The following is a 72089-nucleotide window of genomic DNA, read 5'->3' as shown; positions in this document are numbered from 1 at the left end:
GAAGTTTTTGAAAAGTGACCTCGTAACTGTGCGTTTCAATGCAAAGTCTAAGGGCGTATGGAAGTCTCTGAAAACCTATCACATCAAGTTCAATCTGTGTCTCCTGAGATCTATGGGAAGGTGCATTATCTTGATAAAATATAATGTTCTCCATGTTGTCAATTAACGCTGGACGCTTCTTCAACTGAACACAGTATTCAATGACATCGCGCTGCGCCGCATTTTCATCTGACGTCGCCATTTTTGGACATTTTCTAAATAGCACTGCTGTTACATATTATGCTACAGATTTTTTCAAAGTAACGTTACATGAACGACTGTTGGTGATATGACGTCAAAATGAATAACGTCATTCCACAGGAAGGTATTTCCCATAATTATTATTATGCTAGAAGTTAAAGGCATGTTTTTTAAGAAGCATGCTCTCAACAGTGACTAATATTTTATCGTGCTCCGGTATGTTGTACTGTTAAATATAAAAACCTGATAAAAAGCGTTACCTAATATATTGGCTATTGACTTTAAGTAGGTAAATTAACGGATGACTAAGGAAGATATCTTGTAAATGTTATTAAGTTATGACGTCAGGTTGACATGTCTCGCCCTTGTGTCCACTCCGGGTGCTTGTTTGGTGCCTTCTGGGTGTCCTGCTTGGGTGTGTCCGGGGGCGGCGTCCTGTGAACGTTGCCTTTGCCTTGTTGATCTTTATTCTTGTTATTTTGAAGAGAAAATAATGTAGTCTACGACATTTTGGGACAACCCTCGTGATTTTCTTGTTGCTCTGTCTTCCTTTAGGACATTGAGTACTTTTGTTATGGTCATTGGGTTTACTTTTATATGTTTCTACATGATCATTTTAGTTTTTTACTTATTTAACCTTTTGTAACCATGATAACTGTTAGAATTTCACTTGGCGGGGATTCATTTTATCTACACTGTCTCGTTTATAGGAACATTGTGAGGCTAAGAGCGAGGTTTTGTGCACCATTAACCGGTTTAAACTCCCAAGCAGTCATTATTATGCTGCTGACCGTTCCAAGGCGGCGCCCCACTGTGTTCCTCAGATGTATGTCTATGTTGTTTCATACTGTTTGGGTGACACTTTTGCTTGTGTCCCTTGTTTCTTCTATTTGGCCAATTTCAACTTGGGTGGTTCCAGTATTCCTACCTGAATACTGTATAATCACCCTTAGGATATGTTGCCTGCTTTTTAAATTTGTCTTTTGATGTCTTATCTGTTATATGCAGGCTTCATAACCTCAGATCCCCTTTCAAAATTACATTTTATTTAGTTCCGCCCATTGTTTTCTCGTTTAGGGCAAAAACATTCTTTTACTTGGGGACCATACGCCGCTTTTCATGGAATGGCACTTCTGTGTCACATTGAAGGTTCCATGATAACCGCCGTATGAACACATCTGCGGATGTTTCTAAATTCAAAATTTCACCATTTTAGCGTTAAATGTTGAATTCTGCTTAAGCCGGTGCTAGGGGGCGTGGACGGTAACTTGCACTTTCCAGTACCGTCCATGAACAGGCTCAATCAAACCGAGCCTGCAACATTTTCAATTTTGTTGTGTTGGACTTTTTTTAGGGATTCTGTTTTTCTCTATTTTTTTTATTACGGCAGGGAATAGCCTTGGCGTATCTGGTAAAATGGTCGATAATGACCAAGACGTCCTCATACCCTCCTTTGGACTTCTCCAGCTTCAAAAAATCCATACACATATGTTGCATTGGTCTTGAAGTCTGGATTGGAACCAATTTTGCAGCAGGTACTACCGGTGTCTTTCTGCAAATACAACTTCTGCAACCTAAAACGCAACTATTAAAATCTGCCTCCATGCCAGACCAATAAAAACGTTGACGAGCTAACCATAGAGATTTATCAGGTCCGGGATGGCCTACATTGTCATGAACACCAGTAAAAGCAATATTCCTATGAGAATAAGGAATAACAAGTTGTTGTACTTCTTCTCCATCCAGAGTGGCGGTACGATAAAGAACACTATCTTTAATAGAAAGACGAGAAAAGTCACGAAGAAGATATTTGACGTCTTTCGATATCTCCTCCCCCCTCGGACGAGAACCAGAACATAGGATGGAAAGAACAGGAAGATATACCAGTGTCTTTAGACTGTTCTACCGCCCAATCCACTGGTCTGACTGCAGCTTCAAAAGGAAAATATGCCCGCAACATTCAGCAAAAGAAAGAGAGACAGAAGCAGCAACGCACACTGCCTTGACAGCATCACTGAAAAGTTGTGGTCGGCGAGATAGCCCATCACAATCTTGATTCTGTTTACCTGAATTAAGTACCGCTCAAGCCGGTGCTAGGGGGCGTGAGGGATGTTGCATTATCCCTCATGTACAGACTCAATCAAACCAAGTCTGCAATTCTTATGTAATTTGGTGTGATTAATGCTTCCGAGGGATCATTTTGTTTCCAGATTTTTATATATAATTTCAAAATCATAGGCAGACAAAGAAGCAATCCAACGATGACCTGTCGCGTCCAACTTAGCAGAGGACAGGACATAAGTTAAAGGGTTGTTGTCAGTTGAAACAAGAAATTGGTTACCATAAAGAGAGTCGTAAAACTAATCACAGACAGCCCATTTCAAAGCTAAAAATTCAAGTTTATGAGCAGGGTAATTACGTTCACTACGTCTTAAACCTCTGCTGGCATAAGCTATGACATGCTCTGAAATATGATAAACAAGATCAACAAGGAAAGGCGGCGTTCAATGAACGCAACCCCCACATGACCCAGCAACAAGAACCAATGGCAAGGAGCTCAGGGGGACCCCAAACAAAAACAGGACAGGGCAAAGACAGAGCACGGACAGGTTAATCATTAAATGATAATTAATTGAGCCATCCTGCTCTTGAAGTAACACCGCCCCTAATCCGGACCCACTCGCGTCGATATGGACTTTAAAGGGTTTACTGAAGTCAGCAAAAGCAAGAACAGTAGGAGAAGTAAGTTTTTCCTTACGAATATCAAAAGAAGATTGCTGGGCATCACCACATACCCATGTAGCAGTCTTTCTTGAACGCTTGGACTTAGATTTAGGAGAATTACCATGACCCTCAAGTAAGTCATTAAGGGGTTTGGCCAACTTGGAATAATCCTTAATAAATCTCCTGTAAAAACCTGCAGTTCCAAGAAATGTCATTAATTCAGCAATGTTCTTAGGCACTGGCCAAGAAGAAATGGCAGAAGTTTTCTCAGGATCAGTAGAAATACCATTCTCAGAGATAACATGCCCTAGATAAGAAACAGACGTTTTGAAAAATTCACAATTTGAGCCTTTAGGTTTTAGACCATGAGAAGATAAATGTTGAAAAACATGTTCAAGCCTAACAATATGCTCCTCAAAAGTTTCAGAAAAGACCAAAATGTCATCAACAAAAACAGGACATTCATGCAAAAGAAGGTCACCCATGGCACGTTCCATAACTCTTTGAAAAGTAGCATCTGAATTAACCAATCCAAAGGCAAGTCTATTGAACTCGTAAAATCCAAGGTTACCAACAGAAAAAGCAGTGTAGGGCTTTGACACATCTGCGGATGTTTCTAAATTCAAAATTTCACCATTTTCGTGTTAAATGTTGAATTCTGCTTAAGCTGGTGCTAGGGGCGTGGACGGTACCTTGCACTTTCCAGTACCGTCCAGGAACAGGCTCAATCAAACCGAGCCTGCAACATTTTCAATTTCATTGTGTTAGACTTTCTTCAGGGATTCTGTTTTTCTCTATTTTTTTTAATCTTCCTCCATCTCAACTTGCCAGTACCCACTACGTAAAATAGAGAGAAATAAGAATCCCTAAAGAAAGCCCAACACGGCAAAATTGTAAATGTTTCAGGCTCGGTTTGATTGAGCCTGTACTGTCAAGTGCAAACTACCGTCCACGCCCCCTAGCACCGGCTTAAGCAGAATTCAACATTTAACATGAAATGGTAAAATTTAGAATTTTGAAACATCCGCAGATGTGTTCATATGGCGGTTATCATGGAACCTTTAATGTGACACGTTAGTGCCATTCCATGAAAAGCGGCATATGGTCCCCAAGTAAAATAATGCGTGTGCCCTAAACGAGAAAACAATGAGAGGAACTAAATAAAATGGAATTTTGAAAGGGGATCTGAGGTTATAAAGCCTGCATATCACAGATAAGACGTCAAAAGACAAAGTTAAAAAGCAGGCCACATACCCTAAGAGTGATTCAACAGTATTCAAGTTAGGAATACTGGAACCACCCATCAAGAAAAATGCCAAATAGAAAGAACTAAAATACCACAAGCACAACAATAAGGTCGTGCTGAATGATCTTAAAAGATCGGAAATATAACATCCCTGATTGAATGTACGGGGCGACTTTTTACGACCTCCACACGGCACAAACAACGCTGATGTGGCGATAAAATAGAGAGAAATAAGAATCGTAAGTCAAGTTTAGAGAAAAATTTAGATCCCACTTAAAGGTCTACAGTAGCATCAAAACGAGGAAGCATATAGGCATCTTTTCTTGTTCTTGAGTTAAGCATTCTAAAATCAATACAGAACCTAAGTGAACCATCCTTTTTCCGAACAAGAACAACATTAGAAGAGAAAGGAGAGTCACTAGGCCTGATGGCACCGCAATCAAGCATATCCTTAAGGTGCTGCCTCACCTCTTCATACATTCCAGGAGGAATTTTACTGTAAGGCTGCTTGAAAGGGGTGTCATCATTTAAAACAATTTTATGGCGTGTCAGATCGGTACAACCAATATCAGTTAATCCCTTGGAAAATACATGATTCCAATTGCCTAAAACTTGGCGAACACGCAGAAGTTGCTGAGGAGACAGATTCTCGGTATCAATATTCAAACCAAGAGAAGATAAATCTGGCTGTGAAGAGGTAGAGTTCACACCATTAGAAACAGAATGAGAAGAAGCAAGGTTGTCTAGCACTGTAACTTCATTAACCACACAAATGTTAGATTTCGGCTTAATAGTCAATGTCCTCGCAGTCAGATTACAGATGCGTACAGGCACCTTTGCATAACCGCTTTCATTGGACACTGAAACCATTTGTGGCCGAACAATATATAAAACGTCTGCATCAGGGTTTTCAGTCACAAGCTTAGTATCACTAAAAACACCTCTTACAAGACCATTAACAAATATAGACTCAAACGGTGCAACTGTGATAGGATGGTCATTTGTAGATTTGACTGTGTGAGGCTTACAAACTAAACTATCAAAATTAATGCTGATTGCCAGACTTGAGAAAAATTTGAATCAGTAGATGAAAGTTTACAGAGCCTGATAACATTGGTACCCAATATCACAGGACAAGATATGTTGTTATGTGTATCAGGGACAACTAATACAGGCACAGGCAACTGAAGGTTTAATTCCGGTATAGCAATCGGAACTTCAATGTACCCTAAAATATCTAAAGATTGCCCATTTGCAACTGAAATGTCTAAGTTGATATTGAAATATGTCAAATTCAACAATGGCGGTCTATTTGACAATGACAAATTAAATGAGTTTGATACTTTTGAAACCATTGAGCCAGTATCAACTTGAGCTTTGGCTGAAATACCATTAAATAAAATATTGGCCTTATTGGAACGTCCAATAATTCTAAAAGCAAGTGATTGATTCTCAATAACCGCCTCTGATTGGCCAACAACAGAGGCGGACCCTAGTTTGGGTAAACCGCAGAAAATCCCTGTTGCACAGCAACATGGCCCTGCTGATTTATACCCTTACTATGGCCACGCCAACTGCGATTAGTATTGTAAGATGTGTTACGGACTGGTGTGTTATTATGTTCTGTTTGAGGTGGTGTCTGATATCTGTATGTCTGTACTGGGGGTTGTAATGTGTTCCATTTAGAAAAAGGAGTACGTTGTGTAGGTAATGAGAGATTATCAAGTTTCTGTAAAATGGCATTAAATCTCCTATCAACACCAGACTATAAACCACGCATTTGTTCAATTAAACAGTGCTCCATGTCCTGCATAGATTTTTCTACATAGGAAATAGAAGCCATTTCACCAGAAACCTGCGAATTTACAGAAATTTTAGATTTGGTCTGGACAGACGGAATAGTACCCTTCTCAGTCCTACGGATTTCCATTAAAAAATCATCATAGTCAGAAGCAGAGTCAAGCTTATGTCTACTGCTTGCCCTTAAAGAATCTGACATTAAACCTGACCATAACGTTTCACATAACAACTCATTCCTAGCAGATTTCGGTACAGAACAACCCTCAAAAGCTCTCTGCAAAGTGCACTCTTAACAACACCCATAAGCTGCTACCGATTCATCAATGCCCTGAGATGCATTGAAGAATTCTGTCATAGTAACACCTTGACTTGAAAGTTCAGCATCATTCACAGACAACTTGTGTAAAATATCATCTATGGACACAGTTTCACCTAACAAAACTACCAAACGTCTAGATGTGCCCCATAAAGAAAATCTTTCAGCTTGACGAACTTGGGAGTCAAGTAAAGATTATCTTTCTTAAGACACTGTACTTTATGGTGCCACTTATAATAAGAAATTGTACCTTTAGGGGTAGGGTCATCTCCAGAAAAAAGGTGGACTCTAAGGAGTACGTGATAAAATTGGGGAAGGTGAAGATGTGGGAGCAGAAGGCGCAAACTGAAGGAAGTTGGCTTTATACCTCTACCATAACCATGAGAGGGTGTCTTAGCAGGTGTTCCATCCTTAACAGAGATATGGTACTTTGATGACAAAAAATGAATCATCTCTTCCTCAGAAAAAGAATATTTCTTCTCAACTTCTGAATCTTACATCTTTAAAAAGAAATGCAAAAAAAATGAGAGGGGAAAAGAATTTAGACCCTGGGATTGAGTGGACAGATGAAAACAAAGTCAGAAAATAAAAGAAATAAGTGTACAAAGAATAAGACACTGAAGCGGAAATCTAGGGTAAAATAGACCAGGGTAATACACCTTACTTATGGTGAAAAACCGATAAGTTTTTTCTGAATGACACGTAATAATCAAATGTATTGATGTATTCTAAATAAATTATGAACAGCAAGTATAAATGCTTTTATTTACCTGATGACTCTTACCAGAATTGTTTTTAAATCAATACACCTTTAAAAAAAATAATAAAAGGTGACTCTTTTTATTACTTGGGGACCATACGCCTCTTTTCATGGAATGGCACGGAAGTGTCACATTGAAGGTTCCATGATAAACGCCGTATGAACACATCTGCGGATGTTTCTAAATTCAAAATTTTACTATTTCACGTTTAAATGTTGAATTCTGCTTAAGCCGGTGCTAGGGGGCGTGGACGGTAACTTGCACTTTCCAGTACCGTCCATGAACAGGCTCAATCAAACCGAGCCTGCAACAGTTTCAATTTTGCCGTGTTGGGCTTTCTTTAGGGATTCTGTATTTATCTATTATCTGTATTAACTGTACCAATATTAGTATCTTCAATTCACAAATTCCTAATTTGAACCAGTACTGTTCAACAAAAAATGATACCAAATAATTCGGTTCAGTACTAAGTTGTCAGTACACCAAGTGTTACCTGGACATTATAAGTTCCTTGGGATAACCAGTACTAAAATGTTTTAATATTCAAACTGAATAATAATTACACATACCTAATAAATATACAAGTTATATTTTGGCAGATATTTCTTAAATAATTCCTGGTAAATACCAGTACTTATATCTTAAATATTTCCTTGTTGTTACCAGTACTTACCCATCAATTCACCAAAAAATGTAGAAAAATTATTACACTGTAGTTCGAGGATGTAACCAGTGCTTGAATGACCAGTAATATACTTTTAAAAAAAATGGCAGTTCAAATTAAATTGTCTGGGGAAAACAATCTAAGGAATTTTATTTATCAAAAAAGAAAATACCAACAATTAATACCCTCAATAAATAACCAATTATTTTACCAGATGATTTGACACTGCAATGCCGTCCAACCAAATAACTTAACCAATCACACCAAACCAACGCCAAAAACAAAACAAACCGGCAACTCACACGACAGCACGCACTGTTTATTGTACTATACGAAATTTATGGTTTATACGAAAATACTTAAAGAAATTTAAAAGATCGCGAAAATGTGTGACAAAATTACATTATCGTTGTTTACATAAAATAAACAAAATGAAACAAGTCTATATGAATGAAGAATCAAAATTTATCTGAAATTAAAACTAAAATCTACTTAATTTATGTAAAAATATATAAATTTCGAAATTGTTATATATTCCAAAAAGTAACAGTAGCGTTTTTTTAAAGATCTATAAAAATATGACAGAAATGTAATTAAGTTTATTGTACTATACGAAATTTATGGTTTATACGAAAATACTTAAAGAAATTTAAAAGATCGCGAAATTGTGTGACAAAATTACATTATCGTTGTTTACATAAAATAAACAAAATGACAAGTCCTATTTAATGAAAGAATAAAAAATTTACTGAAATTAAAACTAAAAATCTACTTAATTTATGTAAAAATATAAAGAAATTTTACCTTGTTATTATATTTTCCGAAAACATGTCACACAAAAATTTAGAATATGGGCCGAAAGTAGTACCTAAGTTAACAAAGAAAAATAGTCCTACCTAACAAAAAATGAAAAATACCGCCAAAACAATTAAAATATACAACAAAAAAATATCTACTACATGATTATAAAAATCCAACAAACACAAAAATAAAAATCACAAAATATCACAGTTTATTGTCCGTATATACAGATTCCTCGGCGTCCTAGTTATTGCAATGTTTATATTTACACTTCCTCCAGCTGATTACTATATACAATTAAAAGTCTATATATATATATATATATGTCTGGTCGTTGTTGCGCGAAAGAGCTCTATGAAAAAAATGGGGAGGGGGTGGGGATGGGAGGTATACCTATGTACAGATATATCAACAAATCTCTTCTTCTGCTGTCTTGGCAGCCGCGGAAAGGGTGTTTCCAACTTCTTGGCCTGGTCTATTTTGCCGGTAAGCGCTGCTCTCCCCCTCTGCCAGAAACAGCTCGCCTGGACTTCTTTCTGTCCTTTGTCGGGGAGCCAATATATATGTATAGTGGTGAGTATCTCCGCCTGTCACGCGGGAGACCGGGGTTCAATTCCCCGTCGGGGAGCCAATTTGTAGTGTACTTTGATGATGTTTATATATTTATTCAGGTTTAGTAGAAACCTATAACACAATAAAAAGATTATAATACAAATAACAAAGAGAAATATTATACAATAGAAATTTTTTGAATTGCATATTTCACAATTACAATAATTACAATATATATATATACATACCAGGCTTTAAATAGATGAGATCTAATTTAAGATAATCAAATATAGAAAATACAAATATTTCTATAAAGAAATAAATGAGAGCTTTTAAATGTAAAGAATGTGTTTCCACTTCGAAAGCGAGACAAGGGGTGGTCAGTTACCAAAAAAATATTACATTCCAGAACCAAATTCACTAAAAATAACTTTCATACAAAATCAATCATCCATCACTCAACTTGCAAAAAACAGCCTCCGGAATAAGTTTGCAAATCCGGAATTTTCGCAAACTCAGCTACCTTTTTTAAATTGATTAGAGAAAAAAATTAAGACTGGTCAATAATAGAGATAGAGTCAAGTAAAACCTGGCCTTTGAAATGACGATACCCTTAAAATTAAATGCAGGGGAGACATTCAAAGTTGGCCGTCCCATGGGGTTTTTCGATTCCCCCACTGTGGATTTGGTTCCCAAGTGGGAGTTTCGTGGGGTTTCTTTCCTCTTTACGAGAATGGGAGAAAAAAATCACGGGAGAATTAAAAAAATTTATATACCATTATTTTTTTAAAAAAATCACTAATCTTGACTTTAGATATCCCTTCCTAAAAATATAGATCGAAATATAAATATTTTTAGAATCTCCCATTTTCATTATGGGTGAAACGCGCTCATGGGTGAAATCACCCATCTTAATAATGGGAAGAAAATCCTATTTTGATAAATGGGATAAAATCCACTTTCTTATAATGGGAGATAATTCCCATTCTTAATATATGGGAGAAAATTGATTTAAATTGTAACTATTATTATAATAATTACCGAAAATTAACTATTTCCGCGAAAATAAAGTCGAGGCTACGAAAATAAGATTTAATTTTTTTATAGTGCAAATTTATGTTTTAATGCGTTTTTAATGTGTATTAGTTATTATACTTTCTTTGATCGATTGCATAGCCAATAAAATTTTCATAAATAAAATAATAAAAAGTGAAGTTGTCCCAAAAATACATCATACTTAAATACCTGTTCAATTCAAAAGGAACAAAGACAAACATGAACACATAACACTACACAAGATTTGGTTTGGCCTTTAAAGGAAAATACCGTATTTATTATAAAAAGAGAAATTGGCTTAATTTAACCTTATCTACAAAAGGAAACATAAAAGGACAAAATATAATCAAACCTAGAAGGGTTTTTGTCACAAAAACATTTGTCTCCCAAATCTATGTATGGTCACTAATGTAAAGTTTCATTGAAATCCCACCAGTAACTTGACCTTTGAAAGCCAGACAAGATTTTTCTATTTATAGCTCTGACAGCCATTTTGTGCAGCAAAGCAGAACATGCCGGTGACGTGCACAACTAGGGATGGTAAAGATCACTCCTGTAAAGTTTAGTCGAATTCCCACCAGTAGTGTAACCTGTGAAGCCGGACAAGATTTTTCTATTTTTAGCTCCGACGGCAATTTTGCGCAGCGAAGCGGAACGTGCCGGTGATGTGCACAACTAGGGATGGTACTTTTCATTCCTGTAAAGTTTGGTTGAAATCCAACCAGTAGTTTAACCTGTGAAAGGCGGACAAAATCTTTTTATTTTTAGCTCTAGCGGCCATTTTGTGCAGCGAAACGGAACGTGCCCGTATTGTGCACAACTAGGGATGATACTGATCACTCCTGAAAAGTTTGGTTGAATCGCACCAGTAGTTTGACTTGTGAAGGGCGGACAAGATATTTCTATTTATAGCTCTGGCGGCCATTTTGTGCAGCGAAGCGAAACGTCCCCATAATGTGCACAACTAGGGACGGTACTGATCATTCCTGTAAAGTTAATTTGAAATCCCACAAGTAGTTTGACCTGTGAAGGCCGGACAAGATTTTTCTATTTTTTTTAGATCTGGCGGTCATTTTGTGCAGCGAAGCGGAACGTGCAGGTGATGTGCACAACTTAGTATGATACTGATCACTCCTGTAAAGTTTGGTTGAAATCCCGCAAGTAGTTTGACCTGTGAAGGGCGGACAAGATTTTTCTATTTTTAGCTCTGGCGGCCATTTTGTGCAACGAAATGGAACGTGCAGATTATGTGCACAACAATGAATGATACTGATCACTCCTGTAAAGTTTGGTTGAAATCCCACCAGAAGTTTGACCTTTGAAGGGCAGAAAAGCTTAATGCGGACGGACAACGGACTGAGACATAAATACATAACCATATGGAAACGTTTTCCTTACGTTATTGCGTCTACTGTACTCTTATACAAACAATGAGTGTCTAATGAATACTTCTATAAAATTCAGTAGTATGTGTATAGTTATCGAAGAATGACAACATGTTTAAAGTATTCAAAATCTAATATTAAATAAAACTAAATCTATAAGTATCAAACCCTTTTACCTGATAATCTAATAAAACAAACTTTCGTTTGGCGAAATTATTTTGCCGTATTAATGGCGATTATTTTACATAGGGGAGTAACTATGATGTTTTATCATTATACAATGTTAAGGTCATTTGATTAGTGATAGTGTCATTATACCTTATATTATAAAGAAGTACTTCTTACGTTTACTAGTAGCTTTCTTAATTGGAAACAATTGACACGACATTGAACGACTTAATTGCAACGCAACAACATAACACTATATTGCTCAATCACATTTTCGGTCATGAATGTCTCGTCACTTAAATAAGTGTCCAAATATTTTCTCTGTTAGTGATAAAATTGATATCTGTGGTGCAAAACCACAAAGAACGTTCTAAATAAGATTATAATCAAAATAAAGATCAAGCTTAATTCTCAGTAGTATTTTCTTCCAGATTGGTGTGTTGAAATGCTTCCACGACGAGAAAAGAATGGAATTTCTATTTGACAAAAGATTGGAGTGTATTAATTCTATATTTTGGAAACCTGGACTTCACACACTTGAGTTTTCCAGGTACTGTGTTACTGTATTATTTACTTACAATTAAACATATGTTTTTGATATTTATAATCAACGGCGCCGAACAAATTCTAGTTTATCTTATTTGATTTAGATATATATTGATCAATTTAATAAATGCTCCATGAGCTGTTCAGGTACTTATATTTTTTGAAAACATAACATTTTGCACTAACACAAAAAGAAATATCATCAGTGATAGCTTTATTTAATTATCAAAGCATCTAAACGACGACTTTTTTTAAAAATTTATCCTGATCTCAAAATTTAGATTTTTGACATATAGGCCTAACTTAAGTATATTCACTGTGCTGACAAAAATAGTGGGATTACGACACTATTGACGTATATTGTTCAAACGAACTTAAGTTGTTGAACATTTTTATACATGTATTTTTAAAGTTATAATTATGATAACAGTTTGACATCATTTAAAGAGTTTGTCACAATCTTGCCCGTACAGGGCTTTTGCAGACTGCACTTAAACACATAAATTCATCTATGTTTCTATTAGATTTTCTGATCACAAAAAACAGAACAGAATGATGGAAAAGATACAATCTATACAAATAGATACACGATTAAAAATCCAATTAAGGTTATGAATGAAATAACCTACAGTGATAAGTGAAAAAATATTCTGACTAAAATCAGATAAATCTCAAATATGGTTTGTACCAAAAATACATTTCTTTACAACAAAGCGTCACGCTAGTTGTTTTTACGTTTGCTTTTTGTACGTGTCTCGTCAATATTATACACACTCGTATTTTCATATCAACTAAACACATTAACAAGCATGTCATGATTGTGAGTATTATATATATCAAATGTACCAATTTATTGCAGTCAGTTCCGTGCCCGTTATATTGTCTTGCGCTTTGAAAATCCAAAAGAATGGTTACACAAAAAATCATTCAAGATATACACAAGTGCTATTGAATCTTGTAAGTATTCTAAATTCAAAACAATTTCCTGAAATGAATTGAAGAAAATTAGTTTTAGTATTGTCATTTGTTAAAAAGTATTAAATATGTCACATCAAAACAAAAGTTCGTATTTACCCTGTGTGTATTCTTAGACTTAATAGGGTTCATTCAATCTTTTAGGCGCTGAGAGTACGGGCCCGTGTACTTCCCTTGTTTAATGCCATTTAAATTTCTTTAATGCAAATTATGATAAATAAAAATGATTTTCATAACAGAGAGAAAGCGGCATCCCTCACATTGCTCTGAATATCCTATCTCGTAATTAAAATTGAATAGAATACAGATCTCTTACTTAAACTAATAAGAGTCAAGTTTTTATTCTTTCACGCTTAAAATCACAATCATTTTTCACGTTCAACAATGTTACATCTGGAATCTGACAAGACTACCATTTGTTACAGGACACTGTGTTCTTTGATTGAATACATAACCCGTTCTCCTATCTATGGAAGACCTAGAGGGACATTTATTATTTGAAAATTATTACTTATTACCTATTATTTATAACTTATTACTTATTATTTACAGATAATTACTATATTTAGTTTTGAAACGCGCAATGTTTGGCAGGAAAAACTTTAACTATAAAGCCATATTACTCTCTAAATTTTAAAAGCAAAGGCTGATTTTACAGCCCTAAATTTTCTATTAATTAAAGGCATGAAACCTGTGTCTGATACATTGACATTGTCATAGAAATGGATATAATATCATTTTTTTCTCCATTAATTCTTTGATCAAAGATTTCAAGCGGTTAGCGAAAAAGATGAAGGAGAACATCATTTATAGAAGGTCATATATTACGGAAGCCCTGGAAGGAAAATTATTATCTCTTACTTATTATTTATTAATTAATTTGTTTAACATAATTATAATATATTACTTATTATTTATGACTTATTATTTATGACTTATTATTTATTTCAGTCGAATATATTTTAGTTACATAAAAATTAAGAAGTATTTTGTTTCAACATGTTTGTTTCATACATTATATAATCAGACTACAACATACACAGATTTTAAATGAGATATACGACATAAATACGATATAAATGATGTTCTCCTTCATCTTTTTCGCTAATTGTCATGATGTAAACAGAGTTTTTCCTGCAAAACATGGCGCGTTTCAATACTTCATATATTTATAACCTGTAAATAATAAGTAATAAGTTATAATTAATAGGTAATAAGTAATAATTTTTAAATAAATGGCTTCCGTGCCTCCCTCCTGCAAACAGAATTTTAATATATGATAAACAGTTCTTCCTTTTTTCTTTATTGTTGTTTTTTAAATGATGGCATATTTACATACGTAGGTCATAACGTTAATGTCGACCGGTTTAAGATATATACTAATCGATTCTCGGTTATTTTTATTGTTTATCGTCTTTTATACATGCATTGTATCAAATTTTAATAAATACTTGGCGGACAATGCGTCTGTCATTAATAAGCACAAAACATTATCATTTATGTAAATTGGTTTAATATTTAATCATATAGACGCAATATTAATATTCATATTAACAGTGGATGGAGAAATGTGTAATGAAGATCTTGGAATGAGAGATGGAAGTATTCAAAATGATCAAATGTTTGCTTCACCATTCTCAAAACGCAACAAACCGTTCAAAGCAAGGCCTTCCTCTACTGGTTGGTGCATTGACAAAACGATGGATGCAAATCCTTGGATAATGGTTTAAAAATTATATTCAATTAATCAAGATTAATACATTTTTAAAATAGTTTCCTTCATTACATCCAAGCTTGATATTTTACAAGGCAGAAACAAAAATGCGTAGGTTTATAAATTAAATTGCGTATCGTAGCATCATAAACATATTAACGTATCTTTTTGTTTTGCAATGTAATCATGTCGCCAGCATTCCTAAGATCAGCAAGCTACAAGTGGGATTATTTATCCACAAGTTAAGCAGTAAATGAAAGTCAGGTATTTACCATTATTAAATTACTTTTTTTCTAACATAAAGTCGATGATTTATTTTAAAAACATTTAATGGTAAAACTTTACAATAATGTTTTTAACATATGGTTTGAACATTATAATATATATAATTATATATATTGGTTACTTTAGGTTGATATGAAATCAAAAACAAAAATTGAAGGGTTGACTTTGTTCCTCATGAAAGAAGATGTACATAGAACTCTTTCTAATTTGGAGTCAATTCATCTCTTATATGGAAATCAGTCGGATAATTTAAGCGTGTCTGACTTAAAGGTATTGTTGTTTGGCAAAATGTTCGGAAATAGTTGATGCAAAATGTATCATTTTAGGCAAGCAGACTATAAGAAAGAATGGTACAAAACATTTTAACGTTTGTAACTAAAAGCAACAAATATAATAAAGACTGCAACTTATCAAATATTTCCATTGTTAGTCATTATGGTCTAGACATTCTTGGTTTGACAAATAAACTTTAATTGCTAAACCTTGTTGTCAATTGTTTCACGTATTTATACATGTACGTAAGTATGTCGAACCATTCTATAATTGTTGTAAATAACAATAATTATAATTATCTTAGATTATTTCTTCAATCATAGTTTTTGCATTATCATTATTGTTATAGTGTTAAGTAATAAGCCTTCAATATAGATTTTATCTTTGATGTCAGTGATGGTTTGCCTTAGTATATTAATTGAAAAGTTCATACCTTTTACAGTTTACAACTGATGTCGACAAATTTACGTCTGAACTTCACCAATCATTTTTTCTTCAAAATGCAGTTACAGCTCGTTTTATAAAGCTACGATTAAATGGAAGTCTTGGGTTAGATCAATCATGTCTACGATTTGAAATCCATGGATGTAAACTATCAGGTAAATATATTATTGTTATTATTATTATTATTTGCTATGATTAATATGATTATTTTTATTAAAATGGCTTAGTATTTAATCTATTATTATTATTATATTATTATTATTATCATTATTATTATTATTATTATTATTATCATTATTATTATGATTATTATTATTATTATCATTATTATTATTATTATTTGATTATTATTATTATTATTATTATTATTGATTTGATTATTATTATTATTATTATATATTATTATTATTATCATTATTATCATTTGATTATTATTATTTTTATTATTATTATTATTATTATTATTTTATTATTATTATTATTTGATTATTATTATTATTATTATTATTATAATTATTATTGTTATTTGATTATTATTATTATTATTATTATTATTATTATTATTATTATCATTATTATTATTATTATTATATATATATTATTATTATTATTATTATTATTATTATTTGATTATTATATTATTATTATTATTATTATTATTTGATGATTATATTATTATTATTATTATTATTATTATATATATTATTATTATTATTATTATTATTATCATTATTATTATTATTATTATAATTATTATTATTATTATTATTATTTGATAATTATTATTATTATTATTATTATTATTTGATTGTTATTATCATTTTTATTTTTTTATTAGTATTGTGTTCTCATTGAAATACAATGAAATAAGTTTCACATTGCTTGCTTTGTGTATAATATTATAACTAACAGTGAGATAAGGGGAACAACAGTATACAGTGAAACAAGTTTGACGGAAAACGTCATCATCATGTTTTGCGTAGTTTTAATTGTTAACAACGTCATTTCCTGTATATATAACATAGTGTAAGATAACAAAATAAATATGTTATTTATAAAAATAAACAGAAACTCCTTGAAAAAAAGGTGTTTTACCACTCGAAACGTTGGATATTGAAAAGTTTGTGTAGGAGATAATTAAATATTTATTTATTCATTTTAAAATTTTTGTAATTGCTTCTGCAACAGTGGCTTATGATATTATGCTATAATTGGCAAGCATTATTGAAAATGTATGAACCGTAGGGTTTTGTACACAATCGTCACAGTTCATTATATTTTTACAGGAATATCATTGTCTCAAGAATGTGCCCTCAAGGACAATATTATACGCATTGAAGGGATAGCTGGTGTTCAAGATTCACAAGAAGATAATAATTACCACAGTTATACGGATTCAAACATTAATATTGAAGGTGACTACACAGATGATGATGATGATGATGATGATGATGATGATGATGATCACAATTATGCTTCATCAGGTCATGCTGAGAGTTCCAAAAGTGATAGTTTGTTTATAGATTATGAGTTCGAGTCAAATAATAGAGAGTACGATGCTAAATCAGAAATTATGGATACAGAAATAAAAGCAGCACAAAGTAACACAGATTTTAAAACTGACACGTGTATTTGGGGTAAGATACAGATGTCACCTTTTCTGAATTGACAAATTTCTAAATTGAAAAAGGCTAGAAGGTAGATATTTGGCATGGAAAATTGTGTAGTGGACCTCTACCAAGATTGTAAATCCGCTTCCGCGTAGCGGAAAGGGGATTAAAGGAATGACCTCCGTCAGTCAGTCCGTCCATCTGTTCTTCTGTCCGTCCGTCCGTAACACTTTTGTGCCCGCTCGATCACGTTTAAACCGCTGTTTCTTTTAAATAACGTGTCACAAGTGATCACCATAGCGATAGTTGCGTTGCTATCCCCAATGTCAAGGTCGCACTTAAAGGTGAAGTGTTAAAAGATATACAATTCGTGTCCACTACATAACGTTATAACCGCTGAAAATTGTTTTTTAATAAATTGGCACAAGTGATCACCATTATGAGACGATGTACACATCGCAATAATTGAAGTGCTACACAAATGGTCAAACTTACATGTCAAATGTTAGAGAGTCTACATTTAGTGTCTGTCCATAAGGTTTGAACCGCTTCAATGTTTTTAAGATAACTTGGCAGAAATGATCACCATTATTACACCATTGACAGAGCACAATAATCAAGTCACAATCCTGAAGGTCAGGGTCACACTCTAAAGTCCAATGTAAAAACATCTATTTTTCATGCCCGCTCCAAAATTTATTGACAATAATTCAAAGGTTTATGAATCACTTGGAACAAATGATCACCACCATGACATAATCTGCAGAGTTAAACATCCAGGTTGCTATCCCCAAGATCAAGGTTATAGGTTCTCCATGATTTTTTTTACTTTATGGAAGATTTTAAATAATATGACACAAATAATCAAAATAATAAATCTATGCTCTTATGATATACATAGCATAAAATCAAGGTCATGGCTGGTAAAAGGTCAAGAAGTACACATTCATGTTTACCGCCGCGGAAGGGGATTTAGCTGTCGATTTAGCTGTCCTTCAGACTGCCTTGTTCAAATTATAGCCCTAGCCACGCCCCTGGGTCATTGATTTCATTACATATAGTAAAAACTTTAAAAACACTTTTTGTGTGAAAGGAAATATTGGATTGTCTAAAACATATTATGCAATTTATATGTTAAATGTTCCATAGCTGGGAGTAAGTCTAAAGGTCATGATATTCAGAGATATTTATGAAACGATTCAGGTCATGAACTCTTGCAAGACAGTTGTGAGCTTTGTAGATATATTAAATGAAACAATTTGAGCACATTTTAAGGACATTTTGATTCACTCTATGTTTATATTAATGACTATGTTTTTAGAAATGTGTAATGCTTATTGAAAAGATGGCATTTAAGAAAATGATATTTAACCGGCATTTCAAATTTTAATACAGCTATATTATACAGTTAATACGTATTGTTTGTCAATAAAAAAATCTTTTAATGTTTAATCAATTATTCCACTATGGCTTTTGTATCTTAACATTAGACATGTCTACACATGTGTCTTATGATTTTAAATGCTGAAATATGACCTGGACCCCCAAATTCACTGGACACTACTGCATTATGGCAAAGTTCGATTGTATAGTAAAAAAAAATCTACTTCTGTTATATAAATGCGTTGGCATATATCATTTTTCACAAATGCATTTTTGTTTATTTTTGATTTACATTACTTTTCCCCCATTAAATAGTTTTGTAGTTTACCTAACGTTAATATTTTCTATGCATTGACTTTTGTGACACTATTCCGTTAATGATTTTCCAAACTGATTAGGAAAGGGACATGGTCACTTCGGTGATGGTCTTGTGACTGAAAAAAGTATGAAATGTATCCTACTAAAATATGGAAACAAAGATCAACAGGGATTTTGATTTTGAAGACAATACATAAAATATGCAATTATACATTCCTTTTGTTCAGATTCAACAGAACTCTTTCCTAGTTTTAAAAGTGGTAGGATGATTACAACGAACGCACTGTTTGTCGAAAAGCCTTCAGTGATAATGTCTATTGGCTATCCTTTTCTGACAGGAAGTGGATACAGTTATACATGGATAATAGATTTTAAACATGATAACTATGTGAGACTTATCTTCACAAATGTCACGTTAAACCAAATAGTAAGAATTTTAAAGTATAACTGATAATTCATTCGATTCAAGAATATTTAAATATTTACTTTTCTTATTCATCACTTCTTATACAAACCCAGAAATTATTTAAGATTTTTTGCACTTTGACCTTTTTTAATTTGATACCACTGAAATAGAACGATTTTATAGGCAAGGTGAGGGTTCGCATGTAAATGTTCGTTTGTTTGAGTGCGCATTGGCAAAAAGGCATTGAGTTTATGCTATATTATAAAAAAGGCCTGTTAAAAATGTTTTACATTCACCGCAGAAACACAATGATAAATGTATACAGATAATGTTGGAATAAATATTATTTGTAATTTGAATTTTTTCACTTTTTAGCAACTTAGGTATATTTATAATTAATTGCATCGTGTATTTCTTTAAATAACTTGTTAATGCGATTGTAAGAATTGGTCTCGATATTAGTACTCCAAAAGTATACACAAATATCAAATTATTCTCATTTTAGACGCAAGATAATGATAATGATTGTGAAGATACGCTTGTAATAGGGACAGACTTACAAGAGCGATTGAAGGGCGGTCAGATAAATACAAATTTTAACAAAAGAATATTTATTATTGAAACTAATAGGACTCTTGTTCTAGTCACCTTTCAGTCGTGCTTTAATACATTTAGGGGAAGTTCATTTCGTGCAGTTGTTAATGAAGAAGGTAGGTATTCTTTCACAGGAAACGTTTCTATATATCGACTATTTTAATTATCAAAGCTTCTAGAGAAGCATTTTATATTCTGTTACAGTTTGTGTTGGTTTTTGTTTGTTGTGATATGGTTTAAAGCTTAAGTGCGTCGTTTATATATTTAATATAACAACCTTGGCAAAAATAAAAAAGTTGAATCATAAAGAATTATTCTATAAATCATTTGATTTTGCTTATTTAAGTTCACTGGAGCTTTCAGTCATTCGGCCTTCTTCGGCGGCATTAATTATATACATTTTGATAATTGTATAATTATACAATTGTTAAAATGTATTTTTTGTATTACTTTTGAATAAATTGACAACATGGTTGTCTTACAGACACAATATATTTTAGTTGGTAGATACAGTCAAATAAATACTCAGTTGTTTTGTAAAATAAGTTCTGCTATATAATCCTTACGTTTAATTAAATATAATAAGCTGTTTTAATGTTTGAAAAAGGTATTTGAAGGATAGTTAAATTCAAAAACTGTTTCATAAATTTATCTTTTTATTTGTTGCAAATTTTGAAGCATATTTATATCTAAACGCACTTGAATAGCTCGAATTACTCTCTTCCTAGATATTCCAGCGTGTTTGTCCATCGCGTCAAGTGTAGATTGGAGCCAGGGCAGGAATGAAGCGTGCACAAATCCAGAAATGATACTTACGTCAATGTCGATTTTGAATATTCCATTTGAAAATTTTGAAGAAAGATTCAGAATTCAAGCTCGCAGTCATCACAGAATCCAGATTGAATTCATAGACTTTTATATTGTCTGTCCAATAAGTAAGTGATGTTTTAATCATTTATGAGGTTTCCATTATTGTTTCGTATCATTTTAGTAGAATATGCATTGAAAATATTTTTTATACTTATAGATGCTAAGAAGCATTGAGAATTCAGGATAAACTGGTAACGCTTTAATATATATTTTTCGTTAAAAAGAATATAAGAATTTGAACATGTGGTTTTGATGAAATAGATGGTGTTTAACGCTACTATCTCACAAATAGAGGATATTGAATGAGTGTAGTTTAATACTAAATTATTAAACGAACTGAATAAAATCATATTATGCGAGCCTCTGGCGAGCATAATATTGTTTTATTCAACGAGTTTAATAAATTTAGTATTGAATCTACACGAATATAATATTCTATTTATCATATATATAAAATAACAACAGTAAACTGTTAAAATGAGTAATTTTTCAATGACGCGCCTATAGTGTAAGGCTAACATAAGCGCGCTTTAACGCTATGTTTATATATAGAGCAAATAACGTCACGTCAAAGTGTTATTACACTAGCGTGATATCGTTTTTATTAAATGGCTTTATTACACTCCTGCGCCGCGTATAATGTGATAAATTGTATTTAGTCGGTTTTTTTAAAATAAAATTTCATCAAATGATAAAATTTTAACATAAGCTCGTACATTTAAATGAAACTAGACGATTAATACATGTCTTGTACGACAGAATCATCTTAGTAAAGTATTTGTCATGCTTATCTTGGTGTAATTTTAAACCTTTGCAACGTTTTATTTTGTAAATATTGACTTTTATTATAAAAACTACTGTTAATTGAATGCAAGTAGATCTGTTGGTTTCGGGTAGAACAAATGTGTACTTTTAATTTTTTTTTGCTGCGCAATATATAAATAGGAAATTATGTCATATCTTGGTAATCCGGTTTTAAACTGGTATTGATATAGTAAGTTCAACCTGCATCAAAGCTGACCTTTTCTCTACATGTTATAATTCAGTTTTGATAAATAAAAGTTTCTTCATATTTATTTGTAGAACGGAACAGTCAATTTTAATACTACATAGGTAAATAAAATGTTTCTCCTCCTTTAACTGATAATTTGTTAATGTCACAATAGCTCAATCGGTAGAGCAGACCTAATTTATAGCAGCAGGTTAACTGGCTTTTAAAAAAATCACCTTCAAGTTAACATCTACATAATGATAATGCGTTTTATATTTGATTTATTTTATCTATGTTCCTTTTAAACCGAAAATATTCTCTCATTCATTCCACTGTCACGTTTTTCTTCTCCTGTTATTGTTATAAACGTATGAATAGTTTAAATAAATTTTAAAAGAGACAAAAATTGTGTGCGTTTGCGTTTGTTTACCCTCGCCACCGAAAAGAAACCATATGGGCGAGCAGAAACAAAGAAGAGACAAAAATCAATATCTTTTAGTTTATATGCGTAACCATATATTGTTTTGTCAAACGGTAAGTAATGTAATAAAGAAATTAAACTTGAATAAAAATGGAACAGTTTCCACAAGGTTTCGAACCTACTGGCTGAATTCACTTTCATATCAATAAGCGGTCTTACTTGTTGTGCTATAGAGTCAAACGAAGATAAAATCTCATAAAATATAAACTTTCATGGTCATAATTTTGTTAATTACTTCCAGTTTACCTGGGTTAATATTTAAATAATATCATGAAAAGCGCATAAATATGTGTGTGGCGGGAATTAAATGGCGGACAAATTATCGGGAGCAAAGTAATACGAGGGTTGTCCAAAAAATTCGTGCACTGTAGTTATGGTCATAAGAGTAATTGATAAAAAGACATGGATTATATATCACTTGAAAGGGAAATTGATATCAAATAAGAAAACAAAAGAAAAAGCGGTGTACCCGGCATGTCGAGAAAACGAATCATCATACAGTTACCTTGCTAAGGTAATACCGGCGCACGACAAAATATTGGGTTAGATTATTACTTTGATGCATCACAGTATCTTTATAACACTATATATAAACGTTACAATTCAAGGAAAAGTGTGTGTACGTATTCCTGACGTCACTAGAAAATATGACGTCATTTGCTCTTTTGTAACGGTCGTTTACAAACATTTCTGTAAGGTTGTCAATACTGTCATTACGTGAAAATACGAACGATCATTAAATTTTGCGCAATTATTGGTAAAACTACAAGAAATACCTACAAAGAACTTAAAAGGGTAAGCGGGACCAGTTCAGTGTCATGAAAGGCTGGTTTTTAAATGGCATAAACGCTTTGTGTGCGTCGGTAGACGATTACAACCGATCAGGCAGGCACATGTGACCAGGGTTTTCCAATATATGCGTGCACTAGTGGAATATGTTATATGTACGTTGCATAAGAACAATGAAAACTACAAAATACTTAACATCAATCATTCCTCTAGTGACAGTAAAACAAATTATGACATAAAAGCAAATGCCACTTTACAGGAATAACTTTCAAAATTAAATGCCGTAATACGTAAATTTTGCTTCTTTAGGAAAATAAAATTGATATCATCATACATCATGTTAAAAATGGAACAACAATATTTCAAAATTAATGATGTTACGTCATGATGTGATGACGTCATAAAGGCGAATGCGCTACGTTACGGGGCAAAATCAGTACAAAAATACGTAGTATTTACAAAGTCACTTATAAAACAGGAAATAAAAAGAAAGATTTATTTGTTTTTATATATAAGATTGAAATATATTTCATTCGTGAACAACTATTATATTTTTACTCGTGGCTACGTCATTCGGGAAAATATTGCATCTGGTGTTTACTCAGTGAAATATATTTCAATCTTATATGCAAAACAAACAAATATCCTCTATATATGTTAGCGAAATCTCTGGAATAATACATATCAGTTTCATTTAAGTATTTGTTTTGAAAAATATGGTATTTATTTGTCAGTTTTTTCTTGGACATCGTTGAAAGTCTATTATATATATACTTGTATTATAACAGTTCATAAACGTGTTTAATAAGAGCAAGTATTACCTAATGCCTTTTATAAATACTAATTTTCATATTTACAACAGTTTAATGTAAGCGCTCAAATCCGGTGCATGCACAATGATGAAGTGAACTGTTGATCGGTCAACATTTTTTACTGTTAAACCCCTGTGGACGGCCTCTTGCAGTAGTTCCCATTGCCATCCCTGATACCTCGGGGTAACAGTTTTGACTGTTCGGCAAACACCACTGAAATAAATGTTTAATAGTTTTTGGCTGGTATCAACGTTATTTTAGTGCAAGAAAAAAATCCCTTATTCCTAAACACAGTAAACTTATATCTTTGGTGAATATTTTCAGTTACCTATTTTAGTCTGAAATAACAAAAAATGCCCTTTTTGTCTGTCACTCGTTCTAAATTGTTTAACAGTGTTGTATTTTGAAATCATAGGAACATCGGAAATTCGCTCAAAATTCGCAATAATTGAAGGAAATGTTAAGAAAGAATACTGCAACGCAAATAAACCTCCGAAGATCGTCTACTCGGAGGAAAATTATATTCATATTGTGTTTCGGAGATATGATGAATCCAGAAAGAAGTTTTTAGGACGGGAAGGTTTTAGGCTGCAATACAGGACAAAAAGTTTTACGTTAGAAAAATGGACGGATACAGTAACTTTCCTGTATGCAAGTGAGTTATTCTTTTAAATACATTTATGTAAAGTCAAAATATAAAAATATTTCTCATGTCAAAATATATCAATCGTTTTATAATGTTTTCCAAAGTATAATTATGAATATCGGGATACAGTTATACAGGCGTGTGAGACTTAGTTTTGATATTTTATACATTTAATTGTTTAGTTCAATTTAAACAGTTCTATCAAAATGCATACAGATTTTAAGCATCAAAGAAACGACTGATCTAGATTTTTATGAGTTTTATGCATTTTACATTTCATACATTTCAAATTTACAGTAAACATGGTCTATCTTTTTTAAATACAAATGTTGATTAGACATGAAGTTTTGTATGCTCTGTGTGTCTTCTTCCTTTCTAATTTAATAGTTGAAGCTATGATTCAGTTCGCTTCATATTTCAACTGAATTACCTTGTCAAATTTCATTCATTTTTCCAACATTTTTGCTCATAAGAGTGCTTTAAGCGACAAGCCCCTCATTATATAAATACTGTTAAATATATAATCAAATAAAAGTAGACACTTACTTTACAACTCGTCGTTGCGTTGTCCGATGGTAAATAGAATTCAGAAGGAAAATCGAAGCGAGATTTCAACATCAACAATTTAAGTACACGGGAGAACACATTTTGTTAGTAATTTTAACTTAAAGGTTTGTTAAAAGATGATAGAAAAACGTCGTTATTTCATTAACAATAAGTGATTTAACTATGGTGTTGAAAATTCATATCTCTTACTTTACAATAGTGAAATAGTGAAATTTTGAATTAGTATCAAATTCAATCAACTGCATATGGTCAATTAAGATAATCAAAGACATTTAACTGATTTTAAATAAGTTAATTGTCCCTTTTTGGTACGAAAGTATTGAGTACAAAAAAGTACGAAGAGATTGAATTACTCTCAATAACATCATGGTTTTAAAACTTTAATATGTTGCTGCATTTTACATTTATATATGATAAAAATAAAGATAAATATACATATAAGTTATAAGACAGATAAAAGTCAAACGTTTAAAAATGCTTTTGGTGTTCATTGACCGACATGATATAAGAACCGAGACGGCCGAATAATAATGATTAAATTTGCCTGTTCAGCACATCCTTTTCGTACAAGAATTGATGTCTATTAAAAAATCGATTTTGAATGATAGACACTTAAAATGTCACTTAGCAAAAATAATGATTGGAGAGCTGCACATCGCCGGTGATTACAGACAATTTACCCCAAGACACTTCACACACCAGATACCGCCAAAAGTTTCCACCCTAAGGCATTATATTAACTAAACAAAATAAGGGAGGGATGTGAAGTGTAGATATTAATTGAGCCTGTTCATGGACGGTACTGTCAAGTGCAAACCACTGTCCATACAGCAGAATTCAACATTTAAACATGGTGAAAAATTTTGAATTAAGAAAGAAACGCAGATATGTTCATACGACGGTTATCATGGAACCTTCAATTCGAGTAACAGAAAGCGTAAAATTTGCTCAGAAACATCTCTATTGTGTGTAGTTACTAAAGCAGTCTGTCGCAAATTCTGAGAAATGATGACGGATGAGGTAGAAACATTCAGGTTTTAGAAAATTTAACCAAAATTTATAAAACATTTAAACATATACCATAAAAAGGAATTGTAACAAAATAATGTGATGCCTCTTTTTTATCTTCCAGAAATGTGTTGAAAATGAATATGCATTATATTGTGTGTTTTATCGAATTTTATAAAGAAAGTGATTTTGAAAATGATGCGATCTTTTACTATTGTCCAACAATATTGACCTGGCACCTCATTAACTTTCGTAAAGGTCATTTGAATAAAAACTGACCAGTATCTATCGAATATATCGACATATTTGCTAATTTCACTCGTCAGGGAGGCGTGGTGTATTGGTATAGATGTCGGACTAATGATCTGTAGGTCACTGGTTCGATTCCGTACCAACGCCATGTTATGAATTTCTTTTTTTAATTTACTTGCAAGAATTAATTTGAAATCGGTTTACTACAACTGGTTTTAGAATACATTTAAGTGGTGTTCTTTATACACAGTCATAAATTTTTTATTGTATTATAGTATCTTTTAACGTTTCTCTTTTTGACATTATGCAATCGTATATACTTTAGCGCACACACGCTTTAAAGATACAACACAGATATTACACACAACAAAATCGTTTGCAATAGTTTTAAGAGAATGGCAATTTTAAAATTAAAACACAAAAAAAATCGCTGAAATAGGATTCGAACCTACCAGTTAACGTCTACATTCCTTAAGAGAAATACCTTTACCAACTGCGCTAAGAGGGATTTTTTTTACAATATTGTAACAATTTGATATTTATATTTATATCGATTTACAAGTAGATCGTGACAGTTACGGAATATACCGACTACAGGGTCAAATGCAAGAGTGCCAGGTCAATGTTGTTGGATAATATAAAGATATTTTGTTACTGTTGTTGTTTTTATTTAAATTACTATTTTTCTTTCCTTCTTATTTAGCGCATGATCAGTACAACACTTTAGGGCACTTTATCACATTTGCAAATATCATGACCACAGTCATAGAGTAAACTTTATTTACATTATTGTTCTGTTTGTGATATATTTTAAGTTCAAACTATTTGGCTTTTTTTCGATTTGAATGGTTCAAATATTCCTAATTGAATAATGTTAAAACATCCTCAGGTTATGTTGCCTGCTTTTTTAATTTGTCTTTTGACGCCTTATTTGTAATATGCAGGCTTCATAACCTCAGATCTCCTTTCAAATGCAATTTTATTTAGTTTCGCCCATTGTTTTCTTGGGCACTCGCATTCTTTTACTTTGGGACCAATCATACGCCGCTTTTCATGGAACGGCATTACTGGGTCACATTGGTTACCGCCGTATGAACACATCTGCGGATGTTTCTAAGTTCAAACTTTTGCCATTTCATGTTCTGCTTTAGCCGATGCTAGGGGTGTGGACGGTAGTTTGCACTTTACAGTTCCGTCCATGAACAGGCTCAATCAAACCGAGCCTGCAACATTTTCAGTTTTACCGTTTTGGACATTCTTTAGGAATTTTTATTTTCTCTATGATATTGGATTGCCATGATGCTACATTGTTGATGTTGTTTTCTTACAGGTGAACGTGACTTTTTAAAACATATGTTTCGTTTCCTTTTGCTACAATACAAATAATGGTGTATAGAGTATAAAACCCGAAATAAACAAATGGAAATACTACTTTTAAAAAGAACGACGATTTCTGTAAAAATCCATAAAGTTTGTTTTTTAGATTATTATGTGATCAAATGCTGATTAAAATGGTGCTTCTTTTTAGATGTCATTTCTCTGCAAAAATCGATGAGGGCTACACAAGGTAAACAATTGTCATTATTCATAAATCTGAATACGAACACTCATATGAAGGTATTTATCGTCGCTTGATAAACGTCATCAGGGTTTTTACTTAATTGTCTTTTATAATTACATTGTTCATGATCACATTAATACTTAGATTTTGTTTGGTCTGTATAGCATTCAATGCCCATCATGCCTCATATATTTTGTTATTTTCTTTTCTTAAAGAATTTTTAATTTCATTGGTGTCCTGTTTTAGGTTTAAATAAACAACTTATTTTCTAACTACCTGATTTATCTTTTGCTTCTGTTGCTTTATCGCAATAAGACCAATATAGTAATTTAGTATTGTGTACGGATGCTTAAATTCTACTTTGATTTCTTTTTTGTCTATTCGAATGACAAAAATATTTCACATTCAGTGCTAATGTCCTCACATGATAAGCATCTAACATTTTTAATGTAATAAGACTCGGAAATAAGAATTAAAGAAAGCAAAATGTATTCGTTTCGGAGGCATACTGTGCCGGTTATTTATAAAGAAATACGTATATTTTCTGGCTCTCTAAACTTACTAATATAAGCTCAACTCCTGTGTTTTAGAACCGATATAAGATATTATCCTTGCATTATCTATAGACCAATTTTATTATGTGAAAATAAATATAAATGAAAATATGATTATCATAAACGTATACAGAGTGTGTTTATTGATTACTAAGAATTCTCTAAATGATATATTTTGTTGACATGTTTGACTTAAAACAAATTTGACTTAGACATAAAGGGAAAGACAAGGTTAGAATAAAAACTTGATTTCAGAAAAAGAATACTATAAATAATAAATCTGCAAATTTTCTGCCGCCAAATAATAATATTAAACGAATGATAACAAAATTTAAATCGCTAAATCACCGATTTATACAAATCAGTAAGCGCGGCAATGTTTGTGTATTGGCCGTATAAAAACAGGTGCGCGTGATGTCATTTCCCCACATCTTTAGATTTATGATAAATCTAGTTGAATCGTAGGGAAATATTAATATAGTTAAGTATTGACCAGGCAATTTAATTTTCACAGAAGGTAGAGAGGAGATTTTTTTATGGTTCAAAATACGTAACAATATCCAAAAAAAGAAATGAATAAATATAGAAACAAAAAAAATCAACGTCTACCGGTCGCACCACTTCAGGCCAGTGATGCCCGTTACTCCAAACAATGCTATGTTCATTAAAGTCTCATCTTAATGTAATTAAACAATATTTAACAGATTTAATAAACACACATGTTATTATTTAACAAAGTTTCACAATCAAATAATGCAATTAAATAAACAAACGCACCAACGAATAATTGGCTGTGAATTATTGAACGTGTTCTTAATAGTACATGTAATTAAATTTTTGCAGTTTGATTCTGACTTTCAAATTTAAAGGTGTGAACATATGTTATAATTGATGTACACATTTCAAAAATTTAAGCAACTCTTTTGAAAAGTAAATTGTTAACATGTCTGTCAACGTATGATGCTGCCGTCGTAATCGTAGCGTAATATGAACTGCAGGCAAAACATTTTTATTGGCTGCTTAAAAATCTAATTTGCATAATTTATTCACACAATTGCTGGTTCTTACTACTTATGTCTAATACTGTGCATTGTCCATTTTAATTGATCCTTATTTGCACACACTGTGTACTAACGATTTTTATTGCTCCTTGTATGCCTCTGTGCCGACAGACCTTTTGATCATGCACAATGTTGCCCTGATCTTGTCAAATATTCTAATGACGAAATAGACATCTATTTTTTTACGCTTCATCGGTGAACTGAATGACCTTAGGGGAAATTAAGTTCCACACCGTCGAATTATGCTGTAAATGACAGCATGTCATAAAATAGCAACACATTTTTTTTTTCAGTTACCAATAATCATTTTAAATATCAAGTAGATTTATGATTTTTTGTTTTATTGGATTAAATTTACGGTAGTAGAAATGCGTATCTGTGTGGGAAAGGAATTGGGTAAGTAGATAACGTCGTGGAAAAATGCTATAGGGAACTGGATAAACCCGAGAATCTTTTGCTGTTGGTACCAGTTTTGACTGGGTGCCTAAATAACCTAACGGGCAGTTTTGTTTTCATACGATATTAGTCTGGCTGCCGATTTTCCTGCGCCATTCTCACCATTCTCATTTTTAGCGTCAATGGCGGAAGATCGCGTCCTCAGTAGATCTCTGCATATTGGATTTAGTTGATATTTTACGCTGAAAAAAAGATACATGACCGGCGATGTACCTTATTCGGACAGCTTGTCTAGCGAAAATTAAGTACAAAATAAAAGGATATATCGTCAATTTGAAGAAGTTGCTCATAGTACCCAAATTAAATTAATGGTTTATCTTTGAAAATTAAGCAGTCATTGCTTAAATCATGTGGTGGGATCATCAGCAAGCTTGAAAATCGGACAAATGATAATTAATGTCGCGGCGTCTTCAATTAATTAATTAAAGCAATTCAGTTCCATATGATGTTTTCATAAATAATATATAATGTACGCAATAAGATTAATAAGTTCTTCATCAAGATATATTTCAGTTGTACCAGCGTGTACACCTAACCGGAAGTGGGTGTAACACGTCACAATCTCGGTCTCGTCTGTCTCGCGAGAATGACAGAACGCCAAAATGGCGGCGCCCATGAACTTATTTCTCAATTAAAAAATAGTGTCTAAAAACACGAATTTCTCACTTATAGGGTTGATGTCAACAGAAAAACTGTCATGTTACCTCTTTTTAAATGATGAATATTTATATTAGACAGACATCAATCCATCCATTCCTATTCCTTTAGACATTAAGGCAATACCTCTTCTTTGCTTTAAAGTTAAACACGTTTATGCCTTGATGATAAAGCTATTGGGGAAAATATTAGTGTCTTTATACGTGTGATATTTACTGTCATCAAATAATCGCATGGTACAATAATAAATTTTAAATTATCAACTGATTTTGATAACGTCAATAACGATTAATTTTCCTTCATACTTTTTAAGAAAAGAAAAAATTGATCCTAGCGCAAAAAAGTAAACTGGATAAAAAAACCTATGAAGTTTCAAAATTTACAGTTCGTTCGAAGAAATTCAGAAAGTGCTACACTGTATTTAAATCATCAATATCTTGGTATGACGCAAGATCTGCCTGCTGGTCACGGAATGAGCATCTTATCACAATACAATCACAAAAAGAATTGAAATATATAAATTACCTTCTTCGAGAACAAAGATACGACGATCAAAGAAATGACATATATGATTCAAAACATTTAAGTTTCAAGGCACACATAGGTGAGTGTTAAAGCTATTACTATTAGTTTCAGTTTTGAAGTAATTCAAAAGCATGTTAAACGTTAAAAGTTATAATTTTCACAAGATCGGTTTTCAAGCTGAACAAAGATGTTTTTCTTTCTTATAATGAAAACATTTATTTTTCAGTTTTTCATAATAATTTAAATTATCAAAATAGTTTAAACCACAAAGCACTTATGCGAATCAATTTTCATATCACACGCATGAGGGACATAATGTTGATTTTTTAAGATAGAAAAGGCTTTTGGACAGGCTCAATCAAGCTGAGCCTGCAACATTTTCTATTTTGTTGTTCGTTCTGAATGTTCTTTAGGGATTCGGTATGGTATATCCCTATTTTATTGGGTACAAATATATGTGATTCCAAAATTAAACTAAAAGAATAAACAAATGATTCTGTTTCTAGAAATGTGTTTTAAATTGGGAATAATTAGTGAATTTATTTATTTATTACCCATTTCAAACCTTATAATATTTCGGTCAAACCTTTGTGGCTGAAGGGTTGAAAACTTTAATGGTTGAGTCGTTAGAATTGCAGTCACCACCTTTTATCCCTGTGTAATCCGCAGAGTCGACTTAATGAATTCGAATAATTGGAGTCTACGCATGTCTTACCACATAAGGTGAGGTGGTTTGGACCTCTAGTGTTGTGTTAAAAGTTCTTACACACAAAGTAAGCTAACGTCATCTTTAATATATCGGCAATCTTGCTGTGTTTGTGCGCAATAAAATCAGACAAACTAACAAACATTGCTCAGACCTCTAATTGTGTCGAAAGAAACCTTGATTTGTAAGGGCACTAGCAAATATTTATATATTTGGAATCGGTTTCGTCAGTTTTAAAAATAACTTCTGAAACATGATGTATGTGTAAAATGTGTGTTGTAAATCTGTTCCATTTGAACACTAGGCAACAAGCAGCAACACTGATTCAGTTTGCTTTGTTTTGCTTTACTTTTTACACAAGTTATTTTTGTCAATTATTGTCACAAATGTTGTGTTTTCACAACAAAGTGGCGCTGTTAAAATAAGATATCCTTTCAATTGTACGTAAATGTTTCTATGTGGCCATATCATAGACTACGACGAGGGTTAAAAAATTTCTCATAAGTACTCTTTGTAAAGCTTTGGATAGACCTGCAATCATTGTTTTGGTATGTCCTATACCCGAGAAAGCACGAAATAAGTCACGGAAATTCTACTTGTAGGTAAGTCACAGATATTAAACGAAATTTCAATTTTCTAGATTTAACATAATGTTTTGCATTGCTCATTCAATAAATGCAAACTAAAATTTGTAGCAAACACTCAGATTTAATAAATGCTCTTTTTTTGTATAATATTCAGTTATTTTAGTTTTTTGTCATTAGTTTTTTGTCATTTCTTATTGGATGACCAAGACCTACGCACTATTAATGACCATTTCAACAGAACCTCCTGTCAGCAAGCTGGATATTTTCTCTGCATTATAGGATAAAATACCTACAAAGGTTCGGTTATGATCCTACGGTTTTTGAAAGTAGCAAAATTTAAAATCTGTAATCTTGTGCTACTACTATGAAGCCCTTAAAGATTCATGCAAAGTTTTACTTGATAAGCTACTTATTACGTTGATATGTATAATCGTAAATTTTCTTTCAGATAGAGATTAGGTGGGACGTCACCGGGTGTGATGAATTAACAAAATTATTTGTATATATTTTAGGAAAGAGATGCACTGACATCATATTGATCTGATAAAATTGCTAATATTTTAAAGTTAATATTTTTTTTTTGTATTTAGGGTTATTGCGGAGCATTGATACGGATAAAAAGAATAGATTTTATTGGGTAAACAGTCATGAAGTCACTTTTATTGCATGGTAGGTAACAGTTAAACATTTACATTATGAGAAATGATAAAATCAACAAGCGTGTACTATTTATTTTTATTTTGCGCCTTATTAATTATAACCAATGCATTTTCTGCATTTACACCACGTGATGTTGTAGTAAAATATATTTTGGTCCAATCTTATCAATTTAGCTTTGGTTTGAATTTCAGTGTCCACAAGGTCCATCACACTCCATTTAGCTTTGTTGTTATTTTCAGAATTTTAAACGTTTATATAAAGTCCATATAGCATCCCATCTAGCCTCATATTCATTTTCTTAAGAGAAGATAATCTATATATTTTTTATTGTAATATGGTAACAAAGTTAGAATATAGTGGTGTATAAAAAGAGATAATTAGATATTGTCTAGAACAATATTGATTCACACAGCTGCAAAACATATCATATTCGACAAGGGCCTCGTCCAATATTGGTTTATCAGTTGTGTGCTTGTCCAATAGAAGCCAGTATTGTACTCAGCAATGTATGAAAATTCCATAAAATTCACGATTATCAATCAGTTATCTTATTTATTTATTTATTTATTAATTATACAGATTTATTTTTAAATCATCTTGAGATATATTTATTAGTTGGTAATTTGCGCCACAGCTCTCCATGCTTGAATGTCATTTCTGTATGTTGAAGATATGAGAAATTCTTCCTAAATTGGGCATATCTACCGTTTTGCAACAGATGCAATTTAAACGTTTTAACATATAAGTGGGGACATTATGGATTGACGTCGGGTTGGTGTAGTTGGTCTCACTTTGAAGAGGAATCTTTTAATGTATGCATGTTATTACAGGCAAATCGGATTTATTAACTTAAGGAATATATTATATTAAGTTTTGTCCAAACCTTGAAATATATTTTATAGCCGGTTAAAACATTTCAAGTTATTCTAGATATATGTAATATTAGCCTCCTTAATAGTCCTTGTTTGTGTACCATTTATGTACGATGTGTGCATAAACTGCTCAACCCAAAGAAACGCATCTGTGTGCTCAATAAACATTATTTCTGTCACGTAAACGTTTATTGCTAAAATGTATCGTCTGTTTACGGCAACGATTGTTTAACGTTATTTAAGGAGATTTTAAATTTAAAAATGTCATATTGATCAGACGCATTTTTGAATAGTGGCTTTTATCAACAACTTATTGAAAATGACGGCGTTAAAAGAAGACAAAAAACGATGAAGTTCGGTGTGCAGTCCGGCAGTCACTTGCAAGAAACTTAAATGTACTAACAGGTACAGCGGTGTCTTGAGAAGCCTGTTTGTTTTTCAATTGTGTGATTTTAGACTTAAAACGCATAACGTTCTCGAGACAACAAAAGAGGTAATTGAGGGAGATATTCGTAACACATGTAGAGAAGTGTCTGAGTAGAATAGGATAAGTAAAACAAGCGATTAGTGGATGCTAACTGATCTTTAGAAGAAAATATCGAATTTGAGCGCTCGTTTGGTTCTAAATGGAAGAAGAAAAACAGGTTCGAATTTCAGCCACCAAGACATTTCTTTGTATCCAACACCACAGGCAAAACCTGCGCGATTACAAACGAGAACGAGAACAAACATATATTAAGAATGTGAAAAAAAACAGGCATTACTCCTGGACCTCGCACACACATTTCGCAAAAAGTGCCCATCCCTGTACAACAACATCTAGAATAAGACATTCCACCAGACAAACGCGTCATACCGCTGACAGGTCAGCTATATTTGAGATCTATGAAGTTTGTCACCCGTTATACTCACCTGATAATGCTACACTGGACTTACATTCCGCAATGCAACCCCAGCTTAATTTTTTTGTAGAAAAGAGAAAAGTTGTTATTTTATTTCCTCTTATTTACTTTTTATTCATAAATACTTTTTTAAGTTCTATATTTCAAAGTAGTTTTGACGGTCGATGTTTAATTAAATGACTTTTAAATTACATCCCATTTCATTCATTTAAAAACATCAAAACATTTCAGGGCAGTTGGTCAGCCATCAGCTGGAGACTGCACTCGGACAAACTTCCGGTCATTTAATACGGACAGAACATGGGAGACAGAAGATTGTAAAAATGAACTTGCAGACTATTTCATCTGCCAGACTGAAGAAGAAAAAGGAAAATGTAATATATTTTATGTTGACACTCCAGCACAAATCTTTTTAAACTTTCTATAATGTTTTTAATGCCAATAAAAAGAAATGGAAAAGATATGCAGACATTCTGATAGACATAAGCACACATTTGACTAAAATGAATGTGTTCACAGTCTGTGAAATTGAAAAAGAGCTATGTCTTCATTATAAAATAGATATATACATTTTTGTTAAGTAAATGGTGACTAACATTTAACATTTAACTAACATTTCTGTAAAAGACATTTTCATGTATTCTAGAACAGAAAAAATATGTACGAATTCTAGTAAAAAAAATGTGCACGCATTCTAGTGAAGAAATAGGCACAAAAGAAAAATGACGCATTCTTATAAAAGAAATATGCTCACGTTCTCAAACTACAGATATACTTACATTCGTACAGCTTGAATAATGTTTGGTTGGGTTATGGTCCTTGAATGAAAAGGGTGTTTTGGTCTGTTAATGATATTTGTGTTGCCAGCTACACGGAAGCTTGTTCAGACTACTCCTCTTAGAGAAATTTGATACAAATGCAACTTTTTTCTTTCTTCTACAGTAAACGTTTTTAACCAAGGAATGTGCAACTCGTTGTCAAAGAAAAACAAAAATGAAATCAATTACTCCTACTCTGGAAAGGCTTGTCAAAGATGGAGTAATTTAACAGAAAATAGTCATTTGGTAGTTGATAAAGACAGGGATTTATTTAACATAAATTCTGATTTATGTGAAGACCCCTCTGACTCTGGAATATTTGGTTGCAATGTGAATAACACTGTGATATCGTGGGAACCATGCTTCTTCTCACGTACGTATTGTTAAGGGTAACATAAACGAGGGTGGGTCAATATGTGATGTAATATGGTAAAATAATTTAACAAAAGAACAAATATTTTCTAAATTTTTTATTTTAACCCTTCGAAATTATCTCCTACTGATATGCAACGTTTCTGATGTTTAATCCAATTCTAAACTCTTTCAACTTAATCCTCTGTAGGTATACCTTTCAACATAATCCATTTCTACATGTATCGATGACACTTGTGAATCGCTTCGCAATGCATGGCCAATGAACAAATTGGTGACCATCTTTAGTATCTTATTGTTTTGCTATTTTCGACACGAATTTGTTTAAAATAATTAATATGACTTCATGCTTTTCTCTTTGTATTTGGTATTGTACTGCCATTGTAAATATGTTATATTGGCGATGAACATTAATATGATTTTGCAGAATAACATATAGAATTGAATTTAAATGAGTAAAATCTCCTTTATAATATTTAAAGAAAATGGTGACAGTCATATTGCAAAAACATTTTCAGTTTTTTGAGCGCATTTTATTCGTTTTAAGAAGTTATCCATCTGACAGTTATTTGTCCATTTCCATGAATCGTATTAGATGACCCTTTTGATATCATGGTGATATTGTTATCAGAGTAAATGAAAGCCTAGCATTTTTGTCAGTGAGAAAATTGACTTTATAAATTTTTGACAGTAACGATGGAGCTTTTTTAACATACTTACAGGCATCATTAATTAATTCATGCCCATTGTTATTATATTTCATTGCAATCTGATTAAAATCAGCTCTAAATAACGCTCCGCATTTAGATCTGACCATCTCAAAATACCGAGTCACTTCTACAAACAGCCGATCATCGGTGACCTTTTATAATTTTGAAAGTGACTCTGTTTCTATTTTAAACGCTGAAAAACAAATATCGAGAAGGTAATCATCACGGCTTAAATATATTGCGCTGGACAAACATGGCGTCGTCAAGAAACATAATTAACAATTGTTAGTAAGTTTGATATGGAACGACTTCTATGTGTTCCCTAGTTTGATAATAGTAAATATAAAGTTACTGATGGCCTACTCTGTAATCACTACACTTTCAACAACAGAATTTCTAATTCCTATTGTAACGAACGATTTAATTGGATGGCTAAAATTAGCAAACACGGGAAATCCGAATCTGAATGAAGGCGAAAAATCTAAGGTGGATATCAGATCCACATGTAAGAATTAAGTAGATCTGAACTTAAGTCAGATTGATGTCATTTCCTTAAATATATCAAATATCATTAAACAGTTATAGCAGATTTGCTTTACTGCACTTTTAAAAACTGAGGGTTTACCAGCCATATTTAACATGAAGTTACTTGTGCAAGGTTTTATTTAAATAAGAATAGAATTCTTAATCGGTTTATTACAGACTTGATTTTGGTATTACTTGAAAGCAGATGATACACCTCAAGTTAACCAAGCTAGACGTATTTTTTGAAGACAATTTTCCATTAAAACATATAACGTATAATTTTGAACGGACATAAACAATTTATCTTACAGGAGAATACAGTTTCTTTTTTGCATGAGTAGATCAAAACATCTGGTTATTTTTTGCAAAATATGGGTGTTTTAATGCACAATGATGTCTCACTGAAAGATGTCACCCTGAAACCTTCTTTATTTGATTTTCATTTCATGTTTTTAAAAATTCTCTTAAATGAATTTATTCCCTGTCTCTCACTTTCAATCTCTCTCTCTCTATCTTATACATTTTGAATAATATTATATATTTAAATTAACTTGATAGAAAGTGTGATTTAAATTCAAGAAACAAATCAAATGATGAATTTTTCTTTTATTGATTAAAAATCATTTGATAAACAAAACTGTATCTTTTAAACATTAACAAACCATTTCATATAAATTCACCCATGTTTATAATGTTTCAAGAATCCGATCCCGTGTCTGTCATAACAGAGAGTTTTGGTGACCATTTTTCATGCAACTCTACGGGACGCCATATACCACTGGTGAATAAATGTGATAAAACGTTCCATTGTGAAGACAAAACCGACGAAATGAATTGCACTATAAACAGTAGGAATTACATAATTAATCAGTATTTCTGTGTTTTTCATGCGCGATGTTTTACAAATAAGTAATGTAATATGCTCTTTTTTATTCAGATTCATCATAATTAATTGTGTGTGAAACATGCATGATGCGGCACTTAAAAACTTATCAAAATTTTTTATAGATGTTTTGAATAACGACTTCTTATAAAAAATCAACAAGTATTCACTGACGAAAAAAGAGAAAGAAACAAATACAATGCACAAAGTTTCATAAGTGACTACCTGAATTTGATTTACAGTCGGAATTTCACGGATTGTTTCAAATAAACACCAAACGTTAAAGCTCTTTATTAAATATAAAGTTATTTAAACAGTCATTATTGTAAAATCACATATCAATCTGCCATGTGATAACCAGTTCAAACTTATATAACTCCATTGAAAAAGAATGACATGATGCTGTTTTTTGTTGTTGTTTTTTAATGTTGATGTTGTTGTTGTTGTTTTGTACACGTATTTCCTTATACACTGACATAATATCATAAGATACTGAAGAACACACTTGAAATTATAACTCGAACTGTGTTGACGAATATGTTTCAATAATAACAAAGCATATCTATTTAATAATTTACTCTTATTCAGAACATGACCTTGTGCAAGACGTTGAATTGTTTCCGACAAATTTTCCTGTGAGACTTGAAGAAGGATCCTATTTCAAATGTGGAAGTAAGGAATGGATTTCCATAGCTGCAAAATGTGATGCTGTAATAGACTGTTTAGATGCATCTGATGAAATTGATTGTTTGCGAAAAAATGCAGGTAATATGAGCCTTAGTAGATTTTTGTAATTTCATTGCACATCTGTGTATCCCGTAATATTGTAATCAATTAGCTGAATCCTTTAAAATCAATTTAAAGTGAATAAATGGTAAAAAGGAAAATAAACTATTGGTGAGTGACCATAAAACTTATTTTAATAAGCATAACTCATCAAATTGCTGATTCATTTTAGTCGTAAACGTTTTAAAACATCGGAAGTTAGCGTAAATGAATTATTATTTTTGAGTTAATTTGTAGATTTGTCGCCCAATTTTTTTTTACTGTATATAATTTGGAATACAAATTAGCAAGTATGTTATAAATGTAGTGCAGAATAATGCAACAGAATTGCCTACGGCGTCCGTTAGAAATCAGATTCATTAAAGGGACTCCACTGATGTTTAAAAGCCTAAAATCATAACATTTGAATTTCTTACATAAATGAGCTGGGGCACTTTAAACAGAAATACATGCAAAGATAGTTAAGAAGTATACTTTAAAATCACTTGAAAATCGTATTTTATGCTTTTCTTAGCCCAATTTGAGTAAAAAGTGTTTATAAATAAACGCTTTTCATTTTGGGTCATTTTTTTTGCAATTTGAACAATTATTCTGGAAAAACGAAGCGCGCGAATGATCTGAAATTTTGCTCAAAGATTAGTGGTCTAAACCTACATCAAATGGTACATTTATCTTGAAAAAATATTTTCAGTCCCATTATGTCAAAAAACCTTAGTGGAGTCCTTTTAAATTTCTACCAATTTTAAAATTCATTAGAACAGTTTATACAGAGGTCTGTAAGTTAAATACTGAATGTTTTAATCAGTTGGATAAAATCATGTTATGCGAGCCACTGGCATTCATAATATTATTTTATTCAACGAATTTAGCAAATTCAGTAATGAATAAACACGAATGTAATACTCATTTATATCACATACCAATAATAAAGACCGTTTTAATTGAACAAGAAACGTTTAATTTACGCACCAATAGTATAACGCTAACAATTAGCGTGACTGAACGCTATATTTGTATAAAGCAAATGACGTCAAGTCAAAATATATGCACGGCCATGCATTATCATTTAAACGGAGTCGCAAAAGCGCCACGGGTATGTCATAAATATAATATAATATTTCCTGTACATTAATAAAGCATCGAAAATATTGAGATATAAAAAATTTAATAGTTTGTTTATGTTTTTATTTTGGTGATCCTATCGAATAGTAAAGCAATATTCGTTAGATGGTCTTTTTAGCATTATGACACGCCGGCCTCGTGAAGTATAACTTTAAAAAATAGTGATTTATTAAAATTATATGTGTTCTTTTCAAGAACGTTCAGATACAGACGGTTTGGTATTAATTTTCAATACCCCATCTGCATCCAGGCCACACCATGTGGAGAAACTCTTCCATGGCCCCCACATTTTTTGTTTGTTTGTTTATTCAGTAATTATGAGTTGTTAAAAAGCATTTTGATTAAAGCAAGCTAGCCGTTCTTTTAAAGAACTTATCAATTCAATTATCAAATAAAGATGTAGAATTTTTAAATCGCATTTGGAAAGTTGTCAACAAAAAAGATGAAGAAACATTTAGGTTCGAACTCCATATCACTATGAATATCCACGTCATTATGAAGTCAAAGTAAATGTATTAATAATGTATCAGATATATATTAAAGTGACATTACGTTAATTCTATCGCAAATTTATGATTAAGTATAAATTTATTTCAAAAGATTCACATTTATAATGGTGATGATGAAAATGATTAGCAAATAATATAGAAAAATGCCTAACTAAAGGATTTCCCCCATTAAACTTAACCTATTCATTCAATGTCAATTAAAGTGGGTGCGAATATGTTATGACTATACAATGTCAAGACCATTTTTGATGAAAAATTCAGTATATTTTGTCCTATGATCATTTAAGTTGGTAGGGAAGTTGATTATCATGCACAGATGACCCCAATTGATTTTAAGATCAGTAGGTCAAAGGTCACATAATGTATGAAGAGGGGAGATATTTGTGTTCTTCGAACTTTTGTTCAAAATATACACACAGTTCAATTTTTGTGACCTCGTGTACATAAAATGTTCATGTTTGATCGCCACAACACGTAACTATGCAAGATCAAAGGAAGTTAGAATTCCTTTGTTCCTGCATTAGATATGGCCCTTCCTTACTTTTTAAACTGTATACATATTTCACAAGTTGTGTAACTTAAATTACTGACTTTAACAAAAATCCTACTGCCGGTGTTTAAATATTTAACTTGTTATGTGTTTATAACAACACCTTAATTTAAATGGTTATTATTCAATGAATAATAAAATGAAGCACTTCGTTTTGAAACTCAAAAAACGGACTTTCTCTGATGTATATATTTATTGTTGTGACTTCAATACTTATAAAGTATTATACATTGATTTTTAATATACTAGGATGCAACAAAAACGAATTTGCTTGTGCTGATGGAAGCTGTATAAAATTAGGTCAAGTCTGCGATTTTAAACCAGATTGCACTTATGCAGAGGATGAATTCTGTGGTAAAGTTGGCAAACCTTATCATATTCTTTTCTAATTGTATCAAGTGTTTTGCTTGATGGATTTATATGTCGTTCAAAAGAAAATGTCTCATTTTAATCGAATGCAGTTTCTGTAAAATGAACTGAAATATTAAATGTCGAATGTGACAAAAAAAGTAAAAGTATTTATGTGAATGAAATTTATTTCCTAAGGTGAAATTTATTTTGACTTGAAATTCGGTTTCATCACTAAAAGTTAAAACGCAGTTATTTGGTATTAAACAACTATAAGAGAAAGCTTTTAAGACTTTGACATCTTTTAAAAACGAACACATCAACTTAATGTCTACGGTATGCATTTACAAATGTGACGTTCTCTCACTTGGTAACGTAAATCTATGATAATGTTTCTTCGGTTTTAGACTAATCAAATTGCCCAGTGGCATGGTTTTATTTTTGACAGATCTATGTTTTATTTTAAACATTATAATATCAATCGTTGGTCAACAACCATTATAACAGTAAATCTTTTGATATTTATAATTAATTCAGTCCAACTTGACAATTGATGAATAACGATTAAGTAAATCAATGAATAAAATTGGCATAATGTTTCATATGAAAATCCATTTGAAATTGTATTGTTGACATATTAAAGATCATCGACACAAGAGTTTTCTGAATTTTCCCTTTTGAAATATTAACTAAGCGTTCAAATACCAACGAAGACATTTTGAATTATCCAGCTATAGCTATATTGTAACTGTGTATATGCACATCAAGGACCTTAGAGAGTTACAATTTTATAACTTATCAATCATAACACTCTAGTAAATATGTAATACACACAAGTTTTTATCTTTACATGCGTAGAGCTTCGAAATTGTGGACTGAATGAATATGTATGCGATAACAAGCAATGTATTCCTTACAACAAGAGTTGCGATGCAGTCCCGCACTGTCTAGATGGTAGCGACGAAATAAAATGTGGTAAGTCATCATGCGATTTTAGAATTTCACAAACGTGCTCATGAAGACATGACTTTGCTCTCACACTTATCAAAGTTAAATTAATTATTCAAAAGATAGCTTTATTCTTTTTTAAGCGTCTTGTAGAGACTCTTTCCATTGCGATGTTGACAGATGTATAAATAATATACTGGTTTGTGACAAAGTGCGTGACTGTCAAGACGGTAGTGATGAAAGTGATTGTACGGATAACAACGTTTTAACATGCGGGGATTTGTGGGAAATAGGTTATCATGAGTCGGGTCAATACCTTATAGGTACGTAAATCATTTATATTCCTCTGAGTTTTAAACTATGTATAACGATATTATTTAATAATTATTAATCAAACATTGTTGCTTTTTGTCCCGTGCAAAGACAAAGCGAATGGTATCTATGGTCGGGAGTTGGATTAAAAAATTTTCATTATAAAATTATCTTAGTAACCGACCTAACTGTCGATGACTCTCTTGGCAGGAATTTGTTCCGTTTTCCCTTGGGTTTCCATGGAAGAGCAGGCGTAGGCAGCGAGTTATAAAGCATTTGTAGTGTCTGTTTAACCATCGCAAGCGTCTTGTTTGGATGGCTTCTGCTATGGTTGAAATCTATATTTGGTTGTGCACCTCTTCGTTTAAAATGTAATTGTGCCAAAAGATAAATGTTGGGATTTCATCAAAGAGATTCATTGGCAATGGTAAATGATGTATTCCTGCATTCTGATCTGTACAGGACACTGAAATATGGCTGTTTGAAGATCAAGACCTTTATGTGAGTTTATGATGAATATCAAAATATAATCTAATAGTCCTTTAATGGTGATGCAAATCTTCATATGGAATTCAAATTGTCAATGCCTGGTTTGACTCGCTAATCCTAGTATCAACTTCTTTGTCTTTTTCTTGTGCTTTCTTATCAAAATTGGATTGTTGCTGTTGTTTGCTTTTATCCTTATGGCCTGTGTTTTTTTAGTGTCGATTGTTAAACGTAACTGGCTTGTTTATTTACTGATGAACTCTGACTACTTTTGGATGTATTGGTGCCATTTTGCTAGGAGCCCAAGGTCATAGTCTTAGTCATCAATGTTCTCTGTAAACCCCGTCTTTTTGTGTAATTTTCTTCCTTGTCCAGTTGATTTGACAGATAGGGCGACACAATGCAGTCTTGATATATTCCATTTAAACCTCAAAGGGATCAGTTAGCTGATTTGATTGCTTAATACCACAGGTAATAAAATAGTTTGTAGAGGGATTGGATAATATGAATCAATTTCTTTGCGATGTCATATTGACGAAGGAACCTCAAAAGTAAGTCATAATGTAGACTGTCGAACGCCTTCCTTAAATCAACAAGCACACCATAGAGTGTGCTCCTCCATTCTCTTTACGTCTTTAAAATTCGTCTACATACAATTTGTCATTACCGGATTATATTTTCCTGAGACTGGCCTTTAACTGACGTAATAGTTCTCATACGGCCTCTGTACTACGATGTTATATGATGGGGCTAAATACCTTACTTGTAAGATGAAGAAAAGTAATGCCAAACAAGTTTTTGTAGTCTCCCAACTCAATTTTCTATGACAGCTTGACTGTGACTCCCCTCTTCTAATCATCTGGGATATCCTCCTTGTCCCAAATATCTTGAAGGATACCCTGCAGTTGTGTTGGAGTGTGCGGTCTGAATTCCGAAACTGGACGATTTTCTATGACTACTAATGTTAAACATGCATAAAAAATACTCTGAAAATCGGACAGCAATTTAAGAGTCAACTTTCTGTGTATTTTAATTGGGATTAAAACTTTATCAAAACAGTTGACATATTCAACTACCTGTTTTATTGTTGCAGGGGTGAACACACTTGTCAATGTTTGTTAATTTTTTATAGGCAATTAATTTTTAGCTCTTTCATCATAATTGTAATCACTGTATAGTTAAGATTTTTCCGAACTTGTTGAGGTTATTTTTGTATATATATAATGCAAAAAAAATAGAAATGGGAAACTCTTGTTAAATGATTCTTATTTTGCTTGCTTGGAATTTTGATCTTAATGTTCCATTATTTGGGCATTACTTTTATGCAAAAATAATAATAATAAACTCCATTTATTACATATCTCAAAAGCCACCGGAAAAGTTAAATTTAAGACGTGTTGCTTTATTTTCTTATTTTCTGAATTATATTTATGAATATACATAATAAAATTACTCAAGATATTTGTTGCAAAAAAGATATTAAAATATACCTAAGAAAAAAGGTTTGATAAGTAATCTAAAATGATTAAAACCAAGTCAGTGTTCAAATACATCATAATGATCAATAAATTTAGAAAACCTCTGAAAACCGGAATCCTCTGAAAACCGGACTTTTAGTCAAGTCCGGGCAGAGTTCTGTTTTCAGAGGTTTTACTGTATAAGGTAGCTGACCTTTCCTTTAACCAAAGTGTGATCTCTCGGGAGCAGTAATCACAATAAAATTACATTAACTTTGCAGACTCTGTCCGAAGAAAAGACAAGCAGCCAACTCGTGTAATTAGTTTTGGTGATAAGAGATTTGCTATCGGCTTGTTAACCTCACAATTCAACCTTTCTATCCTGCTTTTCTAGCTCTACTAGTTGAAGTAGTATTCCCTGTAGTTGTTTCCGTCTTAAGTGTAAGCACTGCAGGGTAGAGTTGCCTGACCTTATTCGGGTTTCGGACCGACCGTGGCGCCGGTTATATATTCAGATCATTTTTAAGCGCCGTACATCCTTGCCATTAAATTAAAGTAATGAAATAAACCGTATGTAGATATCATAGATATCATGAAGAATTGTATGTGCTGTATCTGACGTTATGCAAAAATAAATACACATCGAGTTAAAGTAAATGCCATTTAATCTTACTGTAACATGAACTTGAAAAACAATACTATTTTCAGACGGTATAAATGTGTACTGTGACTATAGATTAACAGGAGAGGCATCTAGATCAATCACAATGGAAATCAGAAATTTAGATTGGGATCCCAAATTTGCTGTTATACAAACCTTATCTTCCAGGGAAAAGTTTCCGTTGGATTTAACTTTACGGGGTTTATTTCACGATTTGGTTTTTAGGAACAACAGTTGTTGCACGATTGATGTGAGTCAAAGATGTTTTCGTTATTTGCTTTTCTAGCTTCTTACGATAAGCATTGTACCCTGTCTTTGGTTTACTAAGTTTAATCATAAATAATCGATTGAAAAATTAAAATTGTCTTACAAAATACATTATATTATTTTCAAAAAATAATGAAAATGATACTGGTATCCATCTATTTAATGTATTTCAATCATTTGCTTAATTTGAAAGATTATTTATCAAAAGTATAAAATTGCAATTTCTCTGAAATTATATGTTTTCTATATTAAAGACGTCATATTATCACTTTAAAATGAATTCAAAATATTTCACTTGATTATTTTCTCTACAATTTTACAATACTTCCTTTTTTGTCATTGTATAGGTCAAAAGTACATGTCACCTATCAGAATACGCTGCATCAATTTACGACTTGAAATATAAGCAATCTACTAATATAACTTGTCAATGCTCACTCAAGACATTTATGTTAGCCAACATTGCATATCATCCCAGTGGTTCTCTTCCACTCCAAAAAGATTTCGGGTAATTTTTGTTAGCTTTTATACTTATATTCTATCAAATATAACGCATAAAAGTATTCGATTCAGAGCAAAACATCTGTTTGCATTCGTGTATGAAGTAAAGGAAACATTGTATTACTGAAAAAAAAAAGATAACAGATCATGACATTTGTAAGATTTTCAATAGAACAGATTACCTGATGCACTCTCTTTTATATCAGAAAAAAAGTTATAATACATTTAGGGTCTTCAAGATAGAAACAAAACGGCCTATATAGCTATCAAATACAAGAGGGTTTAGATTTGCCTTACTTTTTTTAAATAAGTTTGAAATAAATAAAAAAGAACTATCTAATGTCCTTATTCATGCAAGTGGGAGTGCTTGCGTGCGAGCGAATTGGCGAGCGTGCGTGCATGTGTATGTGTGTATGTATGTGTGTGTGTGTGTATGTATGTGTGCGCGTGCGAGCCCGCAAGCATGTAAGTGTGTGTTTGCAAGTGTTTGTTATTGTTCTTTCAAATAAAACAGAACATTTGTCACGTGAATTATCTTCAGGTTTTATCGGAGAAATTGGGATGTTTCTACAGTCAAAATGAATATTATATTAAATTATCAGATAACTTCAGGTAAATTAAGTATAATGCTAAATATTTATTTTAAAGGTGTATAATCTATGTGTTTTTATATCTTTTTTGTTATTCAAGATCTTTGATTTTAAAACTTAATGTGAACGTTAAAGGGGCGTCAGCAATGTTCCACTTAGCATATCGTTTATGAACATACTTAGCCTGTCGAGTTAGCCTGTCAAGATCGTTGTTTTATATTATTTTTGTTTAAACAGTAAATGTTATTTTGAGAAATATATTAATGTCATGAATTCATAAACTTATTTTTGTAGAATAAAATATTTAGTAGACCACGACACGAAGCACAAACAACTGGCATCTTGCAATGGAAATGAAACGGTTCTTTATGAGCCGACCTACTACACATTTGATGGAAATTTATTATATGTTAATCTAAGCGTGGTGGAGGGAACAGTTCCGATTGACATCAGATTAAACAAGATTTTGTGCGCTTATAGTATGTTTTGTTTTTGGATATATTATTTTTGTAAACTTTTCTTACATGCCAAATTTTAGGAATTATCAAAAGATTTTGTCAATAGGCATTTCGCTACCACAAATTTCTCTTAACAATCAAATGTAAAAGTATCTAGATTACCAATTAAATATCAAAACTTGATGAGTACATTATAAAAGAATATACATGTTTTCTGACATATGAAAAATAATTCTTATCAAAACGCTTTAATCAGTTTACAAATTTTCTACAACGACAACTTTTATATGCCATTTACAATAAAAATATTTTATTTAATATATACTTATATTGTAACATAAATTGAAGAATAAATTATATTATTCTCAAACAAAACTTCGAAAAATAGATTACTCCGTGGCATTTGATGAAGACTTATATGAGTGTTACGGAGATAACATGACGATAAGAAAATCTCAATTGTGTATATATGACGAAGATGCAACAGGTTATATAATAGGATGTAGGTCGGGGATGCATCTGCAAAATTGCGGTAAGTAAATAGTTGAAGTAGACGTCGATTTCATATGTACATGTATATTTTTAGTTCATTAAGGACTATTGTAGTCTCTCTATGTCTCTCTCTGTCTCTCTCTCTCTCTCTCTCTCTCTCTCTCTTCTTTCGGTAAGATCACTACGTGGAGAGGCACTTGTATCAGGAGAAGACATACATGGTGGGAAAGAAATCATCCTTAGCACTGCTGTTGTACTGATCAAGGCCGGGGAAGGGGGTTGTACTACTACAAAAAAGACAGAATGACGAGTAAAATGCGCTAGACCTTAGAACGCAAAAAAAAATTCAAGACATAACATAAGCTGGCATATTAACCGTTTTCAGGCTACCCTTGTTTCCATTTTAATTACATGTTACATTCGTTTCAAGTCTTTTCAGAGGTAATGTGACATTTTTCGTCCAAATATTATCTGTTGTCATATTACACGAGAATTTGCACAATTAGTGCTCCATAATTCAGCCCTTAAGGTCATGACTGTCAACATGCCCGGAGTCCTTACCTTTTGTGTTTGAAAGGCCTGTAGACCCTCATTACTTATAGACATCGAGCCCATTTTTCAGAATTATATTTAAAAAAAACTATGATGGTAGTTGTTATCTTACTCCAGCAGAAAAGAACGGAGTGACCAGAAAATGAATTCAGTAAGCCTATGACAGAAATTGAATCAGAAAAATGCATTTTTTGAACTCCTGTAAGAAACAGACGGCAACATACATTATAATCTTCCGTATATCTGGATGCAAAATGGTCCGAAAATATCTGGTGGATCTGCAGAACTATGTCGTTAATATTGTTGATGTACTGATGTATATCTAAATGTCACGGATATACGTGAGTTCTCACTCGGGAGGATAGGGCGTTCAAAGAGGAACCTGTAAATATATTGTTGGCACACAATAAAATATAAATACGGAGTCAATGAAAAACAACAGCTCTCGCTAAAAGTTCTCATTTCTTGTGCTATTGATAATTCCAAGCGAAATACATACACATATCATAGTAATTCATGTTTACAACGTTTTATAACCTCAAATATACCTGTAAATATATTGTTGGCACACAATAAAATATAAATACGGAGTCAATGAAAAACAACAGCTCTCGCTAAAAGTTCTCATTTCTTGTGCGCATGCGTAAAGGTTAGCGTGACCGAATTCAAAAATGAAGTGAATGAGGCCCGTCAACGTGTTACAGGTCAAATGAAGTTATTAGTATGAAGTTGAATAATGATATGAATGATTGAAAAAGAGACGATAGGGGAATGATATAGAGTATGGGTATGAATTACAGAGTATTCTAGCAAGGACAAAATGACCCTGTGACATACTTCCCCGCCAAGGATAAAATGGCGTCCCGACATTTTCAACTCATAAACAAAAATTACTGATACCTGCATATATATCAAAAACCATACTGTCTAACTACAGTAGAACTTATACTAAGGACATGGGACTCGTTAAAGTACTTCTGTCCTAACAGTGAAATTACCCATAAAGGTAATGTATACTGCTTGAAAATGCTGTAAGGCATTAACAACCAGAAAAGTGCCCGAAGCACTGTTGGGAATGGTGAACGCGTTCTTTGGGATTGTGAACCATGCACGTTAGTACACTGACTCATCTACAAAACTGTAGAACTTGTGTTATGTTTTCACATTACACAATATTCAAAGTAACTCTTTCAGAGTAAATAGAATTTGTCAAATCTCTTTGTAGAAATTTTACAAATCGGTTAAATACAAACCATACATACAAATATATATGACGAAACCCTACATTCATATGATAACACATATGAATAAACACTAATCTCAAACATCAGTAAACCAACACTGACAATTTGAAATTAAGATTATACAAAACTCAACTGAAACAATTTATTGTTCTCATCTTTTATACAAATTTAAACAATTTACAAAAAATGACAAAATCAAATTTGACATCTGTCTGAGAATCTGTACTATCGTTTCCTACTCAAATTCCAATCATCAGTCATCCAGCGTGGCTTCTCTCTTACTCTAGAAGTTCTTCGTGGAGTAAAAGGTGGAGCTTCCGGTCTTAACAAACTATTACCTGACCGTCTTGCAGGAATCACATACTTATCGGATTCCGCGGATACGACTGATGGATTGTCTGAAATAGAGTTTTTAATGGAAGTACTCGAAGACTCAGAAGGTTTAGGTGCTGCTGTGTCTGAAAAGGAAAAAGAACTGACAGGAGAATTTCGCTGAAAACTGCCATTACTGGGAGAGTGATGTGACAGTCGTTTCGGTTCCTGTAGTGGGAGACCCATGAACGGGAGTAGCATATTACGGTGAAGTAACTTTGGTGCACCATCACTATCTTCCGGCTTAACCTGAAATATAGGTAAGTCTAGGTTAGGCTGATCAACTACAATGTAGATAGTTTTACTCCAACGATCAGCTAACTTACACTTACCTTTTAAACCAACGTTCCTCACCAATACACGGTCACCTGGAATAAGGCGTACTTCCCGAACACGAAGATTGTAGCGCTTCTTATGTCGCTTTGCTTGACGTCTCGCCTCACGACTAGCAACTCTGTAAGCGAAATTTAAGCGCTTCCTTAAGCCTTCAACAAATTCAGCTGGCTTCTTGGTGTGAAAAGAGATGTCTGGGTCGATCCCGAGGAAAGCGTCTAATGCAAGGCGAGGATGGCGCCCAAACATAAGAAAATGTGGTGTCAGACCTGTCGTCTCATGCCGAGTTGAGTTGTAAGCATGTACAAGTGCTGGTACATGAGCTTTCCAATTCAGCTTCTTCTTATCCTCCAAAGTACCTAGCATATTCAGAAGTGTCTGGTTGAACCTTTCAGGCATTCCGTTACCCTGGGGATGATAAGGCGTAGTCCTAGACTTAGCGATGTTAGCAAGCTGACATAACTCCTTTATAACTGCTCCATCAAAATTCCTGCCTTGATCACTATGTAGGCGACTAGGGAAACCATAATGACAGATGAAATTATCAAAAAGTGCTTTCGCCGTGGTGCGTGCCGTTTGGTTCCTAGTCGGTATGGCTTGTGCATAATGGGTGAAGTGATCAGTGATTACTAACACGTTCTCATATCCACCTGCTGACATCTCTAAGGTCAAAAAGTCCATGCAGACAAGCTCTAGAGGATAAGAAGAATGGATTGGAATAAGTCCTGCAGAAGTTGACAAAGGTGTTTTCCGCCGAATACAACGAGGACACTTCCGTACTCGAGTTTCAACAAAACCATCCAAACCTGGCCAAAAGAAACGAGATTTAATGAGGGAATTGGTTCTGTCAATACCCTGATGTCCGGCATTGTCATGGAGACCGGTGAAAACCATATCCTTAAATGAGTCTGGCAGAACAAGCTGATCTACGGGATGATTACATACCTGACCATGACGATAAAGTATACCATCCTTGATAAAAAGACTGGGCCACTCTCGAAGGTATTGACGTACAGATTCAGTTTCCCGTGAAGAAAGTCTTCTAGTTGGTTTATGACCAGTGGAAAAGATCTGAATAAACCTTGAAATTGTAGGATCTTTTGACTGTTCCAGCTTCCAATCAACATCACTAAGGTAGTCTGATGAAACATCAGTAGTTATATCAACAACTTTCTGACTCATAGAAATACATTCAACAACAGGCGATTCCTTAATATACATACAACCTTGTATAATAGCCTTGACAGCGTCATTGAAAACCACAGTTTCAGATGAATTAGGAACTCTTGAAAGAAAGTCTGCATCTATGTTTGAACGTCCAGCACGATACTGTAAGGTGAAGTTGAAAGATGCTAACGCAGCTAACCATCTATGTGAAGTTGCATCTAGTTTGGCGGAAGAAAGCACATACGTTAATGGGTTGTTATCTGTACGAACTTTGAAGGAGTTACCATACAAATAATCGTTAAATTTGTCAACAACAGCCCATTTCAACGCAAGAAACTCTAACTTATGAGCAGGATAATTTCGCTCATTAATACGTAACCCTCTGCTGGCGTAGGCGATTACGCGTTCTTGGCCGTCCTGCTCTTGATAGAGGATCGCTCCTAAACCGGAAGTACTTGCATCGATGTTCAAGATGAACGGCTTTGTAAAATCGGCATAGCCAAGAATAGGAGGGGTAGTCAACTTCTCAATGAGCTGTTCATATGCCTCTTGTTGATCTGAATTCCAAGTCCAAGTAGCTGCATCCTTCTTACTCTTACCTTTAGTGTTTGTCGGGTGTCCAGCAAGGAGGTCATTCAAAGGCTTGGCTATACTAGCATAACCTGGAACAAAACGACGATAGTAGCCGGTAAAACCTAAAAAGCTACGAAGATCCTTAAGACACTTCGGAACGGGCCACTCCTTCAAAACTCTGGTCTTCTCTGGGTCAGTCTCTACTCCGTCAGCACTAACAACATGACCGAGATATGTGACACGAGGGAGGAAAAACTCACACTTGCTGCCTTTAAGCTTCAAACCAGCTTCCTTGAGGCGTTGAAAAACAGCATCAAGTCGTTTAAAGTGCTCATCTAACGTCTTGGAATAAACGATGACGTCATCCAAATAAATCAAACACTCCTTAAGATGAAGTTCCCCCATACATCTTTCCATCAAGCGCTGGAAGGTGGCGGGAGCGTTGGTTAGTCCGAATGCCATCCTTTCACACTCATAGAAACCAAGTGGGCCGACCGAAAAAGCAGTCTTGGGCTTGTCAGACTCCTTCATGGCAACTTGCCAGTACCCTGATCGTAGGTCTAATTTGCTGAAGATTTTGGAACCTGCAAGGGAATCAATGGTCTCATCAATCCTTGGCAAAGAGTAGGCATCAGTAACTGTCCGACTATTCAACTTTCTGAAGTCTATGCAGAACCTGAGCGAATTGTCTTTCTTGCGAACAAGGACGACGTTACTTGAGAAAGGGCTTTTGGATTCCCTAATGGCTCCTGCAGCAAGCATATCTTGGAGATGTTCCCTAACCTCTTCATACATACCAGGAGGGATGCGACGATAGGGCTCCTTGAAAGGCTGTGGATCAGTCAAGTTGATCTCATGCTCTACAAGATTAGTGCAGCCAAGGTCTGTGATGCCAGTAGAAAATATACCTTTCCATTTCTCGAGGAATTGTTTAGCATCTTTCAGATGATCATGTAATAAAGAGCTCTTGGATAAGTCTACTCCTAAATCTTCCAAAGACATATCTTTAGTACTGATATTAGACGATGTGGCTTCCAAAGGGTCAACTGATCGAACAACGTTCACATCTTGAAGAAGGCAGATTGAACTTTTAGGCATGATACGAACAGGTCTGACACTCATGTTACAAATTCGAACCGGAACTTTAGAGAAGGAACGACTAGGGTCAACTTCAACAAGGCGAGGGCAAACATTGAAAGAGTGCAAGTTCTCATCATCCTCTGTAACACCATGTCTAATGGAATGACTTCCACGAACAATACCTGGAACAGTACAAACCTGAAAAGGCTGAATATACATAGGTCTGGTGATCAAAGCCTTCACCTGAACTGCAGTGTTATCCGGAATAGAAGAAAAGACTTCACCCCATGGAGATGGAACTGATTCTGGTGTGGTAATACATCTCTTGTAGTGGCTAGTAACATTAGTACCAATAATAAGAGGTATAGACTTGGAATAAGAAGTATCAGGCACTATCAAAACAGGAACAGAAACAACAGAATCTGAAGAAAGACATGGAACAGAAATTTCCAGGATAGAATAACCAATATAAGGAATAGATGAATCATTTGCTCCTTTGACACAGAAATCAGAAATACTCAACAGCTCTGGACAAGGATCCAAAGATGAAAAGTAAGAATGAGCAAGAGTTGTGACCATAGAACCAGAGTCTAAAAGTGCTGTAGCAGGGCATCCATTAACAAGAACATCTGTTTCATTGGAATGTCCAACCAAAGGGATACTTGGTGGGCCTCTCTGACTGGGCGGTCCTCCTACTGGCCCTTTGGTGGAGGAGCCTGCTGGTTTAAAGGCTTATCTGTCTTGAATGGAGTAGTAGAGTTAGAACTTGGAGATGGTTTCGGCTCTGTCTCTTGAATTCGGATGTCATTACTTCTACCTCGCCATCTGTTCCCATCTGACCTATACCTATTTTTCTTGACATCATCAAGGTCTCTTTCGATGCGAGTGACTCTGCTGTTCAAAGTCTTCAACTGAGCTGTAACATCCTGTAACTCCTGTAAAATTTTGGATTCAACAGAGGTGCTACACTGTCTTACATCCTGCAATTTGGACCTGTCGGAAGAATTAGAAGGAAAAGAAGAAGTGGAAGATCTATCCCTGGTAAAGGTACCTGATGATTTCACTCCTTGTTGAGCCAACTTCATCTCCTCTTCAACAAGTCGCAACTCTCGCCTGAACCTTGTATAATCAAGTTCCGCCTCAAACTTGTACCTAGTGGCGTTCTTCAAATCCTGGTTCCTTAGTCCAGACCACAATCTGTTCCTCAACATGTCATCCCGTGTCTTTCTATCAAGTGTGATTTGGGAATCAACAAGAAGATGCTCCAATCGAAGACTATAGTCAACAATTGATTCACCCTCCCGTTGACTTGCAGAGTAGAATTGCTCTTTCAGCCTCTCTGTTGATGCCACGTTACCATAAGTTGCATCCATTTCTCGAACGATTTCATCCACAGTCGCCCACTCCCCAAGATGTAACAAAACTGATCTGGCCTTCCCACGCAGACTACGCCGAATCGACTCCAAAATGGAATGTTCGGAATACATACCGCTTTTGAGAATACAGTTGACTTCATACTTCCAAACGACAAATTCCACATCTTCTTTCTTCAATTCCCCTGAAAACTGAGGTAATTTAGGAAGTCTCTGTGGTGGAAAATTGTAAGGGCTGCTATAAGAATCATGCGGTGGGAGAGAAGCAGATCTGGGAAAGGACTGTGATAATCCTTCAAACTCAGGCCTAGAATAATAATCAGATTTTCTGGGCAAGCTTGAGCCAAGAGGGGTGGAATCGAAATCAGGACGAAAAGAAACACGACTCTGACGTCTTTCAACAAAGGGTGACGAAGCACTTTCATGAATAGAATGCAACCTATGAGGAGATAACACAGGAGGAGAACGATCACGATGTCTATGTCGGTACTCCCTAATAGGTGTATGTGTATCAGGATCAGCATCAGTGGAGAGTGAACGTCTATCAGTTCTAGGTTGCACTGTATCAACAGTATAACCAGAACTCAAAACACGTCTCAAACAATATTCCAGATCTAACTCATCACGACTATCTTTTCCTCTAGGTGTGGTATCGTCATTATCCATATTGATAATAACTGACATAACGTGTCAACAAATCCACAACAACAACTTAGACTGATCAAAATAAATAAAATGAAGGGCACTTTTTACTTGAAATATTATTCCAAATAAAAACTTTCAAATGAAAATAGATAAACTCAAAGTAATACACAAAAATAAATTTTTGTTCACAAGATGGCATACATTGTACACCATACACAAATATGGCAACTGAAATTTGTAATGGTAATATGTATATCTAGCAGAATTTACACACCAGATGAATTTTATTTACCAAAGACAATTCAGGCCTTCAGTAAATGAATAATTAAAACACACAAAAATGATGTCCCATATTGTACACCATAGAAAATTTTTTTACAAACAAAATAAATAACACATAAATAAACTTTCAAATTTGCAGCTTTTATGTGCACCAATCAAATGTCTGTAAATGCAATCACTATATTCAATGCTGGTAATTCCTTTACACTGTACTAACTTCTATAGTTTTCCAATGTGAGAATGTGTGCAATATATAAATATCAAGTCCAGTACTGTATCAAACTTGTAATAAAATTGAATGGATTTCACCTACCAAACAATTTACAAGGGAAATTCAAATAACAATGAAGACAATATAAGCACACACTACTTCCATATGACTGCTATTCCCAAATGTCTTCAATAATCACTTGATTTAATTTAAACTAGAGCACAATGTTTCATGTACTTTCCTGGCTAAACCAGTACTGTAAAATTCACAACAACAAAGATTCAATTGTACCACACTATAATACCTGGTCCAAATAGTTGCGGAAAATTACTTCAATTTCCAATCTTCTCCAGATAACTGCATTCAATAACCCGAGAAAAGTCTAAACAAAATACAATTGTCACTGCAAGTACACCGCAATTGTAAAATGTTTTGTTTTTATTTCAAAAACAGTTCAATTTTAAATAAATGGAACAATTTTTTTACACGGACTAGAATATTTAAGTAATATAAGAGATTTTATCAAAGGAGTATCTAATCCCTGTGATAAAATGTCAATTATTTTATAGTATTTCTTGTATTTTGATATTTATTAGGCTTTCACTGTTATGACAGAAGTACCAACAAGTTGAACTAAACTATCATTACACTACAAGACTACATTACTGACTTTTTCATACTCAGGCACCTAATACAAAACATTTTCCAAAGACACATAAATTTTATGAAGTGTATGTGAGCCGCCAAAAGATTAATTAATTAATAAAGCTTCCAAAATTAAATTTCTTCCAAAGATGAAATTCTTTTTTTTTTTTTTTTATTTTTTAATCAGGTAATAGTACAAAAGTATGTCACAAGCTTTTTAATAAAGTGGACTGTTAAAGTGGGGATGTCTTACAGGAGTATAGTAATAATAAGACAATACAGATGGTAAAATGGAAAGAAATGGCTTCTAGAGTATAGTATCAGGGACCAGAAGAAAGATATGAAAGGGTTATCTCACCAATCACCAGTTACCAAAATGAAAATGTATTTATGCAATGATATCTGTTAAACTGTTAATGTAGTGCTCAGTGCCATGGTTGACTTCCACACAATATAAACAACTTCAATGCCAAACAACCTGTCAAATATAAACAATAACTGTAGAAATCTATGACAGTGAAGAAAAATATACAATGAACAATACTTAGATGGTAACTACAAAGGATTTTAAGAAATGTTATATAAATAAATCTATCTAAAGGTTAAATCACTAATTAATGTCATTCAAGTCAATGTTTATCACTGTAATCTCCTTCCAATAAAAATGTAAACAAAATGTCCAGAGGTAGAATCCAACGTTGAAAAATAAAGAAATCCTGGTCTGTTGAGTTTATGCACTAGTGTTTCAATGTAGAGTACTGTATATTAAATAAAGAGGCCTATAATTACTTTAGAAAGCTTTCATTTGATTGTTAAAACAAAATATAAAATTTTCGATACAACATGATGGACGGAATTCCTTGTTGACATTCACTGTGTGACGTAAGAAGGGTTTCCCAATTCTCATTGGCTGATACAAGCGGGGAGACAATCCACCCGAACTGAGTTCGTCCTCAACTGTTTTCGCACCAAAACGTCCCAAATGTAACACTGGCCACCAAATGTCACGGATATACGTGAGTTCTCACTCGGGAGGATAGGGCGTTCAAAGAGGAACCTGTAAATATATTGTTGGCACACAATAAAATATAAATACGGAGTCAATGAAAAACAACAGCTCTCGCTAAAAGTTCTCATTTCTTGTGCTATTGATAATTCCAAGCGAAATACATACACATATCATAGTAATTCATGTTTACAACGTTTTATAACCTCAAATATACCTGTAAATATATTGTTGGCACACAATAAAATATAAATACGGAGTCAATGAAAAACAACAGCTCTCGCTAAAAGTTCTCATTTCTTGTGCGCATGCGTAAAGGTTAGCGTGACCGAATCCAAAAATGAAGTGAATGAGGCCCGTCAACGTGTTACAGGTCAAATGAAGTTATTAGTATGAAGTTGAATAATGATATGAATGATTGAAAAAGAGACGATAGGGGAATGATATAGAGTATGGGTATGAATTACAGAGTATTCTAGCAAGGACAAAATGACCCTGTGACATAAAAGCTGAATGATAAAATTTATATTCAATCTACAATAAGTAAATACCCATCAACATATTATCTCTGGATCAATAAGTGTGAAAACAGCTGTAGCAGAAATCTATGGTCATATATAAGTCTTAATAAGGTACAAAAAAGCAGTGAACATTTTACCTCTTTTATAGAACTGTAGAATCATAAGACTCTGGTAATTATCCATTTCATCTTTTAAAAGAACAACAGAAGCAATCAGACTTGATTGACTCTGCCTGGAAACGGAACTGTCAGAAGTCGAACTATAATTCTATAAGTAGCCTGAAGAAAGAAAAGGACGAAAGCAAACAAAACATGATTATCTATTTGATTAATGTTTTATTGTTTCCTTAATAAGTGATCTGTTTCTTGAAATTGCATGCAGTACAAAACTTCTATACATATATATGTTATACAATATAATAAACAATATCTACAAGGAAAGGCGGCGTTCAATGAAAGGGTACAAAGAAGTTGTTTATATCTTCAAATAGATACACTGTTTTTAAAATCTGATATCTGAAAATAAATAACTATATTCTTCGCACCACAAATCATTTTTTTTTAAAAATGATTGTTCTGTAAAACCTATATAGAATACCCTACACCTGCACATCCAATTGGCACATATATGTATACACTAACATTTGCTTTTTTTTGTACTCATATTTTTAAGTTTTCTGTATTTCTTATTAAGATTAAGTACTATGTGATTTCAGACGACTTTGACTGTCCTCGAAATACAGTAAAATGTCCAAATAGTTACTGTATTTCCCTAAGGTTTGTTTGTGATGGGAGGTTCCAGTGCCCTGATGGGCAAGATGAACATAATTGTAGTAAGTAATGCGAACGATTATACATGTTAACATACCTATTTAAAAGAAATAGAAACGGATTGATTGATGTCTGTCTTTTATCAATATTTCTCCTTTACACAGAGGTACAATGACAGTTTATCTGTTGAAATCAAGCTTGTCAATGATTCTTGACCACATTATTTAGGCTTAATTTGCATAGATAAGCCATTTTATTTATTTGGTCGAATTAATTTTGGTACTGCAATTAAAATGAGAGAGGAACTCCTTCAAATTGACAATAAATCCTTTTATTTTCAACTTTATTTTCGCGAGGCAAGCTGTCCTTTTTATGTGTGTATTTCAGCGTATAAACTATCCATTTATATATATCTTATACATAACCTATGTCATGTTTTGTCATTAAATACAATTAACAACATTATATGAAACAGTGTTAAGAAACATAATTATAGATATCATCGATTACAATGGAAAGTGCCTGATGTAAATAAATAGCACGCAGCAACAACATACCTGTGCATAATTTACTTTTCAAATGAGTCGCTTACAATTTTTAAATGCGTTCATCAATTAAATCTATATTCAGAAGTTCAGAATCAAACTGCAAGAATTTAATTACTATGAAGAAAACGTTTTTGGTAGGATTTTTATGATAATAATTATTATAATCGACGTTATTCGTTGGTGCATTTGTTTATTTACTTGCATCAATTGATTGCAAAACATTGTTAGATAATAACAGATGTATTTCCTAAATTTAAAACGAGAAATTAGGGACATAGCATTGTTTTGAGTAACGTGCATCACTCGGTCTGAAGTGGTGCGACCGGTGCTCAAGTAGATCGTTGATTATTTTAATTCTTGAATATTGTTACACATTTTGAGCCAAAATTCTTTTTCCCTACACACCTTTTTTAGATTAATTTGTCTGGTCAATACTTTATGATATCTTTATCTGTCGCTACGATTCGACCATTATTTATAAAAAATTTAAATATGTGGGTTAATGACATCACGCGCACCTGTTTTTATACGGCCAATAAACACCCATGGCCGCACCTACAGATTTGTAGAAATAGGTGATTTAGCGATTTAAATTTTGTTATATATGGTTTAATATTATGTTTGAACGCAGAAAATTTGCAGATTTATTATTTATAGTATTTTTTTTCCGATATCAATTTTTTAATTCCTACATTGCCTTTCCCTTCAAGTTGTTTATATAGATAACAAAATAAATATAAACAGCCAGCAAGATTATTTTGTTTATTTATGAAAGACTGTTCAACCAACAAATATAATATAACTTGTACAATGCTAATTGTAATATAATTTTCAGCATGTGACAGTAAAGACAGAGACATCATTATAATGATAGAGGATACAAAGAGACCGACACATAGTCAAACAGCCGCTGAACTATTAGCAAAGCAATTTTCGTCTGGAAACAGTGAAGTTAGGTTACTGTATTTTAAAGGGAAACCCAGAATACACAAATTTCCTCTTATACACCGACTTTTAGAAATACGTGAAAAGTATATGTTGGACTTCGACGCAATAAGTTCTGACTGTACCTATAAAACAATGGCTCGTAATTTACTTCCATCTTTACAATTTTCAAAACGAGAAACGAAAGCTATCATATTCATAGAAGATAGCATAGAGTCATCTACTGTCGCTAAGATAATGTTTTCTAATATATCTAGTCAAGCTTTCAAAATGTATCGTATCATAAAAAACTTCAGTTATTCAGTTGACAATAAAAGAACATATGATTCTGTGAATGATGTTCGCATCTCCAGATGGAATTCATTACACGCTGTTGGATATAGGCTTTTCCCAGAAATATGCAAAGGTTGGTAGATTTGATAAAATATTAAAATATGGGCATTTTCCATTATTTCACTGTCAAAAGATAAAAGCTTATTTATAAAAGGTATCCTTACTAGCTTCTTTATATATAGTAAATATTTCCGGTAAATATTCATTTAGATACTGTAACCACTTATCACGTGCTCGTTATTTTCATTAGTTTTCTATTATAGCGCGGTAATTCTTTTAAGAACATAAACTCAAAGAAGAAAAAGACCGTCAACTTTCATATCAGAGTGAAAAAAGGGGAATTACGAATTGTACTTCAGATAGATTCCACATTAATTTCATAATAATTAAAAAGCAATGAACCATACAAGGAAACAGAATTACACGTTCCTTAACAATTAACTCTTTTTCAACTAAGTTACTCTATTAGCAAATTGTGAAGCTAAAGATATAAATACCAAGTATCAATTACGATCCAATTTAACTTCATGATCATCAAACATCTAAAATATTTATTTTAGCAAATATGAATTAAATATTGTTTTGAACAAATAAATTTTCATAGATATTTTTTATTCTTTTGTACAGAAGCGTCATATGTGCCATGTGCTGGTGGATTCAGGTGTTACTCTAGTAAGCAATGTATACCGCTGAACCAAGTATGTGACGGAATAGCTCAATGTATCAATCGCGACGATGAACACATGTGCGATTTTGAATGTCATCAAAAATGCAAGTGTGGAGACGGAGCTGTGGAATGTCGAGGGGCTAATTTAACCATCTCAGAGATACGTGCTCTGTCGAGAAGAACCCGAAGTGCAGACCTAAGTCATAACATTAGAATCAAGGATGTTTTATCAACTGAAAATCTTCATTTTCCTTTCATGTTGAATTTAGATGTCTCATATTGTAATATAGAACTTGTAAGCAATATGGCGTTTTCAGACATAAATAATTTATTGAAACTCAACTTGAGCTACAATTTTATAAAAACACTGACGAATAATGTGTTTGTAGATCTTCGTCATCTCGTCGAGCTAGATCTTGATGGAAATTCCGAATTAATGGAAATATCTTCTTTAGCATTTCAAGGTTTACAAAGTATTAAAGCATTAAGAATATCGGGAACTAAACTGAAGAAAATTTCAACACTTACATTCTCAAATTTGAAATTGCAAACTATTGATATATCAAACAACGACATTCGTGAAATCGAAAATTACGCATTTAGCAATACATCTGTTAATAAGATTAACATTGAAGGGAACAAAATAATCAAATTTCATGAGCTCATTTTTAAAGATGTTTTTTCTCTAAACGAATTACGTACACCGGCGTATAAATTTTGCTGCATACGTCCGTGTAACGTCAAGGAAAGAAACTGCCATCCTCCAAAAAATGAGTTTTCTTCTTGCGATGACCTGATGAGACATCCAATTCTGCAGGCAGTTTTATGGCTGGTCGGGCTAGCTTCATTATTCGGAAATCTCGGATCAATTGTTTATCGAATTGTGTACGACAGACAAAGACTAAAGATAGGTTATGGAATATTTGTGACGAATTTGGCATCCGCTGATTTCTTAATGGGAATATATCTTATTGTGATAGCATGTGTCGATTCCATATATCGAAGCAGGTAACTGACATCTTTTCTTTGTAAGTTTGTCTTGCTAAGGTACTGCAAAAATATTTTTTATTATTATACATGTATATTGTTTTATATTCCTCTGTCAAAAATGTTTTTCATTTGAAATATCATTTTAATAGGTATATTTACATGGATGACCAATGGAGAAACAGCATATGGTGTACCCTGACCGGATTTTTGTCAACCGTTTCTTCTGAAGCTAGCGTCTTCTTCTTGTGCCTTATAACAATTGATAGACTTCTTGTAATCAAATATCCTTTTGGACACGTAAGGTTTACACCAAAGAGCGCGAATATCTGCTGTTTCGTTTGCTGGGTAATTGCAATAACTCTCGCGGCTATTCCTATTTTTCACACAAGCTACTTCAAGAACGAGTTCTACTCAAGATCTGGAGTATGCATTGCATTACCGTTGTCACGTGATAAACCCCCGGGCTGGATGTATTCCGTATCAATATTTGTCGGCTTAAATTTTGGAACCTTTATCCTTGTTGCGTTTGGTCAATTGTCAATCTTCTTGGAACTTCGAAAATCTAGCATGGGTGGCAAGAAAACACAGCAATCAAGAAAAAGAGATCTGCAAGTAGCCAAAAATCTTATCCTTGTTGCAACAACCGATTTCCTTTGCTGGTTTCCAATAGGACTTATGGGTAATAAGTATATACCGATCTCGTTGTTTTATGCCGAACAATAAGATAGAGTTTATAATTGCTTATACTCACAATTATGAAACTATCATTGTTTTGTTGGGAAATGCATAGATCCCTGACCTGTATAACTCTTATTATCAGAAAAAATTTATCACAACATATTTGTGAACAATGTCTATGTTTTTGGTTAACTCTATTGGTATTAAAATAAAAGGTCAGAGTAGGGATCTGTCAATTGTAAACAGTTTACAGAAAAATCGTTTTTGATATTTGCTGAAACAAGAAAATCAGTTTTATCGCGTACCCTATTTAAAGAAGAATATCTACTTGCCTAATGACTTCTATTTACTGTTTAGAAAATGAAATGATGTGTTATAATGTATATTTAAATTTTTTTATATGATATCGACCTCAATAATCGGTAATTTGGAGAACATTTAATATGTGTTTTCATTATGTCTGATAAATTGCTTTGTAAATTGCATACAATGCAAATTAAAGTGTCTTCAAAGAGTACTAACGCAAATAAGATATAATACTTCATATATGTTATTTATTTTCAAATGGACAATATAACTATATACCCGATCTAATTGAACGAAATATCTTATTTTGAGAATGCAATTGGTATAATTCGTTAAATTCTGAAATGAATTTGCATTGATTGAATGAAGTGTGATATCACTTGATATAATTCACAAAAACCGAAGTAATATCCCTTATTAAGAAACTTTTATATAAACCTTTTATTATAGTTGTCAATTTAAATGTAATGTTGATTTTTTTTCTTTCGAAGACTGTTCGAGGTAGGAGAATTTTTCAAATATATACATTTTTTTCAAAAATAACATCTTGTTTTCGGTAACGAATAAAAATCGAAATATTGATCACCTGTCTTTGATAGGATTTGTAAAATGTTAACGAAAATGCGACGGATTGTCTCTATATTCCAGGGATTATGTCATTGAATGGATACTCAATCTCTGGTGATGTTTATGCATGGACAGCAGTGTTCATACTTCCTTTGAACTCGGCGTTAAATCCATTTCTATACACACTTTCGGCTATAATTGGGAAAAAGGTACAATATTTGTACAATTTTATTATTTATAGTGTTAACCATAATGATTTTTATAACACATTTTATTTAAACTTAACTGCTCGAAAACTTTAAAAACAATGATTTATTTGATCGGTCACAAACGTTCCGAATTCGAACCACATTACCTTTAGGAATCTTGAGCTTATATGAAAATTGATTCGACTTAAAGAATGAAATGTACGTATGACAAATATTTATTTTGTTTGACAAAAATTACAAGTTTGTATGTATTGGACATTGAAATTACTACTGATGTATTTCAGACTTTTAATCCAAGTATAGAGGAGCAGAGCAGGACTGAAATTGAGAGAGGTAGGCTTGCGTAACTTGAAAAAAAAAATTGTCTTTCTCTAATGAAGTGATAATTACTCATGCTTAATTTTATGAAGACATTATTTCGATTCTATTTTAGTGTGATATTATGGGAAGTTTTAAGTCTGTGTTTTAAAGTGCACATCACTTATTTTAATAATTTTTCTGTATGTGCCATTACTCACTAGCACTTGTATATAAACTACAGTGACGTAAATCTTATATAATTGTTGATTCTATTTTTGTGTGATATTATGGGAAGTTTTAAGTCTGTGTTCTAAAGTGCACATCACTTATTTTAATAATTTTTCTGTATGTGCCATTACTCACTAGCACTTGTATATAAACTACAGTGACGTAAATCTTATATAATTGTTGATTTATTAATATAATTATTATGGAATTCCCGTTTTATTGACTTTTAAGCACAAACATAAATATATTAAATACGTGAAAATTAGTATATATATAATCGTCATGCTTCATAGAAATTCATAGAGTTGTTGGAATTTTTAGTTGAACACATGCAATTATTCAAAGAAATTCTCAATTTAAAAGACGTCCTGAAGACGTCCACATATATAAAGAAAAGCAAGATCGTAAGAAATGATAAAAAACAAAAGATCTGTCAATAATATTTTAATACGATGTTTCAAGACATGACACTGGCAGGAACAGGTGTCAAATGTTTTTGAAAGGGGTATTTGCTTTATTACCATAACTTTTAATAAAAAAAATGAATCCATCACGAGATTCATTTACACGCGACTAACATTTAAACCAAATATTACTTAAACATATTGAAGAATGTAATACATCAGTACTCTGTGGAACTTGAAGCACGTTAACATACGTGACGTTACCTTATTGCCAAAGTCTAGTGTCCGGTTAACTTTTTCGACTTTATCACCAACTGTGGTCGCACATATTTTATGCAAACGTACCAAGTTATGTCTGTAAGAAAAAGCTGCAGTGTGTAATATCAAAGAGATAGTCAATCTGCAATGCATCACACCATTCACCTGTTGCAGTTATCTAACATTTTTTTCATACAGCTGTACTTAAAACAGTGACTTGTGCGCGAGGTCATTCGACCAGAACCGCTCGTACCCTTTGTAGACAAAATATTTTTTCCGCAGTTTGCTCATTTATATGTATACTGCTTTTTAAGCTTGTTTAAATGTTTTTTTTCCAGCAAGTGTTTACGTCAACAACCGGACAGAAATGATTGTCATTCAAAATTGTACTCACAAATGACCGTTTATCACTTTTGGAACCTTTCGAACTGTCGCGCTAAAGTTAGATACGTTTGCGGCTAATATAATTCATTATTATGAATTTAGAAATGCAAGATTACATACCCCGTTCCCTCAGATTTTTTAAACTATAAGGTAAATAAGCTACTTCTTATTCTGAAAGTCTGCACAATTTTGATTTGATCATGAGGAATGTTAAAATCTATTTACAAGATAAAAACTGAGTTATAAAAAACCTCTTTTTCAGAAAGAGGTTCGGCTATCTTGCAGTACACAGATTTTAGTCGATCGGTTAGAACTAAACGAGAACTTGTGCCAGGTGGGAAGACGAGAAGGATCAAGGATGTTCTTGATGAAAACATGTCTGTAGCAAGTGTAACTGCAATATCTTATCAACTTGCCAACTATCTAGATCTTCTTCATAATTCATCTATTACCGTTGAGAATCTTTCAGAAACCAACACATTCATCCGATACAGAAACAAAAAGGTATGGCTCAAAATAATGCAAATCTATTTGATAATACCATATTTTTATACACATTTCAAATTGATCCTTATTTGGTTCTACTTTCGCTTTCTTCTCATTATGCCATTAAGAACATGTTATATAGAGCCAAGTAAGGCGATAACATTTTGGTTCTAAATTTTAGTACTTTTTATTACAAAAGGTTACGTTGAGCAGATTTTTGTTTAACGCAAAGTAAACACATACACAGCAATGAGTTGAAAACTTCTCCAGCTGTCTAAAGTAAAATGGATGCTCTTAAAAGTTATTTATTGTAATTTTCCTAGATGTAATTTAGCCATTATATTTCTTCACAAGAATATCGTCTTATGGATGCATAGACCAATGATATGTATGTATTCGTGTATGTGTGTATCAGATATTATACAAACATTATACCGATTTTCTCGATGTGTTACATTTTCTAAGACTACTAAAACTTTCTTTATGATCTATTATTTCATTTATACAAACAAAGATCATTAAACCTTTTGCTTTGTCGCCACAGGCAAAACGACCAATTATTGTTCTGGATACGAAAATGACCCTTGTGGACGACGATAAAAAGAAAGCGGATACAATGTATAAATATGGATGTCTTCTTCGAAAGATGATCGCAAGGTGCAAATCGAAAGAATAAACGCTTCCAAACAAGTTAAAAAATACAAAATTGTGTGTACATTGTTTCTAAGGAAGATATATTTGAATAACACGAAAAGATTTGTTGAATGAAGTATAGAAATATACGTAATATTTAAGATTTAGGAAATGAAATAAAAGTAACTTTCCCAACAAATTAAATAATACTAACATTACGTGTGCGGGCTATCATGACATGTTGTATAGTGCAGACAAATGTAGAAAACAAACTGATTGTTTTATGATTATTGTTAGTATACATGTTTAAGCTGCCTTGTTGTTATAAACGTAGTAAGTATTGTTGTTTGTATATTTAATTTTGATTATTGTAAACATTACCATGTTGGTGTGAGTATTTATTACTAATGTATCGTGTTTGCTGTTGTTAACAATGTAATCATAACTAGATTATGGTGTCACTGACGTTTAACTCTGATAATAGTCAAGATAGTCTTTGAGGTGTCATTATTTTGTTCATTTTATAGTGATCGTTCGTGCGTGCTTAAAATAGTGTCATATGTCCGTTTATCTAAAAATCTATTCGCCTACATAATTTTAGTATTTACGTCAATGTGTGTTTGGATTATTTGTAATGTAAATTTACTTAATAGTTTTTTGTCGATGCTTTTTGTTTGTTATTGATAAAAATGTTTAAAGGAAAATTTTGATGCAATTTTATTATCGCTGTATAATTAGGGATCAAGTTACTTATTTCGTATTTGTTTTTAGTCTTTGTTTGCTTGTTTTAATTGTTACTGTTTCCCGTTTTTTTAATAATTCAATTTTAGGTCTTCTATCTTATCCTGATATTGGTTTAATAGGTAAGATAAATGTAAGTTATTTGTTGACATTATACATAGTTTTAGTAATCAATATGTCCTAAGATTAAAATATCGACGCAAAGTTTCCTATTTATGCAGATAATTAAGTAAAAAAGTAAGCTCGATGTCCTACATTGTGTTCAAAATGTTTCTGTTTTTTTTATATTTATATTTTAAGATCATGCCATATTTATACAAGTTCTTGTATACAGCTTTCATATTTGTCATTATTTTATGCCCCTATAATAACCTTATTATATTTTGTGAATTAGTTTTTATTTTAATGTGCTGATTTATTTGCGATTGACAAATATACTCTGCTTACTGATGTAAATATTTTAACTGAGTCTCACCCGGCACTCAAGCTGGACTCAAGTCGTCATGTGATTCTGACTTAAAAAACCTAAACACAGGTCTGTTTCCATCGCTAGACCACCATTCACAATTGTTTAAAAAAAATTCTCTTTAATCACATAGAATATATTTATTAAAATCACATATATCCCTCTAATGAAGCTCTGCCAAAGTGTTTCGCAAAATGATTCTGGTTAATTGCAGCTCGATGGTCGTTTAAAATTACACAGTCTTATACCTCTTGTCAATAACTGGAAAGCCTAGAGCTTAGATATTGTCAGTCCGGTTCCGAATCAGGATTGTAAAATATTAACATTAAATATTTCTTTGAATTGGTTTTACTCTTATAATAAGCAAATACATGTACAAAAGTATAAATATTACTTAATATACTTTTAATTCATTATCTCTCATTTTCTATCAATGTTATTTTTAATAAGCTTTCTTCAATTTTTATCTGCTATCTTTTCATTTATCACTTTTAGTTATCTTTTCAATTATCTATTCCGTTATGACCCTTTTAATTAAAATTCAGTCTATTTATATGATAACTTTGTGTACATTACGTCAAAATGAAAGTAGAGCTTCCCGTACAAACTTGGTTAATAGTGACGTCACGATATAATTATAGATAACAAAATGGCGGACTTATTGCAGACAATATTTGATTTTGAAGAAAAATGGCATATATATATAACATATAAACAATCAATCATGACAGGATATGAATTTAAGATAATTTTAATATGGAACAATAATGTTATGTTTAAAAGTATCGCTGAATTTACTGAATAGTATCAGCATAGCAAACATTGCTGTCAATGAAACGGGTTGGGAACAGCCTAGCGATATGTCAAATGAATCGTTGCGCAGTAGACCCTTAATTAGTTTATTCAAATCGTAGTCTGTGCGCCTTAATTGGCCTAAAATATGAGACTGTTTTATCTTCTTCTTTCTCACCCTTATGTCAGGAGCTAAGATATTTTGTATTTACCATAATCTGGTAGATTTCTACTAACTGTGTTCAATTCCTTACACTTGAGACCAACCTGGCTACGCCTCTGTTTTCACTTTTTTTACACAAACTTCTTGTTTTTAATTTAATGTATATAGTAGTATTATTTTCTTTAGCATTGTGTAGTAGACCGGTTTTGTTCAGTTCATAAGGTAAAAATGTGGCTCGCCCTTTGGGCACTTCATCTTACATGCGCGTATTAAAGGAAAATATTTAAACCTTCCTCTTGCAAAGCACGAGACATTTAGAATTGACATTGTCTAGCAAACGCGTATTTATATTACTCAAATGCAGTGGAATTCATCTCAGCGATTTATTGCAATAATGGCAGTCTCGTTTTCTTATATTCAATTATGATAAAAAGAAACTTTATTAGATTTTATTAGATTGTTATTAGATACAAATATTTTATTGTTGTGGTAATATTTCTTGATGTGTCCATATAGATTCTTATGTAAAATTGTTTACAATGCTTTCTGTATGTAAACATTTTTGTTGTTTAGGTTTCTTTTTATTTCATTTTATTATAATTACTTGGTAGGTTTGCTTTCACTTCAAAATAATGTAAATAAACTTGAAGTAGACATTCATAGTTTTAGTGCTTACTTCTGATATTTGAAACAACAGATGAACAAGATAGGTGCTCATTTTAACAACAATTAATTCAAGGGAGTTTTATATAAACAATGTCAACGCATTCAGGGTCGAATACCGCTGATTCAATTGATACATAAATAATGTCAAATCATTAAAAATAAAACAATTCATTAAGTTTACTAATGAGGGATTTCTATTAATAAGGCATTCTTTGGTTGTTTTGTGAGCTTGAAACGGCTTAAGAGGAAATTAAGCATTGCTTGTGTAACTTTATTGTTAAAGCCGTATTCAATACAATTTTATGTTCAATCTTAAACCTGCACATATTTTGCACATGTATCACACAGCAAAAAGTTAATTCTTGTTATTTATTGAGTGAAATTTGGACTAATGTTGCTGATTAAAATACACGTAATTGAATATATTGTTTAAACACGGAGAGGCATATGTATTAAAATATAGGAGATTATATTTGCTTCCATATATTTTACAAAATGATCAATAACGGCGTTTCTGCCCCTATTAAGATAATGACCAAGGAAAATCGAATACAGGTTTGACATCAGGATACTTTAATAACAAACATATTATGACATTGGCAAAGAAAAGATCAAATGAACATTAAGGATATACTTTGTTTCTGGTACCTGGATAAAGAATCCAAATTTATTAGCTAAAAATGCTCAATTTGCATTTCTAAACTCATTTATTGTATCAACTCACTATTGAAAATTTTCAGTCTGATTTTACCAATGGCAGAATGGAATGATTTTGTTCGTCTCTTTTTTCAATAATGTGGTAAGAGGATGTGAAATCACAGTTCCAAAGTGTTGGTTAATCAGCATTTTATATATATTAAACTTAAAATATAACAACATTAAGTGAAGGTTCTATGCAAGTGTTTAGCTGCCGAACAACATTTAACCCTTGCCGTTGTCTGAATAATGATAATAAAGCTATCAATTTGGAACAAAAGAATCAATCATAAAAGGGTGAAAATTTTAATCTAGGCTAATCAATTAGTCTGTGTTAAAATGAGAAAATGAAATCGGAAACATCTCTCAAGCCCCTAGCATATGCTGTCGCAGCATTCAATGCCTACCACTGGATATGTTGCAATCAGAGATTCCATAAAGATTCACAAGGAACAACGAACTATAGCAACACTGATATGAAGTTTTAAGGAAGTGTGTGTGCTGTTGTGGGAATAATATTTGACAAAGGTTATGTCTCCAAAGAGCAAATATATACAAGAAATAAAAGATGGAAATTTCAGAGTCGTTTTGATTATGTTTGTTTAAGAGAGGTTCAGCATTTCATATACCCCCAATACACAGACTGAATTATTAGAATCAATCGTATCAATACATATATATATAGAGACAGGAAAAGATAATAGTACCTTTGTAAATTATAAAGGTCATGAGGTGCATTTTAACTACAAATTATTCATTTATTACATATTTTACATTTTATAATACCGATGAATGAATTCAACATTTCGAATCATAACGAGATATAGTGTAAATACTTGACTTTAATATGAGTTGGTTGATGGCATTTTTTGTTTTTTTCATTAACGTCACTTATGATAGGACAAGGACGTGTATAACTTCAAAAATAAGTATATGTTTTAAATGTGTGTCTGTCTTGTTCATTACCAGATGTTATCGACTCTGTAAACATTACACATCTGACAAAAATAATTATCTAAAGTAACTCCTAGAAAAGGTATTTTCTTTTTATTCAGACTTACTCGCATTCATTCTACTATGAAAGACAGTCTATACATTTATAAGAGAATAAAACTCTGGAAAAAATGGCGATCTTTCCAAAGCATTAAAAACAACAAAACCAGACGTTAACTACAGATTCGGTTTGATTGAGTCTGTTCAAAAGGGATAATAACATAACATAACATAACATAATCTTTATTTGGCATAAAATTGCATGCGCATACATATAGCCAATATACTTTCAATTACATATGAAAAGGGATACACGTGTTACAAACATTGTACAATATTTAACAATTTACAGAAGAATGGTACAAAACAACAATTTATACTGAACAGAATAGAACAGTAAATGAATCTCTAAAAAGTTATATATTTTCAGTTTATTTTATTCTAAATATTTTCTAATTCTCTTTTTTGAAATGCAAAGTATAAATATTTTGATAAATTGATAATTTCTTTAGGATTTCTACTTGTCATCAGTAATTCGAATTTTTTAATATAGGCCACCTACAAAAAAAATGGTTTTAGATATTGTTTCCTTAAGTTATAATAATTTGGGCATATAAGGAGGAAATGAAACTCATTTTCAATTACATTCATGGTACATTTTTGACATTTTCTTTCTTCCCTAGGCGTTTCTTGATGTCTACCTGTTTCAATGGCAAGATTATGTGCTGACAGTCTAAATTTTGTTAAAGCTATTCTGAATTTATTAATATAAGTCTTGATTAAATTCATCTTTGAAAATATAATAGGAAGATAATCTATTTGAATTATTTATTTTTCTATACCAGTCTT

At 32.6% G+C, this 72089-nt stretch overlaps 1 protein-coding gene across 1 annotated transcript; it reads left to right on the top strand.

Annotated features, from left to right (window-relative positions):
• Window positions 1–13115: 13115 nt before the first annotated feature.
• Window positions 13116–46484, top strand: LOC132750446 (uncharacterized). The gene is made up of 21 exons (XM_060740471.1): window positions 13116–13216; window positions 14792–14958; window positions 15360–15503; window positions 15949–16105; window positions 17237–17587; window positions 19489–19688; window positions 20173–20377; window positions 20990–21196; window positions 24620–24859; window positions 28206–28244; window positions 31352–31570; window positions 33375–33453; window positions 35450–35592; window positions 36161–36409; window positions 38345–38491; window positions 39115–39291; window positions 41743–41847; window positions 42700–42816; window positions 42933–43112; window positions 45753–45955; window positions 46320–46484. Exons 2-21 carry the CDS (start codon window positions 14803–14805, stop codon window positions 46482–46484), a joined length of 3483 nt encoding a protein of 1160 aa, XP_060596454.1. The 5' UTR covers window positions 13116–13216; window positions 14792–14802.
• Window positions 46485–72089: the final 25605 nt, after the last annotated feature.

The sequence above is a fragment of the Ruditapes philippinarum genome, unplaced genomic scaffold (genome assembly GCF_026571515.1).
Source record: "Ruditapes philippinarum isolate M1 unplaced genomic scaffold, ASM2657151v2 ctg1875_1_1_1_1, whole genome shotgun sequence".
In the NCBI taxonomy this organism is placed as follows: domain Eukaryota; kingdom Metazoa; phylum Mollusca; class Bivalvia; order Venerida; family Veneridae; genus Ruditapes; species Ruditapes philippinarum.
The sequence above is the reverse complement of the archived record's forward strand: the minus strand, read 5'-3'. Positions and strand labels throughout refer to the sequence as shown.

Coding starts and splice junctions, on each gene's coding strand:
- LOC132750446 (XM_060740471.1), top strand. CDS start 14,803: ATGTGTAATGAAGATCTTGGAATGAGAGATGGAAGTATTCAAAATGAT. Junction 28,245..31,351: donor ATCGATGAGGGCTACACAAG/GTAAACAATTGT, acceptor CAAAATTTACAG/TTCGTTCGAAGAAATTCAGA. Junction 41,848..42,699: donor TGCAGAGGATGAATTCTGTG/GTAAAGTTGGCA, acceptor TTACATGCGTAG/AGCTTCGAAATTGTGGACTG.